This window comes from Oncorhynchus keta, unplaced genomic scaffold (assembly GCF_023373465.1).
Source record: "Oncorhynchus keta strain PuntledgeMale-10-30-2019 unplaced genomic scaffold, Oket_V2 Un_contig_8226_pilon_pilon, whole genome shotgun sequence".
Lineage (NCBI taxonomy): Eukaryota > Metazoa > Chordata > Actinopteri > Salmoniformes > Salmonidae > Oncorhynchus > Oncorhynchus keta.
In genome coordinates this window covers 5,421-76,810 of record NW_026289931.1, presented here as the reverse complement: position 1 = coordinate 76,810, position 71,390 = coordinate 5,421, and the positions used below count along the sequence as shown (strand labels likewise).

Sequence of the window (71,390 nt, the reverse complement as noted above, 5' to 3'; positions counted from 1 at the left end):
TGTAAAAGTTCATAAGAATTGCTGCGCTGAAACACAGTATTTTAACACAATAGGAAACTGGAGAGAATACATTCACCTCAAAACCAAAACACTCACATTGTCTGTTTGATAGTCTTCACACAGTTAAAGTCATTGATGTCGTCGTCAATCAAAGCTTGAGAGAAACAAAAAGCCCAACAGAGATCAATAACTGACACTGTCACACACACAAGCCATTTTAGAGATGCATAACTGACACAGCCATTTTAGAGATGCATAACTGACACAGCCATTTTAGAGATGCATAACTGACACAGCCATTTTAGAGATGCATAACTGACACAAGCCATTTTAGAGATGCATAACTGACACAAGCCATTTTAGAGATGCATAACTGACACAGCCATTTTAGAGATGCATAACTGACACAGCCATTTTAGAGATGCATAACTGACACAAGCCATTTTAGAGATGCATAACTGACACAAGCCATTTTAGAGATGCATAACTGACACAGCCATTTTAGAGATGCATAACTGACACAGCCATTTTAGAGATGCATAACTGACACAGCCATTTTAGAGATGCATAACTGACACAGCCATTTTAGAGATGCATAACTGACACAAGCCATTTTAGAGATGCATAAACTGACACTTTCACACAAGCCATTTGAATCTAACATCCACCTATTCTATCAATGATCCTGTTGTGCATCTTTAGCACGTTAATACATCGAGTTTTTCCGACAGGTCAAACACATTGAACTCACCACTGCAGTTCATCTGGCAAAGGTTCAACGATGGAATTGAGCCCGAGGAACAAATCACACGATCGCTCAGCTGGAACAAGCCGTAGAGGGTCCCCATGGTCTCTTCTTCGCTGGAGCTTTCCTCTCCTGAGTTGAAGTGATTCCCAGCGTGTCTCTTACCCTCTTAGGAGGCTGCTCAGGCGGGCAGGAAGGGTAAGGCGGGTAGGGTAGTTAGGGCGGGCAGGAGGGGTAGGATGGTTAGGGCGGGGAGGAGGGGTAAAGGGGTAGGGTAGTTAGGGGCGGGCAGGAGGGGTAGGATGGTTAGGGCGGGGAGGAGGGGTAGGGTGGTTATCATTGTTAACAGGGTGGGTTGGGTCAACATCATCCCCAGCGTGTCTCTTACCCCTCTTAGGAGGGGGCTCAGGGCGATGGCGGTCATTAACCTTGGCAGGGCGGGTAGGGAGGACATCAGGGCCGTCATCATCCCTCCAAGCAGTCACAAAACTGGTGTTGAAAGCAGAGGCCTTCTCCACGTGGCAGACGACTGGAAGAGGCAACAAACACGTGGTGTTACTTCAATCCCACACAGATTTAGACCAGTCTTGGAATAAAAAGACATTTCAATTGAGAATCTCACATTTTTTTTGGAGTGTTTCTTAGTTCAGGATTAGGATTAATCTGTGTTCGGGGAAACCAATCCACATCATTTAAGAAATAATTCCTATTTTTTTAAGGAAAAAAACCCATTGGGTTTATGTAACTTACTTTTAGCCACAAAATCGTTGTTTGTCAGGTTCTTCACTCCGGCTCCCCCAGTCACTCCGGCTCCCCCAGTCACTCCGGCTCCCCCAGTCACTCCGGCTCCCCCAGTCACTCCGGCTCCCCCAGTCACTCCGGCTCCCCCAGTCATGTTGAATTTGAGGGTCTCCTTCTCCAACAAGTTCTTCAGCTCACATTTGGAGAGGAGCCGTCCCTCAGACAGACTGGGGACCAAGGCTGCTACAGCCAACACCACCACCAACATCTGCATCTTCATGTTGTCTCTGTCCGGCTTGTCTTTCCTCGATTGAGACGAGAAGATTACAGTGCACAGTAAATATACTCTCGGTGTCCCCCGAGAGCCTCTTGGGAGGGACGTGACCAAGACTCGTACGTACCTTTAGTTTTTTTTCTCCATCTAAAGTTAAAAAGCTCTTTGAAATATGTCAAAGGCCTACGTCAATGTAACAAAACTCCACCCAATGTTTTGTTTCATCACTCAGTTCAGACCCTCTCAGGGAAACGCTTTAAAAACTGCCTTGTGATGGTACGACAAAGGGTTGTCCTTTGTTACACAAGTTACACCAAGACCTACTGAAAACAGAGGTGAGGCTTTAGACTGTAGACACACAATAAGGACAAACAACTCTCACGGGTATCTCACGACCACAATCACCAGGTAACTTGGATCGCAGTGAGCCACACATAATAACACTACTTATGTGTCCAGAGGTAATCTCTCGAAATGGAGAGAAAACCCGAAACAAGAGCTAAAAATAGCATTCTTTTCATTGTTCCGACTGATCACATGACGTATAGAGTAACGAGAACGGCCCATCAATGCGGTTGGGTTTTCATGCATTGTATTCCTCTGTACTGTTCATGTCAGGGAACACCGTGTTTACAGATGGATAACGTGTCTGGAATGGAGCGACACAAAAAGGTACCATGTCAATGACAGAAACGTCCCTTTTTCAGGACCCCGTCTTTCAAAGATAATCCTGTATGAATCCAAATAACTTCACAGATCTTCATTGTAAAGGGTTTAAACACTGTTTCCCATGTATAAACAATTAATGAACATGCACCTGTGGAAACGTCGTTAAGACACCAACAACTTACGGTAGACAAGGTCACAGTTATGAAAACTCAAATGGTTCAATGAACCATAAACTATTATTATTATTACAAATTATATTCTTATTTTCAATGACGGCCTGGGAACAGTGGGTTAACTGCCTGTTCAGGGGCAGAACGACAGATTTGTACCTTGTCAGCTCGGGGATTTAAACTTGCAACCTTTCGGTTACTAGTCCAACGCTCTAACCACTAGGCTACCCTGCACCTGTGGAACGGTCATTAAGACACCAACAGCTTACAGACGGTAGGCAATTAAGGTCACGGTTATGAAAACTTAGGACACTAAAGAGGCCTTTCTACTGACTCCTGAAAACACCAAAAGAAAGATGTCCAGGGTCCCTGCTCATCTGCGTGAACATGCCTTAGGCATGCTGCAAGGAGGCATGAGGACTGCAGATGTGGCCAAGGAAATAAACTGCAATGTACGTGAGACGCCTAAGACAGGAAGACAGGACGGACTGCTGATCGTCCTCGCAGCGTCAGACCACATGTAACAACACCTGCACAGGATTGTGCACAGGATTGTAGGCCTGTTGTAAGGCAGGTCCTCACCAGACATCACCGGCAACAACGTCATCTATGGGCACAAACCCACCGTTGCTGGACCAGACAGAACTGCCAAAAAGTGCCCTTCACTGACAAGTCGCGGTTTTGTCTCACCAGGGGTGATGGTCGGATTCGTGTTTATCGTCAAAGGAATGAGCGTTAAACCGAGGCCTGTACTCTGGAGCGGGATCGATTTGGAGGTGGAGGGTCCATCGTGGTCTGGGACGGTGTGTCACAGCATCATTGGACTGAGCTTGTTGTCATTGCAGGCAATCTCAACGTTGTGCATTACAGGGAAAACATCCTCCTCCCTCATGTGGTACCCACAGTGTTCTGCCATGGCCAGCGAAGAGCCCTGATCTCAATTCCATTGAGCACGTCTAGGACCTGTTGGATCGGAGGATGAGGGCTAGGGCACGTCTGGGACCTGTTGAATCGGAGGGTGAGGGCTAGGGCACGTCTGGGACCTGTTGGATCGGAGGGTGAGGGCTAGGGCACGTCTGGGACCTGTTGGATCGGAGGGTGAGGGCTAGGGCACGTCTGGGACCTGTTGGATCGGAGGGTGAGGGCTAGGGCACGTCTGGGACCTGTTGGATCGGAGGGTGAGGGCTAGGGCACGTCTGGGACCTGTTGGATCGGAGGGTGAGGGAAAGGGCACGTCTGGGACCTGTTGGATCGGAGGGTGAGGGCAAGGGCACGTCTGGGACCTGTTGGATCGGAGGATGAGGGCTAGGGCACGTCTGGGACCTGTTGGATCGGAGGGTGAGGGCTAGGGTCATTCCCATTAGAAATGTCCTGGAACTTGCAGGTGCCTTGGTGGAAGAGTGGGGTAACATCTCACAGCAGGAACTGGCAAATCTGGTGCAGTCCATGAGGAGGAGATGCACTGCGGTACTTAATGCAGCTGGTGGCCACACCAGATACTGACTGTTACTTTTGATTTTGACCGTCCCTTTGTTCAGGGACACATTATTCCATTTCTGTTAGTCACATGTCTATGGAACTTGTTCAGTTTATGTCTCAGTTGTTGAATCTTGTTATGTTCATACAAATATTTATACATGTTAAGTTTGCTGAAAATAAACACATTTGACAGGGAGGGCGTTGCTTTTTTTTGCTGAGTTTAACTACAAACATTCACATTTAACTACGAGGTGATATGATGGATACTGGATATTAAAAGGGATTTGATGTATTCATTATTTTGTCAAAGTAGGACATGTTACAAAGAAAGCCCTAGTGAACAGCAAAGGCTGCAAAATGGCGTCTGTTGGTTCCAACTCCCTCACTCTGGGTAGTTGTAGGAGAGGATGTTGTCTCTAGGAGGCATTTAACTCTGGGTAGCTGTAGGAGAGGATGTTGTCTCTCGGAGGCATTTAACTCTGGGTAGCTGTAGGAGAGGATGTTGTCTCTAGGAGGCATTTAACTCTGGGTAGCTGTAGGAGAGGATGTTGTCTCTAGGAGGCCTTTAACTCTGGGTAGCTGTAGGAGAGGATGTTGTCTCTAGGAGGCCTTTAACTCTGGGTAGCTGTAGGAGAGGATGTTGTCTCTAGGAGGCCTTTAACTCTGGGTAGCTGTAGGAGAGGATGTTGTCTCTAGGAGGCCTTTAACTCTGGGTAGCTGTAGGAGAGGATGTTTTCTCTAGGAGGCCTTTAACTCTGGGTAGCTGTAGGAGAGGATGTTGTCTCTAGGGGGCCTTTAACTCTGGGTAGCTGTAGGAGAGGATGTTGTCTCTAGGAGGCCTTTAACTCTGGGTAGCTGTAGGAGAGGATGTTGTCTCTAGGAGGCCTTTAACTCTGGGTAGCTGTAGGAGAGGATGTTGTCTCTAGGAGGCCTTTAACTCTGGGTAGCTGTAGGAGAGGATGTTGTCTCTAGGAGGCCTTTAACTCTGGGTAGCTGTAGGAGAGGATGTTGTCTCTAGGAGGCCTTTAACTCTGGGTTAGGAGAGGATGTTGTCTCTAGGAGGCCTTTAACTCTGGGTTAGGAGAGGATGTTGTCTCTAGGAGGCCTTTAACTCTGGGTTAGGAGAGGATGTTGTCTCTAGGAGGCCTTTAACTCTGGGTAGCTGTAGGAGAGGATGTTGTCTCTAGGAGGCCTTTAACTCTGGGTAGCTGTAGGAGATGATGTTGTCTCTAGGAGGCCTTTAACTCTGGGTAGCTGTAGGAGATGATGTTGTCTCTAGGAGGCCTTTAACTCTGGGTAGCTGTAGGAGAGGATGTTGTCTCTAGGAGGCCTTTAACTCTGGGTAGCTGTAGGAGAGGTTTCCTTTTGTTTGAAAGTTTGTTTCTGCAACCTCCCTCAAGGTCTTCCCCTCCACCCCTGATGCAGCCTCCCTCAAGGTCTTCCCCTCCACCCCTGATGCAGCCTCCCTCAAGGTCTTCCCCTCCACCCCTGATGCAGCCTCCCTCAAGGTCTTCCACACGTTGTTGTTTAGAGAGAAGGATTAATGAAAGATTCTTCTAAGAAACAGCCAAATTAAATACCCACTGGGTACAGCATGTCATGGCTCCCGAGTGACGCAGCGGTCTAAGGCACTGCATCTCAGTTCAAGAGGTGTCACTACAGCCCCTGGGTTCGATTCCAGGCTGTATCACATCCGGCCGTGATTGGGAGTCCCATAGGGCGCGGCGCACAATTGGCCCAGCGTTCTCCGGGTTTGGCCGGGGGGTAGGCCGTCACTGTTCCTAGACCAGTTAACCCACTGTTCCTAGGCCGTCATTGTAAATAAGAATTTGTTCTTAAACTGACTTGCCTGGTTAAATAAAGGTTAAATGAAAACATGTAGTGTTTGGTTTAGTCGTTGATAAAGGAGATTACAACCTATATTCACCCACTCAGACAGACAAACGTTAGTTGACTTTCCAGTGTGTTATTACTATGCTTTCAACCAATTAAAAGCTAAGCAAAGTTCAACATAAGAAGACAATGTCAGGTATTTCATTTAGTTATACAACATATAAACACGGTGTCACTGTGCTTCATCTAATAACCTAATGACCTGAGTTGTAGTTGAGATCACATTAACAAGAACATGGTGCAAGTGATCAATGCTGTTGTAGATTCCTTACAGATAATTAGAGCCCATTGTGAAGATCTCCACAGACCTGTGATGACCTCTGACCTGCCACCTGGAACGAGCACGCTCTATAAGATTACACGCGAAGAAACGTATCCAGGTAGTTACTGTAGCCTGAAAATGTGACCATTATTCATTTAAAGGTTGAATGATACATTCGTTTGTAAAATAGTCTTAACTTTAGTCTATTTGCTGGATTACAAAAGTAATATTGAATTCGGTTTGGCTGCAGACGCAACCAGATATTAACATTTATAGGAGATGTATCTACTGCTTGGATAGTTCCATTTTAGACACTGGCTTCATCCCATTCTTTAACTTCTGGTTGGATAGTTCCATCTTAGACACTGGCTTCATCCCATTCTTTATCTTCTGGTTGGATAGTTCCATCTGAACCACTGGCTTCATCCCATTCTTTAACTTCTGGTTGGATAGTTCCATCTGAGACACTGGCTTCATCCCATTCTTTAACTTCTGGTTGGATAGTTCCATCTGAACCACTGGCTTCATCCCATTCTTTATCTTCTGGTTGGATAGTTCCATCTGAACCACTGGCTTCATCCCATTCTTTATCTTCTGGTTGGATAGTTCCATCTGAACCACTGGCTTCATCCCATTCTTTATCTTCTGGTTGGATAGTTCCATCTGAACCACTGGCTTCATCCCATTCTTTAACTTCTGGTTGGATAGTTCCATCTGAACCACTGGCTTCATCCCATTCTTTATCTTCTGGTTGGATAGTTCCATCTGAACCACTGGCTTCATCCCATTCTTTATCTTCTGGTTGGATAGTTCCATCTGAACCACTGGCTTCATCCCATTCTTTATCTTCTGGTTGGATAGTTCCATCTGAACCACTGGCTTCATCCCATTCTTTATCTTCTGGTTGGATAGTTCCATCTGAACCACTGGCTTCATCCCATTCTTTATCTTCTGGTTGGATAGTTCCATCTGAACCACTGGCTTCATCCCATTCTTTATCTTCTGGTTGGATAGTTCCATCTGAACCACTGGCTTCATCCCATTCTTTATCTTCTGGTTGGATAGTTCCATCTGAACCACTGGCTTCATCCCATTCTTTATCTTCTGGTTGGATAGTTCCATCTGAACCACTGGCTTCATCCCATTCTTTATCTTCTGGTTGGATAGTTCCATCTGAACCACTGGCTTCATCCCATTCTTTATCTTCTGGTTGGATAGTTCCATCTGAACCACTGGCTTCATCCCATTCTTTATCTTCTGGTTGGATAGTTCCATCTGAACCACTGGCTTCATCCCATTCTTTATCTTCTGGTTGGATAGTTCCATCTGAACCACTGGCTTCATCCCATTCTTTATCTTCTGGTTGGATAGTTCCATCTGAGACACTGGCTTCATCCCATTCTTTAACTTCTGGTTGGATAGTTCCACCTGAACCACTGGCTTCATCCCATTCTTTAACTTCTGGTTGGATAGTTCCATCTGAGACACTGGCTTCATCCCATTCTTTAACTTCTGGTTGGATAGTTCCACCTGAACCACTGGCTTCATCCCATTCTTTAACTTCTGGTTGGATAGTTCCATCTGAGACACTGGCTTCATCCCATTCTTTATCTTCTGGTTGGATAGTTCCATCTGAACCACTGGCTTCATCCCATTCTTTATCTTCTGGTTGGATAGTTCCATCTGAACCACTGGCTTCATCCCATTCTTTATCTTCTGGTTGGATAGTTCCATCTGAGACACTGGCTTCATCCCATTCTTTATCTTCTGGTTGGATAGTTCCATCTGAACCACTGGCTTCATCCCATTCTTTATCTTCTGGTTGGATAGTTCCATCTGAGACACTGGCTTCATCCCATTCTTTAACTTCTGGTTGGATAGTTCCATCTGAACCACTGGCTTCATCCCATTCTTTAACTTCTGGTTGGATAGTTCCATCTGAACCACTGGCTTCATCCCATTCTTTATCTTCTGGTTGGATAGTTCCATCTGAACCACTGGCTTCATCCCATTCTTTATCTTCTGGTTGGATAGTTCCATCTGAGACACTGGCTTTGTTTGTTAAAATGGCTGTGTCAGTTATGCATCTCTAAAATGGCTTGTGTCAGTTATGCATCTCTAAAATGGCTTGTGTCAGTTATGCATCTCTAAAATGGCTTGTGTCAGTTATGCATCTCTAAAATGGCTGTGTCAGTTATGCATCTCTAAAATGGCTGTGTCAGTTATGCATCTCTAAAATGGCTGTGTCAGTTATGCATCTCTAAAATGGCTTGTGTGTGTGACCGTGTCAGTTATTGATCTCTGTTGGGCTTTTTGTTTCTCTCAAGCTTTGATTGACGACTACATAAGTGACGACTTTAACTGTGTGAAGACTATCAAACAGACAATGTGAGTGTTTTGGTTTTGAGGTGAATGTATGCTCTCCAGTTTCCTATTGTGTTAAAATACTGTGTTTCAGCGCAGCAATTCTTATTAACTTTTACATTGTGTTTCTTTCTCTCCATTCAAACAGGGAAAGTGGTTGCGGTCAACAAACAAAACTCCACCCAATGTTTTGTTTCACCACTCAGTTCAGACCCTCTCAGGGAAACGCTTTAAAAACTGCCTTGTGATGGTACGACAAAGGGTTTTCCTTTGTTACACAAGTTACACCAAGACCTACTGAAAACAGAGGTGAGGCTTTAGACTGTAGACACACAATAAGGACAAACAACTCTCACGGGTATCTCACGACCACAATCACCAGGTAACTTGGATCGCAGTGAGCCACACATAATAACACTACTTATGTGTCCAGAGGTAATCTCTCGAAATGGAGAGAAAACCCGAAACAAGAGCTAAAAATAGCATTCTTTTCATTGTTCCGACTGATCACATGACGTATAGAGTAACGAGAACGGCCCATCAACGCGGTTGGGTTTTCATGCATTGTATTCCTCTGTACTGTTCATGTCAGGGAACACCGTGTTTACAGATGGATAACGTGTCTGGAATGGAGCGACACAAAAAGGTACCATGTCAATGACAGAAACGTCCCTTTTTCAGGACCCCGTCTTTCAAAGATAATCCTGAATCCAAATAACTGAACAGATCTTCAAAAGGGTTTAAACACTGTTTCCCATGATAAACAATTAATGAACATTGTAAAGGGTTTAAACCACAACTTTAGACAAGGTCACAATGCTTGTTCAATGAACCATAAACTATTATTATTATTATACCTTTATTTAACCAGGCAAGTCAGTTAAGAACAAATTATATTCTTATTTTCAATGACGGCCTGGGAACAGTGGGTTAACTGCCTGTTCAGGGGCAGAACGACAGATTTGTACCTTGTCAGCTCGGGGATTTAAACTTGCAACCTTTCGGTTACTAGTCCAACGCTCTAACCACTAGGCTTCCCTGCACCTGTGGAACGGTCGTTAAGACACCAACAGCTTACAGACGGTAGGCAATTAAGGTCACGGTTATGAAAACTTAGGACACTAAAGAGGCCTTTCTACTGACTCCTGAAAACACCAAAAGAAAGATGTCCAGGGTCCCTGCTCATCTGCGTGAACATGCCTTAGGCATGCTGCAAGGAGGCATGAGGACTGCAGATGTGGCCAAGGAAATAAACTGCAATGTACGTGAGACGCCTAAGACAGGAAGACAGGACGGACTGCTGATCGTCCTCGCAGCGTCAGACCACATGTAACAACACCTGCACAGGATTGTAGGCCTGTTGTAAGGCAGGTCCTCACCAGACATCACCGGCAACAACGTCATCTATGGGCACAAACCCACCGTTGCTGGACCAGACAGAACTGCCAAAAAGTGCCCTTCACTGACAAGTCGCGGTTTTGTCTCACCAGGGGTGATGGTCGGATTCGTGTTTATCGTCAAAGGAATGAGCGTTAAACCGAGGCCTGTACTCTGGAGCGGGATCGATTTGGAGGTGGAGGGTCCATCGTGGTCTGGGACGGTGTGTCACAGCATCATTGGACTGAGCTTGTTGTCATTGCAGGCAATCTCAACGTTGTGCATTACAGGAAAACATCCTCCTCCTCATGTGGTACCCACAGTGTTCTGCCATGGCCAGCGAAGAGCCCTGATCTCAATCCCATTGAGCACGTCTAGGACCTGTTGGATCGGAGGATGAGGGCTAGGGCACGTCTGGGACCTGTTGAATCGGAGGGTGAGGGCTAGGGCACGTCTGGGACCTGTTGGATCGGAGGGTGAGGGCTAGGGCACGTCTGGGACCTATTGGATCGGAGGGTGAGGGCTAGGGCACGTCTGGGACCTGTTGGATCGGAGGGTGAGGGCAAGGGCACGTCTGGGACCTGTTGGATCGGAGGGTGAGGGCAAGGGCACGTCTGGGACCTGTTGGATCGGAGGATGAGGGCTAGGGCACGTCTGGGACCTGTTGGATCGGAGGGTGAGGGCTTATTCATTCCTGTTAGAAATGTCCTGGAACTTGCAGGTGCCTTGGTGGAAGAGTGGGGTTCATCTCAAAGCATTTAACATGTTAAGTCTGGTGCAGTCCATGAGGAGGAGATGCACTGCGGTACTTAATGCAGCTGGTGGCCACACCAGATACTGACTGTTACTTTTGATTTTGACCGCCCCTTTGTTCAGGGACACATTATTCCATTTCTGTTAGTCACATGTCTATGGAACTTGTTCAGTTTATGTCTCAGTTGTTGAATCTTGTTATGTTCATACAAATATTTATACATGTTAAGTTTGCTGAAAATAAACGCATTTGACAGGGAGGGCATTGCTTTTTTTTGCTGAGTTTAACTACAAACATTCACATTTAACTACGAGGTGATATGATAGATACTGGATATTAAAAGGGATTTGATGTATTCATTATTTTGTCAAAGTAGGACATGTTACAAAGAAAGCCCTAGTGAACAGCAAAGGCTGCAAAATGGCGTCTGTTGGTTTCAACTCCCTCACTCTGGGTAGTTGTAGGAGAGGATGTTGTCTCTAGGAGGCATTTAACTCTGGGTAGCTGTAGGAGAGGATGTTGTCTCTAGGAGGCCTTTAACTCTGGGTAGCTGTAGGAGAGGATGTTGTCTCTAGGAGGCATTTAACTCTGGGTAGCTGTAGGAGAGGATGTTGTCTCTAGGAGGCATTTAACTCTGGGTAGCTGTAGGAGAGGATGTTGTCTCTAGGAGGCATTTAACTCTGGGTAGTTGTAGGAGAGGATGTTGTCTCTAGGAGGCATTTAACTCTGGGTAGCTGTAGGAGAGGATGTTGTCTCTAGGAGGCATTTAACTCTGGGTAGCTGTAGGAGAGGATGTTGTCTCTAGGAGGCATTTAACTCTGGGTAGCTGTAGGAGAGGATGTTGTCTCTAGGAGGCATTTAACTCTGGGTAGTTGTAGGAGAGGATGTTGTCTCTAGGAGGCATTTAACTCTGGGTAGCTGTAGGAGAGGATGTTGTCTCTAGGAGGCATTTAACTCTGGGTAGTTGTAGGAGAGGATGTTGTCTCTAGGAGGCATTTAACTCTGGGTAGCTGTAGGAGAGGTTTCCTTTTGTTTGAAAGTTTGTTTCTGCAACCTCCCTCAAGGTCTTCCTCCACCCCTGATGCAGTCTCCTCAAGGTCTTCCTCCACCCCTGATGCAGCCTCCTCAAGGTCTTCCCCTCCACCCCTGATGCAGCCTCCTCAAGGTCTTCCCCTCCACCCCTGATGCAGCCTCCTCAAGGTCTTCCACACATTGTTGTTTAGAGAGAAGGATTAATGAAAGATTCTTCTAAGAAACAGCCAAATTAAATACCCACTGGGTACAGCACGTCATGGCTCCCGAGTGACGCAGAGGTCTAAGGCACTGCATCTCAGTTCAAGAGGTGTCACTACAGCCCCTGGGTTCGATTCCAGGCTGTATCGCATCCGGCCGTGATTGGGAGTCCCATAGGGCGCGGCGCACAATTGGCCCAGCGTTCTCCGGGTTTGGCCGGGGGTAGGCCGTCACTGTTCCTAGACCAGTTAACCCACTGTTCCCAGGCCGTCATTGTAAATAAGAATTTGTTCTTAAACTGACTTGCCTGGTTAAATAAAGGTTAAATGAAAACATGTAGTGTTTGGTTTAGTCGTTGATAAAGGAGATTACAACCTATATTCACCCACTCAGACAGACAAACGTTAGTTGACTTTCCAGTGTGTTATTACTATGCTTTCAACCATTTAAAAGCTCAGCAATGTTCAAAATGAGAAGACAATGTCAGGTACTTCGTTTAGTTATACAACATATAAACGTGGTGTCACTGTGCTTCATCTAATAACCTAATGACCTGAGTTGTAGTTGAGATTACATTAACAAGAACATGGTGCAAGTGATCAATGCTGTTGTAGATTCCTTACAGATAATTAGAGCCCATTGTGAAGATCTCCACAGACCTGTGATGACCTCTGACCTGCTACCTGGAACGAGCACGCTCTATAAGATTACACGCGAAGAAACGTATCCAGGTAGTTACTGTAGCCTGAAAATGTGACCATTATTCATTTAAAGGTTGAATGATACATTCGTTTGTAAAATAGTCTTAACTTTAGTCTATTTGCTGGATTACAAAAGTAATATTGAATTCGGTTTGGCTGCAGACGCAACCAGATATTAACATTTATAGGAGATGTGTCTACTGCTTGGATAGTTCCATTTTAGACACTGGCTTCATCCCATTCTTTAACTTCTGGTTGGATAGTTCCATCTTAGACACTGGCTTCATCCCATTCTTTATCTTCTGGTTGGATAGTTCCATCTGAACCACTGGCTTCATCCCATTCTTTAACTTCTGGTTGGATAGTTCCATCTGAACCACTGGCTTCATCCCATTCTTTATCTTCTGGTTGGATAGTTCCATCTGAACCACTGGCTTCATCCCATTCTTTATCTTCTGGTTGGATAGTTCCATCTGAGACTGGTTGTCCACATCTCTGTTTTGGAAGCTCTTCGTCTTGTTTGTTTAGTGTTTTCCAGAAATAAACAAAATCTCTCTCTGTCTCTGTCTCTCTCCCCTCTCTGTCTCTGTCTCTCTCCCCTCACCCACTCTCCCTCTCTCCCTCTCTGTCTCTCTCCCTCTCTCCCTCTCTGTCTCTCTCCCTCTCTGTCTCTCTCCCTCTGTCTCTGTCTCTCTCCCTCTCTGTCTCTCTCCCCCATCACCCACTCTGTCTCTCTCCCTCACCCACTCTGTCTCTCTCCCTCACCCACTCTGTCTCTCTCCCTCTCTGTCTCTGTCTCTCTCCCTCACCCACTCTGTCTCTCTCCCTCACCCACTGTCTCTCCCTCTCTGTCTCTCTCCCTCTCTCCCTCTCTGTCTCTCTCCCTCTCTCTGTCTCTCTCCCTCTCTGTCTCTCTCCCTCTCTGTCTCTCTCCCTCTCTGTCTCTCTCCCACTCTGTCTCTCTCCCACTCTGTCTCTCTCCCACTCTGTCTCTCTCCCACTCTGTCTCTCTCCCTCTCTGTCTCTGTCTCTCTCTGTCTGTCTCTCTCCCTCTCTGTCTCTGTCTCTCTCTCCCTCTCACCCACTCTGTCTCTCTCCCTCACCCACTCTGTCTCTCTCCCTCACCCACTCTGTCTCTCTCCCTCACCCACTCTGTCTCTCTCCCTCACCCACTCTGTCTCTCTCCCTCTCTGTCTCTCTCCCTCTCTGTCTCTCTCCCTCTCTGTCTCTCTCCCTCTCTGTCTCTCTCCCTCTCTGTCTCTCTCCCTCTCTGTCTCTCTCCCTCTCTGTCTCGCTCCCTCTATAGAATGCACAGTCACAAACACAGACGCACGCACGAGCACACACACACGGTGGTTGTTTGAGGTTCATTAGAGGTGTGTTGTGCCTGGTCTAGCAGACATCCCAGTTCACAGTAGTCCAGTAGCGCCCTCTAGTGGTGTTCAGTTGAATCTCATGACATGCTGCTGGTGTTTCCACCACTACTCTACTGGTAGTTCTAGTTAGGGACCTTTAAAATGGATTCATCCCAGTTAACCACTATTAGACCATGGTTACATCTTAAAAGGAACCCTATTCCCTATATAGTGCACTACTTTAGACCAGAACCCTATTCCCTATATAGTGCACTACTTTAAACCAGAGCCCTATTCCCTATATAGTGCACTACTTTAGACCAGAGCCCCATTCCCTATATAGTGCACTACTTTAGACCAGAGCCCCATTCCCTATATAGTACACTACTTTAGACCAGAACCCTATTCCCTATATAGTGCACTACTTTAGACCAGAGTCATATTCCCTATATAGTGCACTACTTTAGACCAGAGCCCTATTCCCTATATAGTACACTACTTTAGACCAGAACCCTATTCCCTATATAGTGCACTACTTTAGACCAGAACCCTATTCCCTATATAGTGCACTACTTTAGACCAGAACCCTATTCCCTATATAGTGCACCACTTTAGACCAGAGCCCTATTCCCTATATAGTGCACTACTTTAGACCAGAGACCTATTCCCTATATATAGTGCACTACTTTAGACCAGAGCCCTATTCCCTATATAGTGCACTACTTTAGACCAGAGCCCTATTCCCTATATAGTGCACTACATTAGGCCAGAGCCCTATTCCCTATATAATGCACTACTTTAGACCAGAGCTCATAAGGCCTACCCTGCTCCATACACTCCCACCCTAGCCCTGTTGTAGGGGCCCACCCTGCACCTCCCACCCTAGCCCTGTTGTAGGGGCCCACCCTACACCTCCTACCCTAGCCCTGTTGTAGGGGCCCACCCTGCACCTCCCACCCTAGCCCTGTTGTAGGGGCCCACCCTACACCTCCCACCCTAGCCCTGTTGTAGGGGCCCACCCTGCACCTCCCACCCTAGCCCTGTTGTAGGGGCCCACCCTACACCTCCCACTCTAGCCCTGTTTTAGGGGCCCACCCTACACCTCCCACCCTAGCCCTGTTGTAGGGTCCCACCCTAGCCCTGTTGTAGGGGCCCACCCTACACCTCCCACCCGAGCCCTGTTTTAGGGGCCCACCCTACACCTCCCACCCTAGCCCTGTTATAGGGGCCCACCCTACACCTCCCACCCTAGCCCTGTTGTAGGGTCCCACCCTACACCTCCCACCCTAGCCCTGTTGTAGGGGCCAACCCTACACCTCCCACCCTAGCCCTTTTGTAGGCGCCCACCCTGCACCTCCCACCCTAGCCCTGTTGTAGGGTCCCACCCTAGCCCTGTTGTAGGGGCCCACCCTACACCTCCCACCCGAGCCCTGTTTTAGGGGCCCACCCTACACCTCCCACCCTAGCCCTGTTATAGGGGCCCACCCTACACCTCCCACCCTAGCCCTGTTGTAGGGTCCCACCCTACACCTCCCACCCTAGCCCTGTTGTAGGGGCCAACCCTACACCTCCCACCCTAGCCCTTTTGTAGGCGCCCACCCTGCACCTCCCACCCTAGCCCTGTTGTAGGGGCCCACTCTACACTTCCCACCCTAGCCCTGTTGTAGGGGCCCACCCTGCACCTCCCACCCTAGCCCTGTTGTAGGGGCCCACCCTACACCTCCCACTCTAGCCCTGTTTTAGGGCCCACCCTACACCTCCCACTCTAGCCCTGTTGTAGGGGCCCACCCTACACCTCCCACCCTAGCGCTGTTGTAGGGGCCCACCCTGCACCTCCCACTCTAGCCCTGTTGTAGGGGCCCACCCTACACCTCCCACTCTAGCCCTGGTGTAGGGGCCCACCCTACACCTCCCACCCTAGCCCTGGTGTAGGGGCCCACCCTACACCTCCCACTCTAGCCCTGTTGTAGGGGCCCACCCTACACCTCCCACTCTAGCCCTGTTGTAGGGAACACCCTACACCTCCCACCCTAGCCCTGTTGTAGGGGCCCACCCTACACCTCCCACTCTAGCCCTGTTTTAGGGGCCCACCCTACACCTCCCACTCTAGCCCTGTTTTAGGGGCCCACCCTACACCTCCCACCCTAGCCCTGTTGTAGGGGCCCAACCTACACCTCCCACCCTAGCCCTGTTGTAGGGGCCCACCCTACACCTCCCACCCTAGCCCTGTTGTAGGGGCCCACCCTGCACCTCCCACCCTAGCCCTGTTGTAGGGGCCCACTCTACACTTCCCACCCTAGCCCTGTTGTAGGGGCCCACCCTGCACCTCCCACCCTAGCCCTGTTGTAGGGGCCCACCCTGCACCTCCCACCCTAGCCCTGTTGTAGGGGCCCACCCTACACCTCCCACCCTAGCCCTGTTTTAGGGGCCCACCCTACACCTCCCACCCTAGCCCTGTTGTAGGGGCCCACCCTGCACCTCCCACCCTAGCCCTGTTGTAGGGGCCCACTCTACACTTCCCACCCTAGCCCTGTTGTAGGGGCCCACCCTGCACCTCCCACCCTAGCCCTGTTGTAGGGGCCCACCCTGCACCTCCCACCCTAGCCCTGTTGTAGGGGCCCACCCTACACCTCCCACCCTAGCCCTGGTGTAGGGGCCCACCCTACACCTCCCACCCTAGCCCTGGTGTAGGGACCCACCCTACACCTCCCACCCTAGCCCTGTTGTAGGGGCCCACCCTGCACCTCCCACCCTAGCCCTGGTGTAGGGGCCCACCCTACACCTCCCACTCTAGCCCTGGTGTAGGGGCCCACTCTAGCCCTGGTGTAGGGGCCCACCCTACACCTCACACTCTAGCCCTGTTGTAGGGGCCCACCCTACACCTCCCACTCTAGCCCTGGTGTAGGGGCCCACACCCTGTCCCTGTTTTAGTCAGGAATGTGGAGAATGTTGTGTCCGCAGTAGGGGGCCTTCCTCCCAGGCCCCGGGAGACCAGTCTGCTGGCTAATGACTGACCAGACTATCAGAGTGTTAAACCTGAGATTGACTCCAGGGTCTGTGTTGCTGAAAACCCAGCTCATTCTCCCCCTCCTCCACCTCCTCCCTCCCTTCCTCCCTCCTCCACCTCCTCCCTCCCTCCCTCCCACCCTACCTCCTCCTCCCCCCCCCTCCCTCCCTCCCGAATTATTGCTTATCTTGCCAACATATGTCAATTTTAGCCCATTGAAGCGAATGTTTATTTCTTCAATAGAGAAAATCGTCATGTAAAGAAACATTTTAGTGAATGCTGGTTAAGAAACCGTTGTCGCAATTCAACACATGGAAATGTAAGGGGGGAGGAATGTATCAGCTAACTACACAGGACATAGAGAACAGAATGTAGTAGCATATTACAATGGTAATATTATAATCAGTATACAGAATAAGATGGTGCTCTCCAAAATAGAGGATTTGTCGAGAAAACTACAAAAAACGCATTGACAGAGTGATCTTCACAAGCCAACTTGTCAGAGAGAGAGCAGAATGTAGCAGCTAACTACACAGGACAGAGAGAATGTATCAGCTAACTACACAGGACATAGAGAACAGAATGTAGCAGCTAACTACACAGGACATAGAGGATGTATCAGCTAACTACACAAGACATAGAGAACAGAATGTAGCAGCTAACTACACAAGACATAGAGAACAGAATGTAACAGCTAACTACACAAGACATAGAGAACAGAATGTAGCAGCTAACTACACAAGACATAGAGAACAGAATGTAGCAGCTAACTACACAAGACATAGAGAACAGAATGTAGCAGCTAACTACACAAGACATAGAGAACAGAATGTAGCAGCTAACTACACAAGACATAGAGAACAGAATGTAGCAGCTAACTACACAAGACATAGAGAACAGAATGTATCAGCTAACTACACAGGACATAGAGGATGTATCAGCTAACTACACAAGACATAGAGAACAGAATGTAGCAGCTAACTACACAAGACATAGAGAACAGAATGTAGCAGCTAACTACACAAGACATAGAGAACAGAATGTATCAGCTAACTACACAAGACATAGAGAACAGAATGTAGCAGCTAACTACACAAGACATAGAGAACAGAATGTATCAGCTAACTACACAAGACATAGAGAACAGAATGTATCAGCTAACTACACAGGACATAGAGAATGTATCAGCTAACTACACAAGACATAGAGAACAGAATGTAGCAGCTAACTACACAGGACATAGAGAACAGAATGTAGCAGCTAACTACACAGGACATAGAGACCAGAATGTAGCAGCTAACTACACAGGACATAGAGACCAGAATGTAGCAACTAACTACACAAGACATAGAGAACAGAATGTAGCAGCTAACTACACAGGACATAGAGAACAGAATGTATCAGCTAACTACACAGGACATAGAGAACAGAATGTATCAGCTAACTACACAGGACATAGAGAACAGAATGTAGCAGCTAACTACACAGGACAGAGATTTTTACAGACTTTATAGTCTTGTCACAGCTAACAAACAACTCTCTCTCACACCACTACAACCAACGTCAATGACTATCGCTCAGGCCATGGCCGAGTCCCTATGTCGTATAGAGTTGCATTACTTCTGACCAGAGCCCTATGGGCCCTGTATAAGGATAGTGTACCATTTAGGAGGCCTCGTCTCTGTGGTGTCTGGACTGACCATACTGTGTGTTTTGGGATGGTGCTCGTCTCAGCAGACCAGGCCGTAGCAATCCTCTGTATAGCTAAAACAATTATCCTCCTTATTAGCAGTGCTGAAGGCAGAGTCCCCCAGGGCTGTGTCTCGGCGCCCCTAAAGATTGACGGTTCCTTGGTAGAACAGGCTTGTAGAGTGACAGTTTCGAGTTAGAACCGGCCTGTAGAGTGACGGTTCCGTGGTAGAACAGGCCTGTCGAGTGACGGTTCCGTGGTAGAACAGGCCTGTAAGAGTGACGGTTTCGTGGTAGAACAGGCCTGCAGAGTGACGGTTCCGTGGTAGAACAGGCCTGTAGATTGACGGTTCCGTGGTAGAACAGGCCTGTCGAGTGACGGTTCCGTGGTAGAACAGGCCTGTAAGAGTGACGGTTCCGTGGTAGAACAGGCCTGCAGAGTGACGGTTCCGTGGTAGAACAGGCCTGTAGATTGACGGTTCCGTGGTAGAACAGGCCTGTCGAGTGACAGCTCCATGTAAAACAGACCATCTATCTATGCTGTATGCTGCATGCCTGTTCTTACTGTGTGAGTGAAGGAGGGGGAGCTTGGGGGAAGGAGTTGGTCTGGTCATGGGGATTCTGGGTAGAGCCCCTCCTGGACCCTGAGATCCAAACAGCTGCACGGTATGGGCTGGCAGAGTACTGCAGGGGGTCTGGAGGGTATTCCCTGTGGAGCCTGGGACATTACCGGTCTGTCTACCTGTCTGTCTATACTGTCTGTCTACCGGTCTGTCTATACTGTCTGTCTACCTGTCTGTCTATACTGTCTGTCTACCTGTCTGTCTATACTGTCTGTCTACCTGTCTGTCTATACGGTCTGTCTACCTGTCTGTTTACCGGTCTGTCTATCTACCGGTCTGTCTGCTGGTCTGTCTGCCGGTCTGTCTCCCTGTCTGTCTCCCTGTCTGTCTCCCTGTCTGTCTGCCGGTCTGTCTGCCGGTCTGTCTGCCGGTCTGTCTGCCGGTCTGTCTGCCGGTCTGTCTATACTGTCTGTCTACCTGTCTGTCTATACTGTCTGTCTACCTGTCTGTCTATACGGTCTGTCTACCTGTCTGTTTACCGGTCTGTCTATCTACCGGTCTGTCTGCTGGTCTGTCTGCCTGTCAGTCTGCCTGTCTGTCTGCCTGTCTGTCTGCCGGTCTGTCTGCCTGTCTGTCTGCCGGTCTGTCTGCCGGTCTGTCTACCAGTCTGTCTACCGGTCTGTCTATCTACCGGTCTGTCTGCTGGTCTGTCTGCCGGTCTGTCTGCCTGTCTGTCTGCATGTCTGTCTGCCGGTCTGTCTGCCTGTCAGTCTGCCGGTCTGTCTGCCGGTCTGTCTGCCGGTCTGTCTGCCGGTCTGTCTGCCGGTCTGTCTGCCGGTCTGTCTACCGGTCTGTCTACCGGTCTGTCTACCGGTCTGTCTACCTGTCTGTCTACCGGTCTGTCTATCTACCTGTCTATCTATTGGTCTGTCTGCCGGTCTGTCTGCCGGTCTGTCTGCCATTCTATCTACCTGTCTGTCTACCTGTCTGTCTACCGGTCTGTCTATCTACCTGTCTGTCTATCTACCTGTCTATCTACCGGTCTGTCTGCCGGTCTGTCTGCCGGTCTGTCTGCCGGTCTGTCTGCCGGTCTGTCTACCTGTCTGTCTACCTGTCTGTCTACCTGTCTGTCTATACTGTCTATCTACCTGTCTATACCTGTCTATCTACCGGTCTGTCTGCCTGTCTGCCGATACTGTCTGTCTACCGGTCTGTCTACCGGTCTATCTACCTGTCTATCTACCTGTCTATCTACCTGTCTGTCTATACTGTCTGTCTGCCTGTCTGTCTACCTGTCTGTCTACCGGTCTATCTACCTGTCTGTCTACCGGTCTGTCTATCTACCGGTCTATACCTGTCTATCTACCGGTCTGTCTACCGGTCTATCTACCTGTCTATCTACCTGTCTATCTACCTGTCTATCTACCTGTCTGTCTATACTGTCTGTCTATACTGTCTGTCTGCCTGTCTGTCTACCTGTCTGTCTACCGGTCTGTCTATCTACCTGTCTATCTACCTGTCTGTCTATACTGTCTATCTACCTGTCTATACCTGTCTATCTACCGGTCTGTCTACCGGTCTGTCTGCCTGTCTGTCTGCCTGTCTGTCTGCCTGTCTGTCTGCCTGTCTGTCTGCCTGTCTGTCTGCCGGTCTGTCGATACTGTCTATCTACCGGTCTGTCTGCCGGTCTGTCTGCCGGTCTGTCTGCCGGTCTGTCTGCAGGTCTGTCGATACTGTCTATCTACCGGTCTGTCTACCTGTCTGTCGATACTGTCTATCTACCGGTCTGTCTACCTGTCTGTCTGTCGGTCTGTCGGTCTGTCTGCCGGTCTGTCTGTCGGTCTGCCGGTCTGTCTGTCGGTCTGTCGATACTGTCTATCTACCGGTCTGTTTACCTGTCTGTCGATACTGTCTATCTACCGGTCTGTCTACCTGTCTGTCTATCGGTCTGTCTACCTGTCTGTCTACCTGTCTATCTACCGGCCTGTCTACCTGTCTGTCGATACTGTCTATCTACCGGTCTGTCTACATGTCTATCTACATGTCTATCTACATGTCTGTCTACCGGTCTGTCTACATGTCTGTCTACATGTCTGTCTACCGGTCTGTCTACCGGTCTGTCTACCGGTCTGTCTACCGGTCTGTCTACCGGTCTGTCTACCGGTCTGTCTACCGGTCTGTCTACCTGTCTATACCGTCTATCTACCTGTCTGTATGCCGGTCTGTCTATACTGTCTATCTACCGGTCTGTCTGCCTGTCTGTCTATACTGTCTATCTACCGGTCTGTCTGCCTGTCTGTCGATACTGTCTGTCTGCCGGTCTGTCTGCCGGTCTGTCTGCCGGGCTGTCTGCCGGGCTGTCTGCCGGTCTGTCGATACTGTCTATCTACCGGTCTGTCTGCCGGTCTGTCTGCCTGTCTGTCTGCCTGTCTGTCTGCCTATACTGTCTGTCGATACTGTCTGTCTACCTGTCTGTCTACCGGTCTGTCTGCCGGTCTGTCTACCGGTCTGTCTGCCGGTCTGTCTGCCTGTCTGTCTGCCTGTCTGTCTATACTGTCTGTCTATACTGTCTGTCTGTCTATACTGTCTATCTACCGGTCTGTCTGCCTGTCTGTCGATACTGTCTGTCTGCCGGTCTGTCTGCCGGTCTGTCTGCCGGTCTGTCTGCCGGTCTGTCGATACTGTCTATCTACCGGTCTGTCTGCCGGTCTGTCTGCCTGTCTGTCTGCCTGTCTGTCTGTCTGCCTGTCTGTCTATACTGTCTGTCTATACTGTCTGTCTGTCGATACTGTCTGTCTACCTGTCTGTCGATACTGTCTGTCTACCTGTCTGTCGATACTGTCTGTCTGCCGGTCTGTCTGCCGGTCTGTCTGCCGGTCTGTCTGCCGGTCTATCTACCTGTCTGTCTACCGGTCTGTCTACCGGTCTGTCTACCGGTCTGTCTGCCGGTCTGTCTGCCGGTCTGTCTGCCGGTCTGTCTGCCGGTCTGTCTGTCGATACTGTCTATCTACCTGTCTGTCTACCTGTCTGTCTATACTGTCTGTCTACTGTTCTGTCTGCCTGTCTGTCTGCCTGTGTGTCTATATGGTCTCCCTCTGAGGCCTTCTCCAGGAGCTGAGCCAGGGGGTGGGTGGGTGGAGAAGCTGGCGACAGAGGTGCTCTTTAAACCCTGTAAAGGGTTCCAGTAACCCAGGCTGGACTGGGACACACCCCTCCTCCTCCTCCTCCTCCTCCTCCTCCTCCCACAGACACCCCAACGTCGTCCCCAGTCTCCCCCAGTCCCTCAGCCTCCTTGTGTTGGAGATGGGTAGTCTTCTCAGGGCTGGTTTCAGGGGACGGATGGGGCAACGCTGGAGCTGAGACTGGGACTGTGGCTGTCTCAGGTTGCTGCTGTTCTCAGCCTTGGACCATGTGATGCTCAGTCTGATCAACAGCATCGCTCCCCTCCCCTGGGTTGGAGCCCTTGGTTCAGTCCACTCAGTCCTTCCTTGGGTTAAAGCCTTTGGATCGGTCCACTCAGAGGAGTATGGAGGGGGTTATCTCTCAGAAGGTGTGGCTGGAATCTGTATACTTTCTCAGGACCGATGGTGTTAGATATAGCGCAGGTGGCTGTAGAAGAGAGGACTCTGGGATACGGGGTTTTCTATCTTCCTCTGGCTTCCTGGTTTGCGTTTCGTTATCAAGGGTTATCGGGTACACGGCCTGCGGCGCGGGGCTGTGGAACGTGATGCGTTGGGTCTTAGTTGGAGGTGGATCAGAAATTATCTTGGACATGGTCACAACAGGTGCTTTGAGGAGGTCCTCATTATTAAAACTCTTCTTCAGACCAACAGTCTTCTTCTCTGGTAGTCCAGGGGGAACATCTCCCTGCTTCTTCAGACCAACACTCTTCTTCTCAGGAAGTCCAGGGGGAACATCTCCCTGCTTCTCAGGAAGTCCAGGGGGAACATCTCCCTGCTTCTCAGGAAGTCCAGAGGGAACATCTCCCTTCTTCTCAGGAAGTCCAGAGGGAACATCTCCCTTCTTCTCAGGAAGTCCAGAGGGAACATCTCCCTTCTTCTCAGGAAGTCCAGGGGGAACATCTCCCTTCTTCTCAGGAAGTCCAGGGGGAACATCTCCCTTCTTCTCAGGAAGTCCAGGGGGAACATCTCCCTTCTTCTCAGGAAGTCCAGGGGGAACATCTCCCTTCTTCTCAGGAAGTCCAGGGGGAACATCTCCCTGCTTCTCAGACCTACAACAACAGGTGATAGACTAAATGTGAATAGAGACTGAGAATTCAGTCTTACCATCATGCAAAGCAGAGAGACACAGAGACAACAGGGACATGGAGGTGCTCTGATTTCTAACATGTTTTGAAAAGGGATTTCATGTTTTCTCTCTCTGTGTGGAAAACGGCTGGCATTTAGAGTATAATATGTTGTACATTGACATTTATTGTCAGAGTCAGTTTGCAGAGTGAACACGGCAGCACGGTGTATTGTCCAAAACAAGCTCGTGTTTTATATCCCTGGAGAGATCCATCCTCGGTTTTAGGAATTGTTCTGAATCTTCTCATTATCGTGTCAGAGATGGATAATCTCAATTCAATAAAAGACCAATAAAACATTTGAATCACTAGCAGTTTGTTCGTTCCACGAATGATGCTTTGACATTTTCACTTTATCCAAAAAGGAACACCGAAACTCCAATATCACTTATAGTTAATGGATTATTATCCTGCTTCCCCCCTCCGTTCTCCTCCTGCCCCCAAAGCTAGCCCTCCGTATTGGCTGTTTGACAGAAAGCTAGCCCTCCGTATTGGCTGTTCTACAGAAAGCTAGCCCTCCGTATTGGCTGTTGGACAGAAAGCTAGCCCTCCGTATTGGCTGTTGGACAGAAAGCTAGCCCTCCGTATTGGCTGTTGGACAGAAAGCTAGCCCTCCGTATTGGCTGTTGGACAGAAAGCTAGCCCTCCGTATTGGCTGTTGGACAGAAAGCTAGCCCTCCGTATTGGCTGTTGGACAGAAAGCTAGCCCTCCGTATTGGCTGTTGGACAGAAAGCTAGCCCTCCGTATTGGCTGTTTGACAGAAAGCTAGCCCTCCGTATTGGCTGTTGGACAGAAAGCTAGCCCTCCGTATTGGCTGTTGGACAGAAAGCTAGCCCTCCGTATTGGCTGTTGGACAGAAAGCTAGCCCTCCGTATTGGCTGTTTGACAGAAAGCTAGCTCTCCGTATTGGCTGTTGGACAGAAAGCTAGCCCTCCGTATTGGCTGTTTGATAGAAAGCTAGCCCTCCGTATTGGCTGTTTGACAGAAAGCTAGCTCTCCGTATTGGCTGTTCGATAGAAAGCTAGTCCTCCGTATTGGCTGTTGGACAGAAAGCTAGCTCTCCATATTGGCTGTTGGACAGAAAGCTATCCCTCCGTATTGGCTGTTTGACAGAAAGCTAGCCCTCCTATTGGCTGTTTGCATTCCAGAAGCACGTCTTCCTTTTTATTTCATATTGAGCCACTTTACGGCCGTTTTATTAGTCCAACTGCGTTCCATGCTAGAGGAGATTGTGGTGTGTGTGTGTGTGTGTGTGTGTGTGTGTGTGTGTGTGTGTGTGTGTGTGTGTGTGTGTGTGTGTGTGTGTGTGTGTGTGTGTGTGTGTGTGTGTGTGTAATCTGCATGGCCCTCACAACTCTCCAGTTCAGCTCAGGCTCTTAACCTCTCTCTCCAACTGCTCTCTCCCTCTTTCTCGAACCAGATAGTTAAATGAATGTCTCAGAGTTCCTCTCCTCCTGCTTCCCCCCCGTTCTCCTCCTGCTCCCCCCCCCGTTTCCTCCTGCCTCAGGCAGCAGACTAACCAGCCTTTAAATCATTAATAAGCAGAAAATGAGACCGCGATTGTCTGCTGCCGGAGATATTGACGAGGCACTTCTTTCTCCTCTTCACCTCTCTTTTCATTTGTTGCCATGAATTTAACGAACAAGACACTCATATTTAGAGGAGCTAAAGCTGTGAAAACAGATTACTGTACGTAGACTACACCTGGGGAGGGATGATTACTGTATGTAGACTATACCTGGGGAGGGATGATTACTGTATATAGACTACACCTGGGGAGGGATGATTACTGTATGTAGACTATACCTGGGGAGGGATGATTACTGTATGTAGACTATACCTGGGGAGGGATGATTACTGTATGTAGACTATACCTGGGGAGGGATGATTGCTGTATGTAGACTACACCTGGGGAGGGATGATTGCTGTATGTAGACTATACCTGGGGAGGGATGATTGCTGTATGTAGACTACACCTGGGGAGGGATGATTGCTGTATATAGACTATACCTGGGGAGGGATGATTGCTGTATATAGACTACACCTGGGGAGGGATGATTGCTGTATGTAGACTATACCTGGGGAGGGATGATTGCTGTATGTAGACTACACCTGGGGAGGGATGATTACTGTATGTAGACTATACCTGGGGAGGGATGATTGCTGTATATAGACTATACCTGGGGAGGGATGATTGCTGTATATAGACTATACCTGGGTGGGGAGAAGCGTGAGACTCCATTATTAGCAGGACTGTGGCGGGGTCCCCAGGGGTGTGTCCTGATGCCCCTGTAGAGTTACTTTGTGAGTAGCTCCTCTTCCTCAAATTGGGCCGTGAGTAATTAGTTAGAACCTACATTGAGAAAGGTATCTAACCTGTACCCAGCTGGACCTGCGGGTCTTTCCTGGTGCAGAGGCTCGTGGGTTCTGGTAGATTTGATGATGGGTGGAAGTCTGGAACATCTCAGGTAGCCAGTACCCCTCAATTCCAGACTGGCTCTATGACAAACATAAAGAAACATGTACTGAGTGATAAAATATTAGGAACACCTGCTCTTTCCATGACACACTGTAGACTGACCAGGTGAATCCAGGTGAAAGAAGCTATGATCCCTTATTGATGTCACCTGTTAAATCCACTTCAATCAGTGTGGATGGAAGGGAGGAGACAGGTTAAATCCTTATTTTAGTTTTAAGCCTTGAGACAATTGAGACATGGATTGTGTATGTGAGCCATTCAGAGGGTGAATGGGCAAGATAAAATATTTAAAAGCCTTTGAACAGGGTATGGTAGTAGGTGCCAGGCGCACCGGTTTTTGTCAAGAACTGCAATGCTGCTGTGTTTTTCACTCTTAGTAGTTTCCTGTGTGTATCGAGAATGGCCCACCACCCGAAGGACATCAAGCCAACTTGACACAACTGTGGGAAGCACTGGAGTGGGTCAGCATCCCTGTGGAACGCTTTCAACACCTTGTGGAGTCCATGCCCTGACAAACTGATGCTGTTCTGAGTGCGAAAGGGGGGGTGCAACTCACTATTAGGTTCCTAATGTCTGGTGTACTCTGTGTATACACATGGGGTTACATTGACTCATATAGACATGGGGTTATATTGACTCATATAGACATGGGGTTATATTGACTCATATAGACATGGGGTTATATTGACTCATATAGACATGGGGTTATATTGACTCATATAGACAATGGGTCCTATTGACTCATATAGACATGGGGTTATATTGACTCATATAGACATGGGGTTATATTGACTCATATAGACAATGGGTCCTATTGACTCATATAGACATGGGGTTATATTGACTCATATAGACATTAGGTTATATTGACTCATATAGACATGGGGTCATATTGACTCACATAGACATTGAGTTATATTGACTCATATATACATGGGGTCATATTGACTCATATAGACATGGGGTTATATTGACTCATACAGACATGGGGTCATATTGACTCATATAGACATGGGGTTATATTGACTCATACAGGCATGGGATTATATTGACTCATATAGACATGGGGTTATATTGACTCATATAGACATGGGGTTATATTGACTCATATAGGCATGGGGTTATATTGACTCATATAGACATGGGATTATATTGACTCAAAGGCATGGGGTTATATTGACTCATATAGACATGGGGTCATATTGACTCATATAGACATGGGATTATATTGACTCATATAGACATGGGGTTATATTGACTCATATAGACATGGGATTATATTGACTCAAAGGCATGGGGTTATATTGACTCATATAGACATTGGATTATATTGACTCATATAGACATGGGGTTATATTGACTCATATAGACATGGGGTTATATTGACTCATATAGACATGGGATTATATTGACTCATATAGACATGGGGTCATATTGACTCATATAGACATGGGGTCATATTGACTCATATAGACATGGGGTCATATTGACTCATATAGACATGGGGTCATATTGACTCATATAGACATGGGGTTATATTGACTCATATAGACATGGGGTTATATTGACTCATATAGACATGGGGTTATATTGACTCATATAGACATGGGATTATATTGACTCATATAGACATGGGGTTATATTGACTCAAAGGCATGGGATTATATTGACTCAAAGGCATGGGATTATATTGACTCAAAGGCATGGGGTCATATTGACTCATATAGACATGGGATTATATTGACTCAAAGGCATGGGGTCATATTGACTCATATAGACATGGGATTATATTGACTCAAAGGCATGGGATTATATTGACTCAAAGGCATGGGATTATATTGACTCAAAGGCATGGGGTTATATTGACTCCAGTTCCATCCAAAGCATTTCCCCTCAGGGACAGGAAGTGTTGCATGGCGAGGAGCGGCCTTGATCGAAACATGTCAATGAAAGAAGTGAGGAAGTACCTGGGGTCAGGATGAATCTTAGTAACAGGGGGCAGTCTGAGCTCGGGGACGGTGTGTCTCTTCGGGAAGCCCCGTGACCTTTTCACCTTTGAGGCGTGACTCAGGGTGCTTCTCGTACTGGGCATGCTCCGTAGGCTCAGCGTCTCTTCCTGGTCTTCCTCATCCAGGGCTCCTCTTCTCGTTGCACCAGGCAGCGGGGCCAGATCTCTAGTCACATCCTGAACCAAATGAAAACACAGAGGGGGGTTGTGTTCATATGATGCTCTGTCTGAAACCCCTATCTGACCTTTCCAGATCTACAGGAAGGGCGTAGAGGGTCGTAGACAGGGGGGGGGGGGTTGTGTTCATATGATGCTCTGTCTGAAACCCCTATCTGACCTTTCCAGATCTACAGGAAGGGCGTAGAGGGTCATAGACAGGGGGGTTCATATGATGCTCTGTCTGAAACCCCTATCTGACCTTTCCAGATCTACAGGAAGGGCGTAGAGGGTCGTAGACAGGGGGGGGGGGGTTGTGTTCATATGATGCTCTGTCTGAAACCCCTATCTGACCTTTCCAGATCTACAGGAAGGGAGTAGAGGGTCATAGACAGGGGGGGTTCATATGATGCTCTGTCTGAAACCCTTATCTGACCTTTCCAGATCTACAGGAAGGGCGTAGAGGGTCATAGACAGGGGGGGTTCATATGATGCTCTGTCTGAAACCCCTATCTGACCTTTCCAGATCTACAGGAAGGGCGTAGAGGGTCATAGACAGGGGGTTCATATGATGCTCTGTCTGAAACCCTTATCTGACCTTTCCAGATCTACAGGAAGGGCGTAGAGCAGGGGTGTCAAACATACGGCCCGCGGGCCGGAACCGGCCCCCAAGGAGGTTCGATCAGGCCCGCAGGATAATTTGAAAGTGGAAAAAATGCATAAAAGACATGGAATTAATATTTTTAATTCGCTGCAATTCATGGATTATCCGCTAAGGGGCGCACTCTTTCCATCAGAGTAGAAGACAAGCCGCATCACTGAGACAGACTGAAAACAGCAGACGGTATCAATGCGCCATCTGCTGCTTGTTACGACGTTGTTAATACCTTGGTCTCTACCTCTCCGCTACACCCTCATTAGCCATAATGTCGTTATCCAAACGGAGAAAAGTAGATAAGGAGTGTAGAATTTTCAAAGAAAAATGGACCACGTCCTATTTATTTACAGAGATGCACGGAAAACCTTTGTGCTTGGTGTGTTTGCAACAAGTTTCGGTATTGAAGGAATATAATATTCGACGCCACTACGAGACTCATCACAGCGAAAAATATGACGGCTTGCAAGGACAACTGAGAAGAGATAAGATTAACGAATTGCTGGCGGGTCTGAGGAAACAGCAGTCAACTTTCATCCAGAGCCGAGAAGTCAGTGAAGCAGCGGTAAAAGCCAGCTACCTAATTGCTAGCGAAATAGCATTAGCATCGAAGCCGTATTCCGACGGTGACTTTGTTAAACGATGCATGATGAAGGCGGCTGAACTTGTATGTCCCGAGAAGCGACAAGCTTTTGCCAATATTAGCCTGACGAGGAATACTATAGCAGAGAGGATTTCGAACTATCGGCAGATTTAGACAGTCAATTGAAACAGAGAGTCAAGTCATTTATTGCATTTTCCGTGGCAATTGACGAGAGCACTGACATCACAGACGTGGCCCAACTGGCCATATTTATTCGAGGAGTTGATGAGACATTGACTGTTACTGAAGAGTTTCTTGAGTTGGTGCCAATGATGGACACCACAACAGCCGAGGACATTTTCGGCTCTGTCGTTGCTGCATTGGACAGAGTTGGAGTGGACTGGTCCCGCGCTGTCAGCCTGGCTACAGACGGCGCGCCATCCATGGTCGGAAAGAAAGCAGGTGTCGCGACAAAGTTCAAAGACAAAGTACAAGCCCTTAATGGAGGAGATCGTTTCTGGACATTTCACTGTATTTTGCACCAGGAGGCATTGTGTTGCAAGTCGCTGAAAATGGACCACGTCATGGAGGTGGTTGTTCGCACTGTAAATTTCATCCGGACCAGAGGTCTGAACCATCGTCAGTTTGACAAACTTCTCAGCGACAGCAACATTACCCACAGCCTGCCATACCACACTGAAGTGAGATGGTTAAGCCGAGGCGCTGTGCTGAGGCATTTCTTTGATCTACGAGAGGAAATCGGACAGTTCATGGAGAAAAAGGAAAACCGGTGTTGGAATTACAATCTCAGGAATGGCTACGGGACCTTGCATTCTTGGTTGATATTACTGAACACTTGAACAATCTGAACAAAATGTTGCAAGGCCGCAAAAAAAGTTGTCACACAGTTTTCTGACAACATACATGCATTTAAGTTGAAGCTGACTTTGTGGGAGATGCAACTGGCAAATGGCAACCCTGCTCATTTCCCTGTCTGAGAGATGTGTGTGTGACCAGACCTGATGCGGACATGAAACGGTACAAAGACAAAATTGCAGGACTACTGCGGGAGTTTGAGAAACGTTTTCAGGTATTTGGTGAACTTGAGACAGAATTTTCAGTTTTTCGCTCACCTTTCACAGTTAAAGCTTCTGATCTGCCGGTCGAAATTCAGCTAGAGATAATTGATTTGCAGTGTGATGCAGATTTGAAGGGCAAATTTGCCTCTGTAGGTCTGGACAGATTTTATCAGTATCTACTACCAGGGTACCCCAAATTAACAGCCCTGGCTGCTAAAATTTTGTGCATGTTTGGGACAACCTACCTTTGTGAACAAATTTTCTCAGTGATGAATATCAATAAAACAAAAATGCGTTCAAGGCTCACAAACAAGCACTTAAATGACATTCTGAAAGTGACAGCTAGTCAGGACATGACACCTGGTGTTGATGCACTTGTACAGGCCAAAAGATGCCAAGTTGTGTGATGGAATTCTACTGTTCATACAACTCCATAAATTTTCAGTATGTATTGTATGTGTATGTATGTTTCATGTATGAAGTTTACAGATTTACAGGACAGGCGAACACTTTCTTCATTACACATTTAAAATCACTCTCCTTAGTTTGTAAGGTGTACGCAGGGATTACATTTAGATTTTATATGCGTATGTGTAAGTGGTTTAAAAATTCCTTTCTTTAAAAGTCTCATTTAATCTTAAAGTGCATTACTATATTTTTCAGTACCAATTAAAGTTTTGTGCCTTTGTACAATCAGTGGGATCAGTTGCAATGCATATTTGTGAATGATAAAAGTAAATTGCACATTTGTCTAAGTAAATATGAGGTGTTTCATGAAATGTTTTGTAAAAGGATAGTTCATTAAATTTCAATATTTTCCTAATGTTCTTGTGCTTCTTTACACCAAAACAAAGGAAAGACATGATATTTTGGTTATTTATAGCAGAGTATGGTATAATTTTAATGGTCCGGCCCACTTGACATCTCCCTAGGCCGTATGTGGCCCACGATGCGAAATGAGTTTGACACCCCTGGCGTAGAGGGTCATAGGGGGGTTCATATGATGCTCTGTCTGAAACCCCTATCTGACCTTTCCAGATCTACAGGAAGGGCGTAGAGGGTCATAGACAGGGGGGTTCATATGATGCTCTGTCTGAAACCCTTATCTGACCTTTCCAGATCTACAGGAAGGGCGTAGAGGGTCGTAGACAGGGGGGGGTTCATATGATGCTCTGTCTGAAACCCCTATCTGACCTTTCCAGATCTACAGGAAGGGCGTAGAGGGTCGTAGACGGGGGGGTTCATATGATGCTCTGTCTGAAACCCTTATCTGACCTTTCCAGATCTACAGGAAGGGCGTAGAGGGTCATAGACAGGGGGGGTTCATATGATGCTCTGTCTGAAACCCCTATCTGACCTTTCCAGATCTACAGGAAGGGCGTAGAGGGTCATAGACAGGGGGTTCATATGATGCTCTGTCTGAAACCCTTATCTGACCTTTCCAGATCTACAGGAAGGGCGTAGAGGGTCATAGACAGGGGGTTCATATGATGCTCTGTCTGAAACCCCTATCTGACCTTTCCAGATCTACAGGAAGGGCGTAGAGGGTCATAGACAGGGGGGGGTTCATATGATGCTCTGTCTGAAACCCTTATCTGACCTTTCCAGATCTACAGGAAGGGCGTAGAGGGTCGTAGACAGGGGGTTCATATGATGCTCTGTCTGAAACCCCTATCTGACCTTTCCAGATCTACAGGAAGGGCGTAGAGGGTCATAGACAGGGGGGTCATATGATGCTCTGTCTGAAACCCCTATCTGACCTTTCCAGATCTACAGGAAGGGCGTAGAGGGTCGTAGACGGGGGTTCATATGATGCTCTGTCTGAAACCCTATCTGACCTTTCCAGATCTACAGGAAGGGCGTAGAGGGTCGTAGACAGGGGGGGGTTCATATGATGCTCTGTCTGAAACCCCTATCTGACCTTTCCAGATCTACAGGAAGGGCGTAGAGGGTCGTAGACAGGGGGGGGGGGGTTGTGTTCATATGATGCTCTGTCTGAAACCCTTATCTGACCTTTCCAGATCTACAGGAAGGGCGTAGAGGGTCGTAGACCCAAGAAGCCTGTGCTTTCCCTAAACCCTATTCCAGAGTGTTAGAAGAGAGGATAGTGTCTGTATGAAGATGACTTAGTAGCTGCTGTTCCTGTACTCTACCTTACGGTGCTGCAGGTAGGCTGGCTCTGAGTAGTATGAGAGGACAGGGGAAACGGTCTCTCTGTGGGGTGACTGGGTTCTCTTCATGATCCTGAGGAGGTGCATCTTATTAAGGAAGTGCTGCTGATCAGAGGGCCTGTCCATAAGACACATGGATGTTTCCTCAGAATGGACGAGGAAACAGGGTTATATAGATCGTTGGTACCTATGAAGCTATACGTTGTACAACTTTTATAGCGATAAAACAATGTCAATAAACAACGATGAATATCCAATCCTGATATTGTGTAGTATGTGTTCAACATTGTTTATCCACAATGTTTATCCAATCCTGATATTGGACAATTTCTTTAGAGACATAAAAACTCATAACTTCAACAAAAAAAAACAGTTTTTTTTTTTGCATCAATATATTGTAAACCCACCACTCACCAGCCTCTTGTTCCTTCAATGAAGTGTTTCTTTGTCAGCTCAGGATGCCGCTGTTGTCCTCATATCTACTGTAGAAGAGCTGTGAGACAGAAAATAGCTTTTAAAAACCTTTAAATTACGTTTCCAAAATGAGAATGAATCTAAACATTCCTATTCATTAGAATGAGAATTAATCTAAACATTCTTATTCATTAGAATGAGAATGAATCTAAACATTCCTATTCATTAGAATGAGAATGAATCTAAACATTCCCATTCATTAGAATGAGAATGAATCTAAACATTCCTATTCATTAGAATGAGAATGAATCTAAACATTCCTATTCATTAGAATGAGAATGAATCTAAACATTCCCATTCATTAGAATGAGAATGAATCTAAACATTCCTATTCATTAGAATGAGAATGAATCTAAACATTCCTATTCATTAGAATGAGAATGAATCTAAACATTCCTATTAATTAGAATGAGAATTAATCTAAACATTCCTATTCATTAGAATGAGAATGAATCTAAACATTCATATTCATTAGAATGAGAATGAATCTAAACATTCTTATTCATTAGAATGAGAATGAATCTAAACATTCATATTCATTAGAATGAGAATGAATCTAAACATTCCTATTCATTAGAATGAGAATGAATCTAAACATTCCTATTCATTAGAATGAGAATGAATCTAAACATTCCTATTCATTAGAATGAGAATGAATCTAAACATTCCTATTCATTAGAATCAGAATGAATCTAAACATTCCTATTCATTAGAATGAGAATGAATCTAAACATTCCTATTCATTAGAATGAGAATGAATCTAAACATTCCTATTCATTAGAATCAGAATGAATCTAAACATTCCTATTCATTAGAATGAGAATGAATCTAAACATTCCTATTCATTAGAATGAATCTAAACATTCCTATTCATTAGAATCAGAATGAATCTAAACATTCCTATTCATTAGAATGAGAATGAATCTAAACATTCCTATTCATTAGAATGAATCTAAACATTCCTATTCATTAGAATGAGAATGAATCTAAACATTCCTATTCATTAGAATGAATCTAAACATTCCTATTCATTAGAATGAGAATGAATCTAAACATTCCTATTCATTAGAATGAATCTAAACATTCCTATTCATTAGAATGAGAATTTTTTGTTGTTGTGGTAATTATTCATTGTTTCAGCCAGCAGCACCGGTAAGATTCTATTAGTGCGGGAAGCCGTTTATTTATTTATTATTCATATTTGCATATAAATAGCATTTTGCTGCTTTAATTCCAGCTCTGGGCGGAGGAAAACCATGTTTAATGATTGCTTGGATGGTAATCTGACAAACTGATTCAAGAGAAGTCTTTTAAAATTAACCCGCTTAGTGTTTTTAAGGTAAAATTGTTGATTAAGTTTAAAATTTGCCATGAAATAACCGGTTGTATCGGGTCCACTCCAGTCTCTCTGCCAAAACACAAAAAGTCTAAAATACTCAAGTCATTTCAAGTGGTCCTTAACCCTCACATTAACTCGGGAATACTGCCTACAACCTCATGGTAATGATGAGTATTCGGACAAAATCAGATTGCTTTATCACACGCCAGACCTTTCTTGAGTAGAAGAACAAACTAAAACGTGTTTAGTGTTTCTGCAGAATAAAGCTGTAGCGTACATCTTACCTTAAAAGACACAGAGTTACGTTATTGTGTAAAGTTCAGTAGTGAGTCGTACCTGAGTGCTGGTCATGTCAGCCGTTGAGCAGGGTGGCTAGTGGGAGGTAGAGTGTTGAGGAGGCTCCTGAGTGCCTGCCTCTGCCCCCTCCTACCTCTTGCAGAGGGACACCGGGAACTAACACGGAGGGGATAGGTCAGCTCTAACGTCCCAGTTAAGCCAGCCCACTGCTGCTGATGGGTTCTTCTAATAATAATATAATAATATAATATATGCCATTTAGCAGACGCTTTTATACAAAGCGACTTACAGTCATGTGTGCATACATTCTAAGTATGGGTGGTCCCAGGAATCGAACCCACTACCCTGGCGTTACAAGCGCCGTGCTCTACCAACTGAGCTACAGAAGGACAATGGCAATGGGGACGGACAAATAAAACTTCCGGAACCTTATTTTCTTTCTAAGAGTGTAGCTGTCTATGACATCATAAGCTTCTTGGAACCTGTTTTATTTCTTCCTAAGAGTGTAGCTGTCTATGACATCATAAGCTTCTTGGAACCTGTTTTATTTCTTCCTAAGAGTGTAGCTGTCTATGACATCATAAGCTTCTTAGAACCTGTTTTTTTTTCCTAAGAGTGTAGCTGTCTATGACATCATAAGCTTCTTAGAACCTGTTTTTTTCTTCCTAAGAGTGTAGCTGTCTATGACATCATAAGCTAGCCATATCAGGGCTATGGGCTGGCCGTACTCCTTCAATAAGACCCCACACAAAACAGGGACTACTCAGTCTAAAGGACCAGGGACTACTCAGCCTAAAGGAACAGGGACTACTCAGTCTAAAGGAACAGGGACTACTCAGTCTAAAGGACCAGGGACTACTCAGTCTAAAGGACCAGGGACTACTCAGTCTAAAGGACCAGGGACTACTCAGTCTGAAGGACCAGGGACTACTCAGTCTGAAGGACCAGGGACTACTCAGTCTGAAGGACCAGGGACTACTCAGTCTGAAGGACCAGGGACTACTCAGTCTAAAGGACCAGGGACTACTCAGTCTGAAGGACCAGGGACTACTCAGTCTGAAGGACCAGGGACTACTCAGTCTGAAGGACCAGGGACTACTCAGTCTGAAGGACCAGGGACTACTCAGTCTGAAGGACCAGGGACTACTCAGTCTGAAGGACCAGGGACTACTCAGTCTGAAGGACCAGGGACTACTCAGTCTGAAGGACCAGGGACTACTCAGTCTGAAGGACCAGGGACTACTCAGTCTGAAGGAACAGGGACTACTCAGTCTGAAGGAACAGGGACTACTCAGTCTGAAGGACCAGGGACTACTCAGTCTGAAGGACCAGGGACTACTCAGTCTGAAGGACCAGGGACTACTCAGTCTGAAGGACCAGGGACTACTCAGTCTGAAGGACCAGGGACTACTCAGTCTGAAGGACCAGGGACTACCCAGTCTGAAGGACCAGGGACTACTCAGTCTGAAGGACCAGGGACTACTCAGTCTGAAGAACCAGGGACTACTCAGTCTGAAGGACCAGGGACTACTCAGTCTGAAGGACCAGGGACTACCCAGTCTGAAGGACCAGGGACTACTCAGTCTGAAGGACCAGGGACTACCCAGTCTGAAGGACCAGGGACTACTCAGTCTGAAGGACCAGGGACTACTCAGTCTGAAGGACCAGGGACTACCCAGTCTGAAGGACCAGGGACTACCCAGTCTGAAGGACCAGGGACTACCCAGTCTGAAGGACCAGGGACTACTCAGTCTGAAGGACCAGGGACTACTCAGTCTGAAGGACCAGGGACTACTCAGTCTAAAGGACCAGGGACTACTCAGTCTAAAGGACCAGGGACTACTCAGTCTAAAGGACCAGGGACTACTCAGTCTAAAGGACCAGGGACTACTCAGTCTAAAGGACCAGGGACTACTCAGTCTAAAGGACCAGGGACTACTCAGTCTGAAGGACCAGGGACTACTCAGTCTGAAGGACCAGGGACTACTCAGTCTGAAGGACCAGGGACTACTCAGTCTGAAGGACCAGGGACTACTCAGTCTGAAGGACCAGGGACTACTCAGTCTGAAGGACCAGGGACTACTCAGTCTGAAGGACCAGGGACTACTCAGTCTGAAGGACCAGGGACTACTCAGTCTGAAGGAACAGGGACTACTCAGTCTGAAGGAACAGGGACTACTCAGTCTGAAGGAACAGGGACTACTCAGTCTGAAGGAACAGGGACTACTCAGTCTGAAGGAACAGGGACTACTCAGTCTGACGGACCAGGGACTACTCAGTCTGAAGGAACAGGGACTACTCAGTCTGAAGGAACAAGGACAGTTGATTGCATCAGAATAGATTTAGGCTACCGTCATCTAGATTTATAGGATTTTACCTTGAGGTTTGAAATGATTTTGCCCTTACAGTATGTGTTTTTTTCCCTCCAGGTATACAATTATCACATTTACATTTACATTTAAGTCATTTAGCAGACACTCTTATCCAGAGCGACTTACAAATTGGTGCATACACCTTATGACATACCCTATCCTAGGTATTCCTTGAAGAGGTGGGGTTTCAGGTGTCTCCGGAAGGTGGTGATTGACTCCGCTGTCCTGGCGTCGTGAGGGAGTTTGTTCCACCATTGGGGGCCAGAGCAGTGAACAGTTTTGACTGGGCTGAGCGGGAACTGTACTTCCTCAGTGGTAGGGAGGCGAGCAGGCCAGAGGTGGATGAACGCAGTGCCCTTGTTTGGGTGTAGGGCCTGATCAGAGCCTGGAGGTACTGAGGTGCCGTTCCCCTCACAGCTCCGTAGGCAAGCACCATGGTCTTGTAGCGGATGCGAGCTTCAACTGGAAGCCAGTGGAGAGAGCGGAGGAGCGGGGTGACGTGAGAGAACTTGGGAAGGTTGAACACCAGACGGGCTGCGGCGTTCTGGATGAGTTGTAGGGTTTAATGGCACAGGCAGGGAGCCCAGCCAACAGCGAGTTGCAGTAATCAAGACGGGAGATGACAAGTGCCTGGATTAGGACCTGCGCCGCTTCCTGTGTGAGGCAGGGTCGTACTCTGCGGATGTTGTAGAGCATGAACCTACAGGAACGGGACACCGCCTTGATGTTAGTTGAGAACGACAGGGTGTTGTCCAGGATCACGCCAAGGTTCTTAGCGCTCTGGGAGGAGGACACAATGGAGTTGTCAACCGTGATGGCGAGATCATGGAACGGGCAGTCCTTCCCGGGAGGAAGAGGAGCTCCGTCTTGCTGAGGTTCAGCTTGAGGTGGTGATCCGTCATCCACACTGATATGTCTGCCAGACATGCAGAGATGCGATTCGCCACCTGGTCATCAGAAGGGGAAAGGAGAAGATTAATTGTGTGTCGTCTGCATAGCAATGATAGGAGAGACCATGTGAGGTTATGACAGAGCCAAGTGACTTGGTGTATAGCGAGAATAAGAGAGGGCCTAGAACAGAGCCCTGGGGACACCAGTGGTGAGAGCGCGTGGTGAGGAGACAGATTCTCGCCACGCCACCTGGTAGGAGCGACCTGTCAGGTAGGACGCAATCCAAGCGTGGGCCGCGCCGGAGATGCCCAACTCGGAGAGGGTGGAGAGGAGGATCTGATGGTTCACAGTATCGAAGGCAGCCGATAGGTCTAGAAGGATGAGAGCAGAGGAGAGAGAGTTAGCTTTAGCAGTGCGGAGCGCCTCCGTGATACAGAGAAGAGCAGTCTCAGTTGAATGACTAGTCTTGAAACCTGACTGATTTGGATCAAGAAGGTCATTCTGAGAGAGATAGCGGTAGAGCTGGCCAAGGACGGCACGCTCAAGAGTTTTGGAGAGAAAAGAGAGAAGGGATACTGGTCTGTAGTTGTTGACATCGGAGGGATCGAGTGTAGGTTTTTTCAGAAGGGGTGCAACTCTCGCTCTCTTGAAGATGGGAGGGACGTAGCCAGCGGTCAGGGATGAGTTGATGAGCGAGGTGAGGTAAGGGAGAAGGTCTCCGGAAATGGTCTGGAGAAGAGAGGAGGGGATAGGGTCAAGCGGGCAGGTTGTTGGGCGGCCGGCCGTCACAAGACGCAAGATTTCATCTGGAGAGAGAGGGGAGAAAGAGGTCAGAGCATAGGGTAGGGCAGTGTGAGCAGAACCAGCGGTGTCGTTTGACTTAGCAAACGAGGATCGGATGTCGTCGACCTTCTTTTCAAAATGGTTGACGAAGTCATCTGCAGAGAGGGAGGGGGAGGGAGGATTCAGGAGGGAGGAGAAGGTGGCAAAGAGCTTCCTAGGGTTAGAGGCAGATGCTTGGAATTTAGAATGGTAGAAAGTGGCTTTAGCAGCAGAGACAGAGGAGGAAAATGTAGAGAGGAGGGAGTGAAAGGATGCCAGGTCCGCAGGGAGGCGAGTTTTCCTCCATTTCCGCTCGGCTGCCCGGAGCCCTGTTCTGTGAGCTCGCAATGAGTCGTCGAGCCACGGAGCGGGAGGGGAGGACCGAGCCGGCCTGGAGGATAGGGGACATAGAGAGTCAAAGGATGCAGAAAGGGAGGAGAGGAGGGTTGAGGAGGCAGAATCAGGAGATAGGTTGGAGAAAGTTTGAGCAGAGGGAAGAGATGATAGGATGGAAGAGGAGAGAGTAGCGGGGAGAGAGAGCGAAGGTTGGGACGGCGCGATACCATCCGAGTAGGGGCAGTGTGGGAAGTGTTGGATGAGAGCGAGAGGGAAAAGGATACAAGGTAGTGGTCGGAGACTTGGAGGGAGTTGCAATGAGGTTAGTGGAAGAACAGCATCTAGTAAAGATGAGGTCAAGCGTATTGCCTGCCTTGTGAGTAGGGGGAAGGTGAGAGGGTGAGGTCAAAAGAGGAGAGGAGTGGAAAGAAGGAGGCAGAGAGGAATGAGTCAAAGGTAGACGTGGGGAGGTTAAAGTCGCCCAGAACTGTGAGAGGTGAGCCGTCCTCAGGAAAGGAGCTTATCAAGGCATCAAGCTCATTGATGAACTCTCCGAGGGAACCTGGAGGGCGATAAATGATAAGGATGTTAAGCTTGAAAGGGCTGGTAACTGTGACAGCATGGAATTCAAAGGAGGCGATAGACAGATGGGTAAGGGAGAAAGAGAGAAAGACCACTTGGGAGAGATGAGGATCCGGTGCCACCACCCCGCTGACCAGAAGCTCTCGGGGTGTGCGAGAACACGTGGGCGGACGAGGAGAGAGCAGTAGGAGTAGCAGTGTTATCTGTGGTGATCCATGTTTCCGTCAGTGCCAAGAAGTCAAGGGACTGGAGGGAGGCATAGGCTGAGATGAACTCTGCCTTGTTGGCCGCAGATCGGCAGTTCCAGAGGCTACCGGAGACCTGGAACTCCACGTGGGTCGTACGCGCTGGGACCACCAGATTAGGGTGGCGCGGCCACGCGGTGTGGAGCGTTTGTATGGTCTGTGCAGAGAGGAGAGAACAGGGATAGACAGACACATAGTTGACAGGCTACAGAAAAGGCTACGCTAATGCAAGGAGATTGGAATGACAAGTGGACTACACGTCTCGAATGTTCAGAAAGTTAAGCTACGTAGCAAGAATCTTATTGACTAAAATGATTAAAATGATACAGTACTGCTGAAGTAGGCTAGCTGGCAGTAGCTGCGTTGTTGACACTACACTAATCAAGTCGTTCACTGATTAACAGAACAGAACATTACCTTAGACTATGAACTTGTTTCCTCTGACTGGTTTCCACAGCCAACCTGAGTTGAGCCCTGTGTTTATGACATCTGTGTTTGAGAGATCTGTGAGTTGAGCCCTGTGTTTATGATATCTGTGTTTGAGAGATCTGTGAGTTGAGCCCTGTGTTTATGACATCTGTGTTTGAGAGATCTGTGAGTTGAGCCCTGTGTTTATGACATCTGTGTTTGAGAGATCTGTGAGTTGAGCCCTGTGTTTATGACATCTGTGTTTGAGAGATCTGTGAGTTGAGCCCTGTGTTTATGACATCTGTGTTTGAGAGATCTGTGAGTTGAGCCCTGTGTTTATGACATCTGTGTTTGAGAGATCTGTGAGTTGAGCCCTGTGTTTATGACATCTGTGTTTGAGAGATCTGTGAGTTGAGCCCTGTGTTTATGACATCTGTGTTTGAGAGATCTGTGAGTTGAGCCCTGTGTTTATGACATCTGTGTTTGAGAGATCTGTGTTTGAGAGATCTGTGAGTTGAGCCCTGTGTTTATGACATCTGTGTTTGAGAGATCTGTGTTTGAGAGATCTGTGAGTTGAGCCCTGTGTTTATGACATCTGTGTTTGAGAGATCTGTGAGTTGAGCCCTGTGTTTATGACATCTGTGTTTGAGAGATCTGTGAGTTGAGCCCTGTGTTTATGACATCTGTGTTTGAGAGATCTGTGAGTTGAGCCCTGTGTTTGAGAGATATGTGTTTGAGAGATCTGTGTTTGAGAGATCTGTGAGTTGAGCCCTGTGTTTATGACATCTGTGTTTGAGAGATCTGTGAGTTGAGCCCTGTGTTTGAGAGATATGTGTTTGAGAGATCTATGAGTTTACCCCTGGGGTGAGAGAATTGTGAGTTGAGCCCTGTGTTTGAGAGGAGACCTGTGAGTTGAGCCTTGTGTTTGTGAGAGCTGATTTTGAGAGATCTGTGTTTGAGATGAGATCTGTAAGTTGAGCCCTGTGTTTGAGAGATATGTAAGTTGAGCCCTGTGTTTGAGAGATGTGTGTTGAGCCCTGTGTTTGAGAGATATGTGTGTTGAGCCCTGTGTTTGAGAGATATGTGTGTTGAGCCCTGTGTTTGAGAGATATGTAAGTTGAGCCCTTGTGTTTGAGAGATATGTATGTTGAGCCCTGTGTTTGAGAGATATGTAAGTTGAGCCCTGTGTTTGAGAGATATGTGTGTTGAGCCCTGTGTTTGAGAGATATGTAAGTTGAGCCCTGTGTTAAGCTTCCGGTTCCGGTTGGAGCGAGCGGTCGCATTCGCACTTCGCTCTGCAGGTTGTATAACTTTTTCATTACATTTCATTATAGTACAACGGTTGATTTGTCTAATCTTAGCAATTCTTCTTAGCTAGCTACATAGCCGTCCTTGTATCAGAGATAATTGCATAATTATCGTATTTCGTCGCCCTAACGTAGCCTTCACTGCTATTCGCCCAGGAGCTAGCTAACGCTAGCTAACGCACACAGATTAGCATCACTGTAGTGCTATTCACTCAACTGTACGACTTGATTAGTTTACTGTTAGCTAGCTACATAATCTTAGCCATTCTTCTTAGCTAGCTACATAGCCGTCCTTGTATCAGAGATAATTGCATAATTATCGTATTTCGTCGCCCTAACGTAGCCTTCACTGCTATTCGCCCAGGAGCTAGCAACGCTAGCTAACGCACACAGATTAGCATCACTGTAGTGCTATTCACTCAATTGTACGACTTGATTAGTTCAGTGTTAGCTAGCTACATAGCTGTCTTTGTTTCCAAGATAATTGTGTAGTTTAGTGTGTGTAGCCTTGGAGTGATTATCTTAATTCACTGAGGTTCGCTAGCCAGCTATTTGTCGTCCTTAACGTAGGAGACTCTGCTAGCTAGCCAACAGCTAACAGCTAGCCAACGTCTACTGAATAGAACTCAACAACCCGGTCGCATTCACAGGTAGTATCACATTTTCATTTCATTACAGTACAACGGTTTGATTTGTTTGATCGTAGCTAGCTACATAGCTAGCTACATAGCCGTCTTTGTTTCAAAGATAATTGTGTAGTCTAGAGCGATTTCCTAGGTTAGCTAGCCAGCTATTGTCGTTCTTTTAACTCAACGTAACGTAAACAACACTGCTAGCTAGCCAGCTAGCCCCGAATAGCAGCACTGTAGAAATTATTACACTCAACGGAACGACTTGATTAGTGTAGTGTCAACAACGCAGCTACTGCCAGCTAGCCTACTTTAGCAGTACTGTATCATTTTAATCATTTTAGTCAATAAGATTCTTGCTACGTAAGCCTAACTTTCTGAACATTCGAGACGTGTAGTCCGCTTGTCATTCCAATTTCCTTGCATTAGCGTAGCCTTTTCTGTAGCCTGTCAACTATGTGTCTGTCTATCCCTGTTCTCTCCTCTCTGCACAGACCATACAAACGCTCCACACCGCGTGGCCGCGACCACCCTAACCTGGTGGTCCCAGCGCGTACGACCCACGTGGAGTTCCAGGTCTCTGGTAGCCTCTGGAACTGCCAATCTGCGGCCAACAAGGCAGAGTTCATCTCAGCCTATGCCTCCCTCCAGTCCCTTGACTTCTTGGCACTGACGGAAACATGGATCACCACAGATAACACTGCTACTCCTACTGCTCTCTCCTCGTCCGCCCACGTGTTCTCGCACACCCCGAGAGCTTCTGGTCAGCGGGGTGGTGGCACCGGGATCCTCATCTCTCCCAAGTGGTCTTTCTCTCTTTCTCCCCTTACCCATCTGTCTATTGCCTCCTTTGAATTCCATGCTGTCACAGTTACCAGCCCTTTCAAGCTTAACATCCTTATCATTTATCGCCCTCCAGGTTCCCTCGGAGAGTTCATCAATGAGCTTGATGCCTTGATAAGCTCCTTTCCTGAGGACGGCTCACCTCTCACAGTTCTGGGCGACTTTAACCTCCCCACGTCTACCTTTGACTCATTCCTCTCTGCCTCCTTCTTTCCACTCCTCTCCTCTTTTGACCTCACCCTCTCACCTTCCCCCTACTCACAAGGCAGGCAATACGCTTGACCTCATCTTTACTAGATGCTGTTCTTCCACTAACCTCATTGCAACTCCCCTCCAAGTCTCCGACCACTACCTTGTATCCTTTTCCCTCTCGCTCTCATCCAACACTTCCCACACTGCCCCTACTCGGATGGTATCGCGCCGTCCCAACCTTCGCTCTCTCTCCCCCGCTACTCTCTCCTCTTCCATCCTATCTTCTCTTCCCTCTGCTCAAACTTTCTCCAACCTATCTCCTGATTCTGCCTCCCTCAACCCTCCTCTCCTCCCTTACTGCATCCTTTGACTCCCTATGTCCCCTATCCTCCAGGCCGGCTCGGTCCTCCCCTCCCGCTCCGTGGCTCGACGACTCATTGCGAGCTCACAGAACAGGGCTCCGGGCAGCCGAGCGGAAATGGAGGAAAACTTCGCCTCCCTGCGGACCTGGCATCCTTTCACTCCCTCCTCTCTACATTTTCCTCCTCTGTCTCTGCTGCTAAAGCCACTTTCTACCATTCTAAGTTCCAAGCATCTGCCTCTAACCCTAGGAAGCTCTTTGCCACCTTCTCCTCCCTCCTGAATCCCCCCCCCCCCTCCTCCCTCTCTGCAGATGACTTCGTCAACCATTTTGAAAAGAAGGTCGATGACATCCGATCCTCGTTTGCTAAGTCAAACGACACCGCTGGTTCTGCTCACACTGCCCTACCCTATGCTCTGACCTCTTTCTCCCCTCTCTCTCCAGATGAAATCTCGCGTCTTGTGACGGCCGGCCGCCCAACAACCTGCCCGCTTGACCCTATCCCCTCCTCTCTTCTCCAGACCATTTCCGGAGACCTTCTCCCTTACCTCACCTCGCTCATCAACTCATCCCTGACCGCTGGCTACGTCCCTCCCGTCTTCAAGAGAGCGAGAGTTGCACCCCTTCTGAAAAAACCTACACTCGATCCCTCCGATGTCAACAACTACAGACCAGTATCCCTTCTCTCTTTTCTCTCCAAAACTCTTGAGCGTGCCGTCCTTGGCCAGCTCTACCGCTATCTCTCTCAGAATGACCTTCTTGATCCAAATCAGTCAGGTTTCAAGACTAGTCATTCAACTGAGACTGCTCTTCTCTGTATCACGGAGGCGCTCCGCACTGCTAAAGCTAACTCTCTCTCCTCTGCTCTCATCCTTCTAGACCTATCGGCTGCCTTCGATACTGTGAACCATCAGATCCTCCTCTCCACCCTCTCCGAGTTGGGCATCTCCGGCGCGGCCCACGCTTGGATTGCGTCCTACCTGACAGGTCGCTCCTACCAGGTGGCGTGGCGAGAATCTGTCTCCTCACCACGCGCTCTCACCACTGGTGTCCCCCAGGGCTCTGTTCTAGGCCCTCTCTTATTCTCGCTATACACCAAGTCACTTGGCTCTGTCATAACCTCACATGGTCTCTCCTATCATTGCTATGCAGACGACACACAATTAATCTTCTCCTTTCCCCCTTCTGATGACCAGGTGGCGAATCGCATCTCTGCATGTCTGGCAGACATATCAGTGTGGATGACGGATCACCACCTCAAGCTGAACCTCAGCAAGACGGAGCTCCTCTTCCTCCCGGGGAAGGACTGCCCATTCCATGATCTCGCCATCACGGTTGACAACTCCATTGTGTCCTCCTCCCAGAGCGCTAAGAACCTTGGCGTGATCCTGGACAACACCCTGACGTTCTCAACTAACATCAAGGCGGTGTCCCGTTCCTGTAGGTTCATGCTCTACAACATCCGCAGAGTACGACCCTGCCTCACACAGGAAGCGGCGCAGGTCCTAATCCAGGCACTTGTCATCTCCCGTCTTGATTACTGCAACTCGCTGTTGGCTGGGCTCCCTGCCTGTGCCATTAAACCCTACAACTCATCCAGAACGCCGCAGCCCGTCTGGTGTTCAACCTTCCCAAGTTCTCTCCACGTCACCCCGCTCCTCCGCTCTCTCCACTGGCTTCCAGTTGAAGCTCGCATCCGCTACAAGACCATGGTGCTCGCCTACGGAGCTGTGAGGGGAACGGCACCTCAGTACCTCCAGGCTCTGATCAGGCCCTACACCCAAACAAGGGCACTGCGTTCATCCACCTCTGGCCTGCTCGCCTCCCTACCACTGAGGAAGTACAGTTCCCGCTCAGCCCAGTCAAAACTGTTCGCTGCTCTGGCCCCCAATGGTGGAACAAACTCCCTCACGACGCCAGGACAGCGGAGTCAATCACCACCTTCCGGAGACACCTGAAACCCCACCTCTTCAAGGAATACCTAGGATAGGGTAAGTAAGGGTAGGTAATCCTTCTCCCCCCAACAAGATTTAGATGCAAGTGGCTGTTCCACTGGTTGTCATAAGGTGTATGCACCAATTTGTAAGTCGCTCTGGATAAGAGCGTCTGCTAAATGACTTAAATGTAAATGTTAAATGAGAGATATGTGTTGAGCCCTGTTTGTGATTAGATATTAAAAACTCTAGCTGCGTCGTGGACCCCCACCTGATTCAACTCGTCAACTAATCGCCAAGCCCTTGAATAGGTGAATCAGGTGAGCTAGTTGAGAGCTACAACAACAATGTGAAACGTCTGGGGGACCCCGAAGGGAGGGTTGAGAAACACGGCTTTAGAGGCGGCTCAGTGGACTGTAAACATTCCTATCAGCAAAAACACAGAGGAGATAACAGAGAGGACCAGCCTGGATACTTTCTACATTGTCCAGGCTGGTCCTCTCGGTTACTTCCTCTTCTACTAGAAAGGAGGTAACAGAGAGGACCGGAGAGGAGAGTTCCCCAACAGGCCACACCAGAGGGACTAAGCCCCACCTACAGTGTTCTCCCAGAGTAGAGCTCTCCTATCAGGCCACACCAGAGGGACTAAGCCCCGCCTACAGTGTTCTCCCAGAGTAGAGCTCTCCTAACAGGCCACACCAGAGGGACTAAGCCCCGCCTACAGTGTTCTCCCAGAGTAGAGCTCTCCTATCAGGCCACACCAGAGGGACTAAGCCCCGCCTACAGTGTTCTCCCAGAGGAGAGCTCTCCTATCAGGCCACACCAGAGGGACTAAGCCCCACCTACAGTGTTCTCCAAGAGTAGAGCTCTCCTATTAGGCCACACCAGAGGGACTAAGCCCCGCCTACAGTGTTCTCCAAGAGTAGAGCTCTCCTATCAGGCCACACCAGAGGGACTAAGCCCCGCCTACAGTGTTCTCCCAGAGTAGAGCTCTCCTAACAGGCCACACCAGAGGGACTAAGCCCCGCCTACAGTGTTCTCCCAGAGTAGAGCTCTCCTATCAGGCCACACCAGAGGGACTAAGCCCCGCCTACAGTGTTCTCCCAGAGTAGAGCTCTCCTATCAGGCCACACCAGAGGGACTAAGCCCCGCCTACAGTGTTCTCCCAGAGTAGAGCTCTCCTATCAGGCCACACCAGAGGGACTAAGCCCCGCCTACAGTGTTCTCCCAGAGGAGAGCTCTCCTATCAGGCCGCACCAGAGGGACTAAGCACCGCCTACAGTGTTCTCCCAGAGTAGAGCTCTCCTATCAGGCCACACCAGAGGGACTAAGCCCCGCCTACAATGTTCTCCCAGAGTAGAGCTCTCCTATCAGGCCACACCAGAGGGACTAAGCCCCACCTACAGTGTTCTCCCAGAGTAGAGCTCTCCTATTAGGCCACACCAGAGGGACTAAGCCCCGCCTACAGTGTTCTCCCAGAGTAGAGCTCTCCTAACAGGCCACACCAGAGGGACTAAGCCCCGCCTACAGTGTTCTCCCAGAGTAGAGCTCTCCTATCAGGCCACACCAGAGGGACTAAGCCCCGCCTACAGTGTTCTCCCAGAGATCCACACAGAGCACACACACTCACCGAGCATAGAGCTGTTGCTGCTAGTTCCAGCATATATAGACCATTTACAAGGACTCACCAAGCATAGAGCTGTTGCTGCTAGTTCCAGCATATATAGACCATTTACAAGGACTCACCGAGCATAGAGCTGTTGCTCCTAGTTCCAGCATATATAGACCATTTACAAGGACTCACCGAGCATAGAGCTGTTGCTGCTAGTTCCAGCATATATAAACCATTTACAAGGACTCACCAAGCATAGAGCTGTTGCTGCTAGTTCCAGCATATATAGACCATTTACAAGGACTCACCAAGCATAGAGCTGTTGCTGCTAGTTCCAGCATATATAGACCATTTACAAGGACTCACCAAGCATAGAGCTGTTGCTCCTAGTTCCAGCATATATAAACCATTTACAAGGACTCACCGAGCATAGAGCTGTTGCTCCTGGTTCCAGCATATATAAACCATTTACAAGGACTCACCGAGCATAGAGCTGTTGCTGCTAGTTCCACATATATAAACCATTTACAAGGACTCACCGAGCATAGAGCTGTTGCTCCTAGTTCCAGCATATATAAACCATTTACAAGGACTCACCGAGCATAGAGCTGTTGCTGCTAGTTCCAGCATATATCAACCATTTACAAGGACTCACCGAGCATAGAGCTGTTGCTGCTAGTTCCAGCATATATAAACCATTTACAAGGACTCACCGAGCATAGAGCTGTTGCTGCTAGTTCCAGCATATATAAACCATTTACAAGGACTCACCGAGCATAGAGCTGTTGCTGCTAGTTCCAGCATATATAAACCATTTACAAGGACTCTCCGAGCATAGAGCTGTTGCTGCTAGTTCCAGCATATATAAACCATTTACAAGGACTCACCGAGCATAGAGCTGTTGCTGCTAGTTCCAGCATATATAAACCATTTACAAGGACTCACCAAGCATAGAGCTGTTGCTGCTAGTTCCAGCATATATAAACCATTTACAAGGACTCACCAAGCATAGAGCTGTTGCTGCTAGTTCCAGCATATATAAACCATTTACAAGGACTATCCAATGAAGTGGGACCTAAATACCTGATAGTCTTTCTCTGTCATTGTTTGGTTTTAGTTGCAGTTTCAGAGATAAGTTCATGTTGTTTGGAGAGATAGAATACCAGTTCAGTTCATGTTGTTTGGAGAGATAGAATACCAGTTCAGTTCATGTTGTTTGGAGAGATAGAACACCAGTTCAGTTCATGTTGGAGAGATAGAACACCAGTTCAGTTCATGTTGGAGAGATAGAACACCAGTTCAAGTTCATGTTGTTTGGAGAGATAGAATACCAGTTCAGTTCATGTTGGAGATAGAATACCAGTTCAGTTCAAGTTCATGTTGTTTGGAGAGATAGAACACCAGTTCAGTTCATGTTGGAGAGATAGAATACCAGTTCAGTTCATGTTGGAGAAATAGAATACCAGTTCAGTTCATGTTGGAGAAATAGAATACCAGTTCAGTTCATGTTGGAGAAATAGAATACCAGTTCAGTTCATGTTGTTTGGAGAGATCGAATACCAGTTCAGTTCATGTTGGAGAGATAGAATACCAGTTCAGTTCATGTTGGAGAGATAGAATACCAGTTCAGTTCATGTTGTTTGGAGAGATAGAATACCAGTTCAGTTCATGTTGGAGAGATAGAATACCAGTTCAGTTCATGTTGGAGAAATAGAATACCAGTTCAGTTCATGTTGTTTGGAGAGATAGAACACCAGTTCAGTTCATGTTGTTTGGAGAGATAGAATACCAGTTCAGTTCATGTTGGAGAAATAGAATACCAGTTCAGTTCATGTTGTTTGGAGAGATAGAACACCAGTTCAGTTCATGTTGTTTGGAGAGATAGAATACCAGTTCAGTTCATGTTGGAGAGATAGAACACCAGTTCAGTTCATGTTGTTTGGAGAGATAGAATACCAGTTCAGTTCATGTTGGAGAAATAGAATACCAGTTCAGTTCATGTTGTTTGGAGAGATAGAACACCAGTGCAGTTCATGTTGTTTGGAGAGATAGAACACCAGTTCAGTTCATGTTGTGTGGAGAGATAGAACACCAGTTCAGTTCATGTTGTGTGGAGAGATAGAATACCAGTTCAGTTCATGTTGGAGAGATAGAATACCAGTTCAGTTCATGTTGTTTGGAGAGATAGAATACCAGTTCAGTTCATGTTGTTTGGAGAGATAGAATACCAGTTCAGTTCATGTTGTTTGGAGAGATAGAATACCAGTTCAGTTCATGTTGTTTGGAGAGATAGAATACCAGTTCAGTTCATGTTGGAGAAATAGAATACCAGTTCAGTTCATGTTGTTTGGAGAGATAGAACACCAGTTCAGTTCATGTTGTTTGGAGAGATAGAATACCAGTTCAGTTCATGTTGGAGAGATAGAACACCAGTTCAGTTCATGTTGTTTGGAGAGATAGAATACCAGTTCAGTTCATGTTGGAGAAATAGAATACCAGTTCAGTTCATGTTGTTTGGAGAGATAGAACACCAGTGCAGTTCATGTTGTTTGGAGAGATAGAACACCAGTTCAGTTCATGTTGTGTGGAGAGATAGAACACCAGTTCAGTTCATGTTGTGTGGAGAGATAGAATACCAGTTCAGTTCATGTTGTGTGGAGAGATAGAATACCAGTTCAGTTCATGTTGTGTGGAGAGATAGAATACCAGTTCAGTTCATGTTGTGTGGAGAGAAGTCATTTTTACCTTTATTTAACTTGGTAAGTCAGTTAAGAACAAATTCTTATTTACAATGACAGCCTAGGAACAGTGGGTTGACTGCCTGTTCAGGATCGGAACGACAGATTCTATTTGATCCAGCAACCTGCCGCCCCACGTAGCCTAGTAGTTAAATAAAACCAGTTCCCTTCCAGTTACTGGCCCCGATGCTCTAACCACTAGGCTACCTGCCGCCCCACGTAGCCTAGTAGTTAAATAAAACCAGTTCCCTTCCAGTTACTGGCCCCGATGCTCTAACCACTAGGATACTTGCCGCCCCCACGTAGCCTAGTAGTTAAATAAAACCAGTTCTCTTCCAGTTACTGGCCTAGATGCTCTAAACACTAGGCTACCTGCCGCCCCACGTAGCCTAGTGGTTAAATAAAACCAGTTCCCTTCCAGTTACTGGCCCCGATGCTCTAACCACTAGGCTACCTGCCGCCCCACGTAGCCTAGTGGTTAAATAAAACCAGTTCCCTTCCAGTTACTGGGCCCGATGCTCTAACCACTAGGCTACCTGCCGCCCCCACGTAGCCTAGTAGTTAAATAAACCAGTTCCCTTCCAGTTACTGGGCCCGATGCTCTAACCACTAGGCTACCTGCCGCCCACGTAGCCTAGTAGTTAAATAAAACCAGTTCCCTTCCAGTTACTGGCCCCGATGCTCTAACCACTAGGCTACCTGCCGCCCCACGTAGCCTAGTGGTTAAATAAAACCAGTTCCCTTCCAGTTACTGGGCCCGATGCTCTAACCACTAGGCTACCTGCCGCCCCCACGTAGCCTAGTAGTTAAATAAAACCAGTTCCCTTCCAGTTACTGGGCCGATGCTCTAACCACTAGGCTACCTGCCGCCCCACGTAGCCTAGTAGTTAAATAAAACCAGTTCCCTTCCAGTTACTGGCCCCGATGCTCTAACCACTAGGCTACCTGCCGCCCCACGTAGCCTAGTGGTTAAATAAAACCAGTTCCCTTCCAGTTACTGGCCCCGATGCTCTAACCACTAGGCTACCTGCCGCCCCACGTAGCCTAGTAGTTAAATAAAACCAGTTCCCTTCCAGTTACTGGCCCGATGCTCTAACCACTAGGCTACCTGCCGCCCCCACGTAGCCTAGTAGTTAAATAAAACCAGTTCCCTTCCAGTTACTGGCCCCGATGCTCTAACCACTAGGCTACCTGCCGCCTCACGTAGCCTAGTAGTTAAATAAAACCAGTTCCCTTCCAGTTACTGGCCCCGATGCTCTAACCACTAGGCTACCTGCCCCACGTAGCCTAGTGGTTAAATAAAACCAGTTCCCTTCCAGTTACTGGCCCCGATGCTCTAACCACTAGGCTAGCTGCTGCCCCACGAGCCTAGTAGTTAAATAAAACCAGTTCCCTTCCAGTTACTGGCCCCGATGCTCTAACCACTAGGCTACCTGCCGCCCACGTAGCCTAGTGGTTAAATAAAACCAGTTCCCTTCCAGTTACTGGGCCCGATGCTCTAACCACTAGGCTACCTGCCGCCCCACGTAGCCTAGTAGTTAAATAAAACCAGTTCCCTTCCAGTTACTGGGCCCGATGCTCTAACCACTAGGCTACCTGCCGCCCCACGTAGCCTAGTGGTTAAATAAAACCAGTTCCCTTCCAGTTACTGGCCCCGATGCTCTAACCACTAGGCTACCTGCCGCCCCACGTAGCCTAGTATTTAAATAAAACCAGTTCCCTTCCAGTTACTGGGCCCGATGCTCTAACCACTAGGCTACCTGCCGCCCCACGTAGCCTAGTGGTTAAATAAAACCAGTTCAGCAATGTTGTTTGGCTTTAATCTATAATATTTACTGGTGACCACTGCTCCCTACTGGTCAATGGCAGAGTGAAGTCAGTCTAAGAACCTCAACGGAGTCTAAGGCTGCATTCCAACTGACCTTCCTTCCCCTGGAAGTGTGTACACACCAGTGTAAACATGCATACTTCAGGAGAAGGGTGGAGAATGGGGACACAACCGGAGGTAAAAGATGTCCACTCCACTTCTTCTCCTTAATGAGCTAATTAAATGATCCTTCAACCTTCCAAAGCTTATTATCAGCCCTCTAATTGGTCCTCCACGTTAATTAGTTAATTAGCTTACTTGCTGGCGTGGAACATTAGATTCCCCCCTTTTCATCTGATCAGCAACAAATTGGAGACAAGTGAGACAAACGTTGAGGAACTTTACAAAAGTTAATTTCTGATTCTGAAGTGGCATGTAGCCTAGCGGTTAAAGAGCTGGTCCAGTAACTAAGAAGTAGCCGGTTCGAATACTTGAGCAGACGATGTGAGAAAATCTGTCGATGTGCCCTTGAGCAAGGCACTTCGTCTTAATTTGATCTTGGGGTGCTGTACTACTATGGCTAAACCCTGTGAAACCGCACATTTCACTGACCTATCCTGGTGTATGTGACAATAAAACATGTATTTTGATGATCTGGGATGTCCCTGCCATCTTTGGCGCGTATACAATGCTGATAGGTGTACTTCTTAGGACTATAAAACTGAACAGACATGGATCAGTCGTTTAGCGTTGAGTAGCTAGTGACCTTTGCAGAGATAAGGATTTTCTATGATGAACGTCATCTTTAAAAGGTTTGGGTTTTCATCAACTGGACGTATTATCTATGTTGGGTTATGAGGCTCGCTGCACTCAGCTAACAGTCAGCTTGGAGGGTAGCATTATGGTACTGGCCTGCTGCTTGGAGGGTAGCATTATGGTACTGGCCTGCTGCTTGGAGGGTAGCATTATGGAACTGGCCTGCTGCTTGGAGAGTAGCATTATGGTACTGGCCTGCTGCTTGGAGGGTAGCATTATGGTACTGGCCTGCTGCTTGGAGGGTAGCATTATGGTACTGGCCTGCTGCTTGGAGGGTAGCATTATGGTACTGGCCTGCTGCTTGGAGGGTAGCATTATGGTACTGGCCTGCTGCTTGGAGGGTAGCATTATGGTACTGGCCTGCTGCCTTATGGTACTGGCCTGCTGCTTGAGGGTAGCATTATGGAACTGGCCTGCTGCTTGGAGGGTAGCATTATGGAACTGGCCTGCTGCTTGGAGGGTAGCATTATGGCACTGGCCTGCTGCTTGGAGGGTAGCATTATGGTACTGGCCTGCTGCTTGGAGGGTAGCATTATGGTACTGGCCTGCTGCTTGGAGGGTAGCATTATGGTACTGGCCTGCTGCTTGGAGGGTAGCATTATGGTACTGGCCTGCTGCTTGGAGGGTAGCATTATGGTACTGGCCTGCTGCTTGGAGGGTAGCATTATGGTACTGGCCTGCTGCTTGGAGGGTAGCATTATGGTACTGGCCTGCTGCTTGGAGGGTAGCATTATGGTACTGGCCTGCTGCTAGCATTATGGAACTGGCCTGCTGCTTGGAGGGTAGCATTATGGCATGGCCTGCTGCTTGGAGGGTAACATAGGTAGACCAATTATGGTTTCTTTCTTGGAGGGTAGCATTATGGTCTGGCCTGCTGCTTGAGGGTAGCATTATGGAAATGGCCTGCTGCTTGGAGGGTAGCATTAACTGGCCTGCTGTTTGGACACATTATGGAACTGCAACTGCTTGGAAGCATTTTGCCTGCTGCTTGGGGACCATTATGGAACTGGCCTGCTGCTGGAGGGTAGCATGTGGAACTGGCCTGCTGCTTGGAGGGTAGCATTAAAGGAACTGGCCTGTTGGAGGGTAGCATGTATGGAACTGGCCTGCTGCTTGAGGGTAGCATTATAGCATGAAAAGGCCAGGGTTTAACATAGGCAGACAAATTATGCATGTTTCTTTCTCACTCATTGGATTTGGGCAAAAGTATCAGAATTAGGGCCAAACACAACCATGGTTTCATGTCTGGGTATTTTGCTCAGGGACCGAAAAGGCCAGGGCCGGCTCTGGCTGCATGTCTGGGTATGGATAGGGCTCCTAAAAGGCCAGGGCCGGCTCTGGCTGCAAGTCTGGGTATTGGATAGGGCCCCTAAAAGGCCAGGGCTGGCTCTGGGTGCATGTCTGGGTATTGATAGGGCCCCTCTAAAAGGCCAGGGCTGGCTCTGGCTGCATGTCTGGATATGGATAGGGCCCCGAAAAGGCTAGGGCCGGCTCTGGGTGCATGTCTGGGTATTGATAGGGCCCCTAAAAGGCCAGGGTCGGCTCTGGCTGCATGTCTGGGTATGGATAGGGCCCCTAAAAGGCTAGGGCCGGCTCTGGGTGCATGTCTTGGTATGGACGTGGGTACGTAGACCTACGAGCCACTGCGGGCCCTCATGTTGTGTTCAGATTTTTGTGGCCCCATCAAATGTGCCCATCCCTGCACTAGAGGGATCGTGAATGACAGCATTAATTCAGGCAGATATTGACCTCTTTATTTGGGCATTTTTCCATAGAAGGATTTATTTACCTCATCACACCTGAACCCTCAAGAGCACGAAATACCGAGCTTTACATACACGGCTGAAGTCAGAAGTTTACATACACTTAGGTTGGAATCATTAAAACTAGTTTTTCAACCACTTCACACATTTCTTGTTAACAAACTGTAGTTTTGGCAAGTCGGTGAGGACAACTACTTTGTTCACGACAAGTCATTTTTCCAACAATTGTTTATAGATTATTTCACTGTATTACAATTCCAGTGGGTCAGAAGTTTACATACACTAAGTTGACTGTGCATTTAAACAGCTTAGGAAATTCCAGAAAATTATGTCATTGCTTTAGAAGCTTCTGATAGGCTAATTGACATAATTTGAGTCAATTGGAGGTGTACCTGTGGATGTATTTCAAGGCCTACCTTCAAACTCAGTGCCTCTTTCCATGACATCATGGGGAAATCAAAAGAAATCAGTCAAAATGGTAGACCTCCACAAGTCTGGTTCATCCTTGGGAGAAATTTCCAAAACTCCTGAAGGTTCCATGTTCATCTGTACAAACAATAGTACACAAGTATAAACACCATGGGACCACGCAGCCGTTATACCGCTCAGGAAGGAGACGCGTTCTGTCTCCTAGAGATGAACGTACTTTGGTGTGAAAAGTGCAAATCAATCCCAGAACAACAACAAAGGACCTTGTGAAGATGCTGGAGGAAACAGGTACAAAAGTATCTATATCCACAGTAAAACGAGTCCTATATCGACATAACCTGAAAGGCCACTCAGCAAGGAAGAAGCCACTGCTCCAAAACTGCCATAAAAAAAGCCGGACTACTGTTTGCACATGGGGACAAAGATCGTACTTTTTGGAGGACAATGTCCTCCTGTCTGATGAAACAAAAATAGAACTGTTTGGCCATAATGACCATCTTTATGTTTGAAGGGAAAAGGGGAAGGATTGCAAGCCGAAGAACACCATCCCAACCGGCAGCATCATGTTGTGGAGGGCTTTGCTGCAGGAGGGACTGGTGCACTTCACAAAATAGATGACATCAGAGGAAAGGCAAAATGATGTGGATATATTGAAGCAACATCTCAAGACATCAGTCAGGAAGTTAAAGCTTGGTCGCAAATGGGTCTTCCAAATGACAATGACCCCAAGCGTACTTCCCAAAGTTGTGGCAAAATGGCTTAAGGACAACAAAGTGATAGTGTTGGAGTGGCCATCACAAAGCCCTGACCTCAATCCTATAGAACATTTGTAGGCAGAACTGAAAAAAAGCGTGTGCGAGCAAGGGAGGCCTTACAAACCTGACTCAGTTACACCAGCTCTGTCAGGAGGAATGGGACAAAATTCACCCAACTTATTGTGGGAAGCTTGTGGACTGCTACCCAAAACGTTTGACCCAAGTTAAACAATTTAAAGGCAATGCTACCAAAAACACTCAATTTGTATGTAAACTTCTGACCCACTGAGAATGTGATTAAAGAAATAAAAAGCTGAAATAAAAATCACTCAACTATTATTCTGACATTTCACATTCTTAAAATAAAGTGGTGATCCTAACTGACCTAAGACAGAGAGTTTTTACCAGGATTAAATGACAGGAATTGTGAAAAAATTAGTTTAAATGTATTTGGCTACGGTATCTATACATGTATGTAAACTTCCCACTTCAACTGTATCTATACATGTAAACCTATAGCTTCATATATCTACACATATAAACCTGTAGTCAGTGTAAGGCTATACACCTGCACCTTCTGTGCCGTGCACATGGAGCTCACATCAGACTGATGGACAGCAGTGGGGGACATCAGACGATGGAAGGACGGACACCTGATGGAAGGACTGCCTTAGTGGGGGGACATCAGACTGCCTCTCGGGGGGGACATCAGACTGCCTCTCAGTTCCTTCTCAGTGGGGGACAGACTGACATCAGACTGCTCTCAGTGGGGGACATCAGACTGTCTCAGTGGGGGACAGACTGGTGGGGGTCATCAGACTGAGTGGGGGGGACAGGACTGCCTCAGTGGGGGGACATCAGTGGGGGGGGACATCAGACTGATGGAAGGACTGCCTCTCAGTGGGGGGACATCAGACTGATGGGAAGGACTGCCTCTCAGTGGGGGACATCAGACTGCCTCTCAGTGGGGGACATCAGACTGCCTCTCAGTGGGGGGGACATCAGACTGCCTCTCAGTGGGGGGACATCAGACTGCCTCTCAGTGGGGGACATCAGACTGACTGCCTCTCAGTGGGGGACATCAGACTGCCTCTCAGTGGGGGACTGCCTCTCACATCAGACTGCCTCTCAGTGGGGGACATCTGCCTCTCAGACTGATGGTGGGGGACATCAGACTGACATCAGACTGCCTCTCAGTGGGGGACATCAGACTGCCTCTCAGTGGGGGACATCAGACTGATGGAAGGACTGCCTCTCAGTGGGGGACATCAGACTGCCTCTCAGTGGGGGGACATCAGACTGATGGAAGGACTGCCTCTCAGTGGGGGACATCAGACTGCCTCTCAGTGGGGGACATCAGACTGCCTCTCAGGACTGCCTCTCAGTGGGGGACATCAGACTGCCTCTCATCAGACTGATGGGGACATCAGACTGTGGGGGGACATCAGACTCTCAGTGGGGGGACATCAGACTGATGGATCAGACTGCCTCTCAGTGGGGGGACATCAGACTGCCTCTCAGTGGGGGGACATCAGACTGCCTCAGTCATCAGACTGCCTCTCAGTGGGGGGACATCAGACTGCCTCTCAGTGGGGGACATCAGACTGCCTCTCAGTGGGGGGACATCAGACTGCCTCTCAGTGGGGGACATCAGACTGCCTCTCAGTGGGGGACATCAGACTGAGTGGGGGGACATCAGACTGCCTCTCAGTGGGGGACACATCAGACTGCCTCTCAGTGGGGGACATCAGACTGCCTCTCAGTGGGGGGACATCAGACTGCCTCTCAGTGGGGGACATCAGACTGCCTCTCAGTGGGGGGACATCAGACTGCCTCAGTGGGGGGGACATCAGACTGGTGGGGACATCAGACTGAGACTGCCTCTCAGTGGGGGGACATCAGACTGCCTCTCAGTGGGGGACATCAGACTGCCTCTCAGTGGGGGACATCAGACTGCCTCTCATCAGACTGGGGACATCAGACTGCCTCTCAGTGGGGGGACATCAGACTGCCTCTCAGTGGGGGGACATCAGACTGATGGAAGGACTGCCTCTCAGTGGGGGGACATCAGACTGCCTCTCAGTGGGGGGACATCAGACTGCCTCTCAGTGGGGGGGACATCAGACTGCCTCTCAGTGGGGGGGGACATCAGACTGATGGAAGGACTGCCTCTCAGTGGGGGGGACATCAGACTGCCTCTCAGTGGGGGGACATCAGACTGATGGAAGGACTGCCTCTCAGTGGGGGGGACATCAGACTGCCTCTCAGTGGGGGGACATCAGACTGCCTCTCAGTGGGGGGGACATCAGACTGCCTCTCAGTGGGGGGACATCAGACTGCCTCTCAGTGGGGGGACATCAGACTGCCTCTCAGTGGGGGGACATCAGACTGCCTCTCAGTGGGGGGACATCAGACTGCCTCTCAGTGGGGGACATCAGACTGCCTCTCAGTGGGGGGACATCAGACTGATGGAAGGACTGCCTCTCAGTGGGGGGGACATCAGACTGCCTCTCAGTGGGGGACATCTGCCTCTCAGTGGGGGGACATGCTGCCTCTCAGTGGGGGGACATCAGACTGATGGAAGGACTGCCTCTCAGTGGGGGGGACATCAGACTGCCTCTCAGACTGCCTCTCAGTGGGGGACATCAGACTGATGGAAGGACTGCCTCTCACATCAGACTGCCTCTCCAGGGGGGACATCAGACTGATGGAAGGACTGCCCTCTCAGTGGGGGACATCAGACTGCCTCTCCAGTGGGGGGACATCAGGACTGCCTCTGGGGGGACATCAGACTGCCTCAGGGGGGGACATCAGACTGCCTCTCAGTGGGGGGACATCAGACTGGGGACATCAGACTGCCTCTCAGTGGGGGGGACATCAGACTGCCTCTCAGTGGGGGGACATCAGACTGATGGAAGGACTGCCTCTCAGTGGGGGGGACATCAGACTGCCTCTCAGTGGGGGGACATCAGACTGATGGAAGGACTGCCTCTCAGTGGGGGGGACATCAGACTGCCTCTCAGTGGGGGGACATCAGACTGCCTCTCAGTGGGGGGACATCAGACTGCCTCTCAGTGGGGGGACATCAGACTGCCTCTCAGTGGGGGGACATCAGACTGCCTCTCAGTGGGGGGACATCAGACTGCCTCTCAGTGGGGGGACATCAGACTGCCTCTCAGTGGGGGACAGGGGGGACATCAGACTGCCTCTCAGTGGGGGGACATCAGACTGCCTCTCAGTGGGGGGACATCAGACTGCCTCTCAGTGGGGGGACATCAGACTGATGGAAGGACTGCCTCTCAGTGGGGGACATCCAGACATCAGACTGCCTCTCAGTGGGGGACATCAGACTGCCTCTCAGTGGGGGGACATCAGACTGCCTCTCAGTGGGGGGTGGGGGGACATCAGACTGCCTCTCAGTGGGGGGACTCAGACTGCCTCTCAGTGGGGGGACATCAGACTGATGGAAGGACTGCCTCTCAGTGGGGGGGACATCAGACTGCCTCTCAGTGGGGGGACATCAGACTGATGGAAGGACCCTCTCAGTGGGGGGACATCAGACTGCCTCTCAGTGGGGGGACATCAGACTGCCTCAGTGGTGGGGGGACATCAGACTGCCTCTCAGTGGGGGGACATCAGACTGCCTCTCAGTGGGGGGACATCAGACTGCCTCTCAGTGGGGGGACATCAGACTGCCTCTCAGTGGGGGGACATCAGACTGCCTCTCAGTGGGGGGACATCAGACTGCTCAGTGGGGGGACCTGCCTCTCAGTGGGGGGACATCAGACTGCCTCAGTGGGGGGACATCAGACTGCCTCAGTGGGGGGACATCAGACTGCCTCTCAGTGGGGGGACATCAGACTGACAGACTGCCTCTGGGGGGACAGTGGGGGACATCAGACTGCCTCAGTGGGGGGGACATCAGACTGCCTCTCAGTGGGGGACATCAGACTGATGGAAGGACTGCCTCTCAGTGGGGGATGGAAGGACTGCCTCTCACTCAGTGGGGGGGGACTGCCTCTCAGTGGGGGACATCAGACTGCCTCAGTGGGGGGACATCAGGAGTGGGGGGGACATCAGACTGCCTCTCCAGTGGGGGGACATCAGACTGCCTCCAGTGGGGGGACATCAGACTGCCTCAGGGTGGGGGGGACACATCAGACTGCCTCTCAGTGGGGGGACATCAGACTGACATCAGGTGGGGGACATCAGACTGCCTCTCAGTGGGGGGGGACATCAGACTGCCTCTCAGTGGGGGGACATCAGACTGCCTCTCAGTGGGGGGACATCAGACTGCCTCTCAGTGGGGGACATCAGACTGCCTCTCAGTGGGGGACATCAGACTGCCTCTCAGTGGGGACATCAGACTGCCATAAGAGCGTCAGAAAAGGTTAACCTTTCTCCCCCTCAAAAGCAGTGCACTATATAGGGAAGAGGGAGGCATTTGTGACTCACCTGACAGGATAAGGAATAGAGCAGTAACATCGGATGTATTGGCTGTTTTAACTTCTGTGTTTACTCTTAACCTCTACATTAGTGAGGGTAGAGACTCTACACCAAGGAATACATAACGTGAGGCTTGTCAGTTTAAGGTCTACAACCGTTGTATTATTGGGCGCGTGGGACAAATACAATTTGATGTTGCTGGATCTGGACGCTATAAGAAATCAGTTCACGCTTTTTATTCACAAAATGTACTTCTGTCCACATACAGAAAGGTCTGTTCCTAATGCTGGGCTTTCACCCGAGGTACGGTGCTGCCCTGTCAAGGGCACTCCTTCCCTTATCGAGTGGTTTTGAACATGCTAATGGAGTCAAAGGTCAAATGACCTCTGCTCAACCAACCACCAGTTGATGCAAGAGAAATGTACAAATTAAAAATGAGGGCCCAAAATATTTCTCAATATTTATCCACTTAATTCAACAGAACACCCTGTTCTGACCATGTCTCTCACACCTCTTTAATAGAAGATTTCTGAACACAATTTTAAACATCACCTCTTCTGAGTGTGAATCTCCCCCACCAACCAAGCTTTGTTCTAACCAACAGCCGACAAGACAAATAAAATGACATTCAGAACAAAAAAAAACAAAATAATGACTGGTAAGAACCATGTTAACAAAAAACAAAATAACCCCCCCTCATTCTTCAACCCAATCTGCTGGTAACAAAAAAAAACAAAATAAACCCTCCCCATTCAATTCAACCCAATCTGATCTGGTAAGAACCATGGTAACAAAAACAAAAAACCCCTCCCCCATTCAATTCAACCCAATCTGATCCGGTAAGAACCATGGTAACAAAAACAAAATAAACCCCTCCCCCATTCAATTCAACCCAATCTGATCTGGTAAGAACCATGGTAACAAAAACAAAACCATAAACCCCTCCCCCCATTCAATTCAACCCAATCTGATCTGGTAAGAACCATGGTAACAAAAACAAAATAAACCCCTCCCCCATTCAATTCAACCCAATCTGATCTGGTAAGAACCATGGTAACAAAAACAAAATAAACCCCTCCCCATTCATTCAATTCAACCCCAAGAACCATCAAAAACAAAATAAACCACTCCCCATTCAATTCAACCCAATCTGATCCGGTAAGAACCATGGTAACAAAACTCAAAAAAACAAAGTGACGGTCCAGAAACCATAGAAGTCAATATGCTGTAACTTTATAGATGTAACCCCTTCAGACCCCGTGTTAGTCAAGTCTCCTGTCTTGTATGTTAGGAGCCGTGTGTATATGTGTATATATATATATCCCATCGTTCGGGAGTTAAGCTGTAGGCAGTCAGTCCGGTTCCATTTAAGTCAGTTCATATGTGTCATCATCTCAGCATTAAACAGTCCCTCTGCAGCATCCAAACATCTGCCTGGAGGTACCGCTGGGATTCAGGAATTATTACAAAACACAAACAAAAACAAAGGAACGATGGAACAAACCAAAAACTGATTTATTTCGTGTTTTTTTAAAGTTGTTTTTTTTAGAAATGAGAAATGTGGTGATGAGCTTAAAAGCTTTAAAGAGAAACTTTCTTTTACTTTTTATTTTTTGTTTTACATTTTGTTTTGTTTTAAAGTTCAATTATTTTTTATTTTTCTCCTATAACGGTTGCTGATTCAGTGCAATGCATCATGGAACGATTGATAAAAGGGGGCCCCCTCCTCCTAGGTATTTTTGTTGCTGTTGCGGCATCATGTTTTGGGAATGAAAGGAAGAAGAGGGGATTGTGGGAGAGTCATAGTTTAGCTGGTGTCCATGGACTCCATGTTAGCGGAGGACGAGTCTCTCTGGATGTTTTCAAAGATGGCAGCCAGCTCAGGGTTGGAGGAGATCTGGGACTGGAACTCGCTCATCAGGGGACTCTTCTCCGCCTCGGGATGGTGAGGAGGGCGACCACAGCCCGCATGGCTGACCGGTTCAACTCATCCTGCTTCTCAAACTCCTGCTTCACTGAGTTGGCCTTCACCTGGGGGAGAGACAGGTGAGAGAGAGTGAGAGAGAGACAGAGGAGAGAGACAGGGAGACAGGGGGAGAGATCAGACAGGTGAGAGAGAGACATCAGACCGATGAGACAGGACTGAGAGAGAGACCGGGGACATCAGACTGAGAGAGAGAGAGAGAGAGACAGGGAGGGTGAGAGAGACAGACAGGGTGAGAGAGAGACAGGAGATCAGAGAGAGACAGGGAGAGAGAGAGACAGAGAGTGAGAGAGAGACAGGGTGAGACAGAGACAGGGTCAGAGAGAGGGAGAGAGACAGGGAGAGAGAGACAGGGAGAGAGAGAGAGAGAGAGAGAGAGAGACAGGGAGAGAGAGAGAGAGAGAGACAGTGAGAGAGAGAGAGAGAGAGAGAGACAGACAGTGGTCTGGTCTCTGAATGGTGCTATACCAGGGACAGTGTGTCTGGTCTGTGAATGGTGCTCCAGGGACAGTGTGTCTGGTGTCTGTGAATGGTACTATACCAGGGACAGTGTGTCTGGTCTGGTCTCTGTGAATGGTACTATACCAGGGACAGTGTTGGGTCTGGTCTCTGGTCTCAGTGGGTCTGGTCTCTGTGAATGGTACTATACCAGGGACAGTGTGTCTGGTCTCTGTGAATGGTACTATACCAGGGACAGTGTGTCTGGTCTCTGTGAATGGTACTATACCAGGGACAGTGTGTCTGGTCTCTGTGAATGGTACTATACCAGGGACAGTGTTGGGTCTGGTCTCTGTGAATGGTACTATACCAGGGACAGTGTGGGTCTGGTCTCTGTGAATGGTACTATACCAGGGACAGTGTTGGGTCTGGTCTCTGAATGGTACTATACCAGGGACAGTGTGGGTCTGGTCTCTGTGAATGGTACTATACCAGGGACAGTGTGTCTGGTCTCTGTGAATGGTACTGTACCAGGGACAGTGTGTCTGGTCTCTGTGAATGGTACTGTACCAGGGACAGTGTTGGGTCTGGTCTCTGAATGGTGCTATACCAGGACAGTGTCTGGGCATCTGGTCTCTGTGAATGGTACTATACCAGGGACAGTGTGTCTGGTCTGGTCTCAATGGTACTATACCAGGGACAGTGTGTCTGGTCTCTGGTCTCTGTGAATGGTACTATACCAGGGACAGTGTGAGGGTCTGGTCTCTACAGGGACAGTGTGTCTGGTCTCTGAATGGTACTATACCAGGGACAGTGTGTCTGGTCTGGTCTCTGTGAATGGTACTATACCAGGGACAGTGTTGGGTCTGGTCTCTGTGAATGGTACTATACCAGGGACAGTGTCTGGTCTGGGTACTGGGACTGTTGGGTCTGGTAATGGTACTATACCAGGGACAGTGTGTCTGGTCTCTGAATGGTACTATACCAGGGACAGTGTGTCTGGTCTGGTCTCTGTGAATGGTACTATACCAGGGACAGTGTGTCTGGTCTGGTCTCTGTGAATGGTACTATACCAGGGACAGTGTGAGTCTGGTCTGGTTGTCTGGTGAATGGTACTATACCAGGGACAGTGTGTCTGGTCTGGTCTCTGGTACTATACCAGGGACAGTGTGTCTGGTCTCTCTGTGAATGGTACTATACCAGGGACAGTGTGTCTGGTCTGGTCTCTGTGAATGGTACTATACCAGGGACAGTGTGTCTGGTCTGGTGTCTGTGAATGGTACTATACCAGGGACAGTGTGTCTGGTCTGGTCTCTGTGAATGGTACTATACCAGGGACAGTGTTGGGTCTGGTCTCTGTGAATGGTACTATACCAGGGACAGTGTGTCTGGTCTCTGTGAATGGTACTATACCAGGGACAGTGTGTCTGGTCTCTGTGAATGGTACTATACCAGGGACAGTGTGTCTGGTCTCTGTGAATGGTACTATACCAGGGACAGTGTGTCTGGTCTGGTCTGTGAATGGTACTATACCAGGGACAGTGTGTCAACCAGGGACAGTCTGGTCTCTGTGAATGGTACTATACCAGGGACAGTGTGTCTGGTCTGGTCTCTGTGAATGGTACTATACCAGGGACAGTGTGTCTGGTCTGGTCTCTGAAATGGTACTATACCAGGGACAGTGTGTCTGGTCTGGTCTCTGTGAATGGTACTAACCAGGACAGTGTCTGGTCTGGTCTCTGTGAATGGTACTATACCAGGGACAGTGTGTCTGGTCTGGTCTCTTGAATGGTACTATACCAGGGACAGTGTGTCTGGTCTGGTCTCTGTGAATGGTACTATACCAGGGACAGTGTGTCTGGTCTGGTCTCATTGAATGGTACTATACCAGGGACAGTGTGTCTGGTCTGGTCTGTGAATGGTACTATACCAGGGACAGTGTGTCTGGTCTGGTCTCTGTGAATGGTACTATACCAGGGACAGTGTGTCTGGTCTGGTCTCTGTGAATGGTACTATACCAGGGACAGTGTGTCTGGTCTGGTCTCTTGAATGGTACTATACCAGGGACAGTGTGTCTGGTCTGGTCTCTGTGAATGGTACTAACCAGGGACAGTGTGTCTGGTCTGGTCTCTGTGAATGGTACTATACCAGGGACAGTGTGTCCGGTCTGGTCTCTGTGAATGGTACTATACCAGGGACAGTGTGTCTGGTCTGGTGTCTGTGAATGGTACTATACCAGGGACAGTGTGTCTGGTCTGGTTCTGTGAATGGTACTATACCAGACAGTGTCTGGTCTGGTCTCTGTGAATGGTACTATACCAGGGACAGTGTGTCTGGTCTGGTCTCTGTGAATGGTATCCTATACCAGGGACAGTGTGTCTGGTCTGGTCTCAGAATGGTACTATACCAGGGACAGTGTGTCTGGTCTGGTCTCTGTGAATGGTACTCTGCATACCAGGACAGTGTGTCTGGTCTGGTCTCTGTGAATGGTACTATACCAGGACAGTGTGTCTGGTCTGGTCTCTGTGAATGGTACTATACCAGGGACAGTGTGTCTGGTCTGTCTCTGTGAATGGTACTATACCAGGGACAGTGTGTCTGGTCTGGTCTCTGTGAATGGTACTCATACCAGGGACAGTGTGTCTGGTCTGGTCTCTGTGAATGGTACTATACCAGGGACAGTGTGTCTGGTCTGGTCTCTGTGGTACTTACCAGGGACAGTGTTGGTCTGGTCTCTGTGAATGGTACTATACCAGGGACAGTGTGTCTGGTCTGGTTCTGTGAATGGTACTATACCAGGGACAGTGTGTCTGGTCTCTGTGAATGGTACTATACCAGGGACAGTGTGTCTGGTCTGGTGTCTGTGAATGGTACTATAAAGGGAAGAGGGGATCTGGTGTCTGTGAATGGTACTTTACCAGGGACAGTGTGTCTGGTCTCTGTGAATGGTTAGCCAGGGGGACAGTGTGTCTGGTCTCTGTGAATGGTACAGCCAGCTCAGGTGTCTGAGTCTCTGTGAATGGTACTATACCAGGGACAGTGTGTCTGGTCTCGGGATCTGGGACAGTGGGTCTGGGTGAATGGTACTATACCAGGGACAGTGTGTCTGGTCTGGTGTCTGTGAATGGTACTATACCAGGGACAGTGTGTCTGGTCTGGTGTCACCTGGTACTATACCAGGGACAGTGTGTCTGGTCTCTGTGAATGGAGAGACAGGGACAGTGTGTCTGGTCTGGTGTCTGTGAATGGTACTATACCAGGGACAGTGTGTCTGGTCTGAGAGAATGGTACTATACCAGGGACAGTGTGTCTGGTCTGGTGTCTGTGAATGGTACTATACCAGAGACAGAGAGAGAGAGAGAGAGAGAGACAGTGTTGGGGGTCTCTGAGGTGAGACAGGGAGAGGGTGAGAGAGGAGAGTGAATGGTACTATACCAGGGACAGTGTTGGGAGGTCTGAGAATGGTACTATAGAGGGACAGAGAGTCTGGTCAGAGAATGGTACTATACCAGAGAGAGAGTGTCTGGTCTCTGAGAATGAGACAGGAGAGAGAGAGACAGGAATGGAGAGACCAGGGAGAGTGAGAGATAACTGAGAACAGAGAGAGAGAGAGACAGGGACAGTGTGTCTGGTCTCTGAGAGAGAGAGACAGGGAGAGAGAGTCTGGTCTCTGAGAATGGTACTCAGACCAGACAGTGTGTCTGGTCTCTGAATGGTGCTATACCAGGGACAGTGTGTCTGGTCTCTGTGAAGGTGCTCATACTAGGACAGTGTGTCTGGTGTCTGTGAATGGTACTATACCAGGGACAGTGTGTCTGGTCTGGTCTCTGTGAATGGTACTATACCAGGACAGTGGTCTGGTCTCTGTGAATGGTACTATACCAGGGACAGGTTGGGTCTGGTCTCTGTGAATGGTACTATACCAGGGACAGTGTGTATGGTCTGTGAAAGGTACTATACCAGACAGTGTCTGGTCTCTGAATGGTACTATACCAGGGACAGTGTTGGGTCTGGTCTCTGTGAATGGTACTATACCAGGGACAGTGTTGGGTCTGGTCTCTGTGAAATGGTACTATACCAGGGACAGTGTTGTCTGGTCTCTGAATGGTACCATACCAGGGACAGTGTTGGGTCTGGTCTCTGTGAATGGTACTATACCAGGGACAGTGTTGGGTCTGGTCTCTGTGAATGGTGCTATACCAGGGACAGTGTGTCTGGTCTGGTCTCTGTGAATGGTACTGTACCAGGGACAGTGTTGGGTCTGGTCTCTGTGAATGGTGCTGTACCAGGGACAGTGTTGGGTCTGGTCTCTGTGAATGGTGCTGCTACCAGGGAGCAGTGTGTCTGGTCTGGTTCTGTGAATGGTACTGTACCAGGGACAGTGTGTCTGGTCTGGTCTCTGTGAATGGTACTGTACCAGGGATGTGTCTGGTCTGGTCTCTGTGAATGGTACTATACCAGGGACAGTGTTGGGTCTGGTCTCTGTGAATGGTACTCATACCAGGACAAAGTTGGGTCTGGTCTCTGAATGGTACTATACCAGGGACAGTGTGTCTGGTCTCTGAATGGTACTGATACCAGGATGTTGGGTCTGGCCCTGTGAATGGTACTATACCAGGGACAGTGTTGGGTCTGGTCTCTGTGAATGGTACTATACCAGGGACAGTGTGTCTGGTCTGGTCTCTGTGAATGGTACTATACCAGGGACAGTGTTGGGTCTGGTCTCTGTGAATGGTACTATACCAGGGACAGTGTGTATCTGGTCTCTGAATGGTACTATACCAGGGACAGTGTATCTGGTCTCTGAATGGTACTATACCAGGACAGTGTATCTGGTCTCTGAATGGTACTATACCAGGGACAGTGTGTCTGGTGTCTGTGAATGGTACTATACCAGGGACAGTGTGTCTGGGTCTGTGAATGGTACTATACCAGGGACAGTGTGTCTGGTCTGGTCTCTGTGATTGGTACTATACCAGGACAGTGTGTCTGGTCTCTGTGAATGGTACTATACCAGGGACAGTGTGTCTGGTCTCTGTGAATGGTCTGTGTCTGTGAATGGTACTATACCAGGGACAGTGTGTCTTGGTCTCTGTGAATGGTACTATACCAGGGACAGTGTGTCTGGTCTCTGTGAATAGTACTATACCAGGGACAGTGTGTATGGTCTGTGAATGGTACTCATACCAGGGACAGTGTTGGTCTGGTCTCTGTGAATGGTACTATACCAGGAGACAGTGTATGGTCTGTGAATGGTGCTATACCAGGGACAGTGTGTCTGGTCTCTGTGAATGGTGCTATACCAGGGACAGTGTGTCTGGTCTCTGTGAATGGTACTATACCAGGGACAGTGTGTCTGGTCTCTGTGAATGGTACCATACCAGGACAGTGTGTCTGGTCTGGTCCTGTGAATGGTACTATACCAGGGACAGTGTGTTGGGTCTGGTCTCTGTGAATGGTACTATACCAGGACAGTGTTGGTCTGGTCTCTGTGAATGGTACTATACCAGGACAGTGTGTCTGGTCTCTGTGAATGGTGCTATACCAGGGACAGTGTGTCTGGTCTCTGTGAATGGTGCTATACCAGGGACAGTGTGTCTGGTCTGGTCTCTGTGAATGGTACTGTACCAGGGACAGTGTGTCTGGTCTGGTCTCTGTGAATGGTACTATACCAGGGACAGTGTGTCTGGTCTGGTCTCTGTGAATGGTACTATACCAGGACAGTGTGTCTGGTCTGGTCTCTGTGAATGGTACTATACCAGGGACAGTGTGTCTGGTCTGGTCTCTGTGAATGGTACTATACCAGGGACAGTGTGTCTGGTCTGGTGTCTGAATGGTACTAGCACCAGGGACAGTGTGTTGTCTGGTGTCTGTGAATGGTACTATACCAGGGACAGTGTGTCTGGTCTGGTCTCTGTGAATGGTAATATACCCAGGGACAGTGTGTCTGGTCTGGTTCTGTGAATGGTACTATACCAGGGACAGTGTGTCTGGTCTGGGACTCTGAATGGTACTATAGCCAGGATCAGGAACGTCTGGTCTGATAAACAATATGTAAACCAACACTCCTCATACCAGGGACAATGTGTCTGGTCTGGTCTCTGTGAATGGTACTGATACCTCCTCTCAGTGTGTCTGGTCTGGTCTCTGTCGAATGGTACTTATACCAGGGACAATGTGTCTGGTCTGGTCCTCCCTCTCCTGGTACTATACCAGGACAGTGTGTCTGGTCTGGTCTCTCCCTAATGGTACTATCCAGGGACAGTGTGTCTGGTCTGGTCGCCTGAATGGTACTATACCAGGGACAGTGTCTGGTCTGGTCCTGTGAATGGTACTGATACTCAGGGACAGTGTGTCTGGTCTGGTCTACCTGGTCCCTCCTCTCTCCCAGGGACAGTGTGTCTCCCTCTGGTCTCCTGTGAATGGTACCTATACCAGGGACAGTGTGTCTGGTCTGGTCCTCTGTGAATGGTACTATACCAGGGACAATGTGTCTGGTCTGGTCTACCTGAATGGTCCTATACCAGGGACAGTGTGTCTGGTCTCCCGTCTCTGATGAATGGTACCTCCCTCCCAGGGACTACCTGTGTCTGGTCTCTGTGAATGGTACTATACCAGGGACAGTCCCTGTCTGGTCTCTGTGAATGGTACTATACCAGGGACAGTGTGTCTGGTCTCCCGTGTGAATGGTATCCCTCTCTCCCGCTGGACAGTGTGTCCCTCTCTCTGTGAATGGTCCCTCCTCTCCAGGGATCTAGTGTGTCCTCCTCTCTCTGTGAATGGTACTATACCTCCCTCAGTGTGTCTGGTCTCTGTGAATGGTCCCTATACCAGGGACAGTGTCCCTGGGTCTGGTGTCTGTGAATGGTACTTACCAGGGACAGTGTTGGGTCCTGCTGTCTGTGAATGGTACTATACCCTGGGACAGTGTTGGGTCCTGTCGTCTGTGAATGGTCCTCTACCAGGGACAGTGTGTCCCTGGTCTCTGTGAATGGTACTATACCAGGGACAGTGTGTCTGGTCTGATCACCTTGGTGGTGCAGGTGGCGCTCTCCTGCGTCTCAACCAGTCTGTCCAGCCTCTGTAGCACAGCACTCCTGGGACACAGAGTGGAGAGTCTAGCCAGCATCAGAACGTCAGCATTGTCTGATCTACAACAGACTATCCCCATAAACCAACACTCCTCAATACAGGCCCTGTGATGTCATTATACAGCCCTCTCTCTCTAAATCATACAGACCCCCTCTCTCCTGTCGTCTGGGATCTACCTCCCTCTCTCCCTGTCGTCTGATCTACCTCCCTACCTCTCCTTCTCCTCTCCTGATCTACATGACTACCTCTCCTCCCTGTTGTCTGATCTACTCCTCCCTCCTCTCTCCTGTCGTCTGATTTACATACCTCCCTCTCTCCTCTCTCTCCTGTCGTCTGATCTACCTCCCTCCTCCCTCCCTGTCTGATCCTGATCTACCTCCCTCCCTCCCTCACAGACTACCTCTCTCCCTGTTGTCTGATCTACCTCCCTACCTCCCTCTCCTCCTGTCGTCTGATCTACATACCTCCCTCCCTCCTGTCGTTCCGATCTACCTACAGACTACCTTCTCCTCCTGTTGTCTGGATCTACATACAGACTACCCTCCTCCTGTTGTCTGATCTACCCTCCCTCTCTCCTGTCGTCTGATCTACCCTCCCTCCTGTCGTCTGGATCTACCTCCCTCTCTCCTGTCGCCTGATCTACCTCCCTCTCCTGTCGTCTGATCTACCTCCTCCTGTCGCCTGATCTACCTCCTCTCTCCTGTCGTCTGCTACCTCCTCTCTGTCGTCTGATCTACCTCCTCTCTCCTGTCGTCTGATCTACCTCCCTCCCTCTCTCCTGTCGTCTGATCTACATCCCTCCCTCTCTCCTGTCGTCTGATCTACATCCCTCCCTCTCTCCTGTCGTCTGATCTACCTCCCTCTCTCCTGTCGTCTGATCTACCTCCCTCTCTCCCTGTCGTCTGATCTACCTCCCTCTCTCCTGTCGTCTGATCTACATCCCTCTCTCCTGTCGTCTGATCTACATCCCTCCCTCTCTCCTGTCGTCTGATCTACCTACCTCCCTCTCTCCTGTCGTCTGATCTACATCCCTCCCTCTCTCCTGTCGTCTGATCTACATCCCTCCCTCTCTCCTGTCGTCTGATCTACATCCCTCCCTCTCTCCTGTCGTCTGATCTACATCCCTCCCTCTCTCCTGTCGTCTGATCTACCTCCCTCTCTCCTGTCGTCTGATCTACCTCCCTCTCTCCTGTCGTCTGATCTACCTCCCTCTCTCCTGTCGTCTGATCTACCTCCCTCTCTCCTGTCGTCTGATCTACCTACTCTCTCTCCTGTTGTCTGATCTACATACAGACTACCCCTCTCTCCTCTCTCTCCTGTCGTCTGGATCTACATACAGACTACCTTCTCTCCCTGTCGTCTGATCTATCTACTCTCCCGTCCCTCTCCCTCCTGTCGTCTGATCTACCTCCCTCCCTCTCTCCTGTTGTCTGATCTACATACAGACTACCTCTCTCTCTCTCTCCTGTTGTCTGATCTACATACAGACTACCTCTCTCTCTCTCCTGTTGTCTGATCTACATACAGACTACCTCTCTCTCTCCTGTTGTCTGATCTACATACAGACTACCTCTCTCTCTCCTGTTGTCTGATCTACAGACTACCTCTCTCTCTCTCTCCCTCCTGTTGTCTGATCTACATACAGACTACCTCTCTCTCTCCTGTTGTCTGATCTACATACAGACTACCTCTCTCTCTCTCCTGTTGTCTGATCTACATACAGACTACCTCTCTCTCTCTCCTGTTGTCTGATCTACATACAGA

At 48.6% G+C, this 71,390-nt stretch overlaps 2 protein-coding genes and 2 long non-coding RNA genes across 55 annotated transcripts in view; all 4 read right to left on the bottom strand.

Annotated features, from left to right (window-relative positions):
• Positions 1–1,900, bottom strand: part of LOC127926773 (alpha-lactalbumin-like) — an 11,808-nt gene extending 9,908 nt beyond the window's left edge. For 19 of the 50 annotated variants that reach the window (XM_052512363.1, XM_052512380.1, XM_052512373.1 and 16 more), the window contains exons 1-3: positions 1,496–1,897; positions 752–1,274; positions 97–154 (exon numbers count right to left, since the gene is read on the bottom strand). Coding sequence is in view for 1 of the 50 variants with exons in the window: in XM_052512384.1 (XP_052368344.1) it covers positions 97–154; positions 752–848 (155 nt within the window). In the remaining 49 variants the exon portion in view is untranslated. Of the gene's footprint in view, positions 1–96; positions 155–751; positions 1,275–1,495 lie in introns of all 50 variants that reach the window. The other 31 variants (XM_052512340.1, XM_052512343.1, XM_052512344.1 and 28 more) reach the window with 4 other exon arrangements.
• A 3,499-nt stretch (positions 1,901–5,399) lies between these two features.
• On the bottom strand, positions 5,400–8,621 carry LOC127926772 (uncharacterized). Its single transcript, XM_052512329.1, has 3 exons — positions 7,662–8,621; positions 6,600–7,610; positions 5,400–5,588 (listed from the first exon to the last, which is right to left on the bottom strand). Exons 1-3 carry the CDS (start codon positions 8,271–8,273, stop codon positions 5,400–5,402), a joined length of 1,812 nt encoding a protein of 603 aa, XP_052368289.1. The 5' UTR covers positions 8,274–8,621.
• Positions 8,622–50,221: 41,600 nt separating this feature from the next.
• LOC127926770 (uncharacterized) lies at positions 50,222–51,176 on the bottom strand. Its single transcript, XR_008125059.1, has 3 exons — positions 50,960–51,176; positions 50,469–50,632; positions 50,222–50,303 (listed from the first exon to the last, which is right to left on the bottom strand). It is a non-coding gene; the product is annotated as an uncharacterized LOC127926770 (long non-coding RNA).
• A 20,099-nt stretch (positions 51,177–71,275) lies between these two features.
• Positions 71,276–71,390, bottom strand: part of LOC127926771 (uncharacterized) — a 1,706-nt gene continuing 1,591 nt past the window's right edge. For all 3 annotated transcript variants that reach the window (XR_008125062.1, XR_008125060.1, XR_008125061.1), the window contains exon 3: positions 71,276–71,390. This exon is cut by the window's right edge and continues 4 nt beyond it. This is a non-coding gene — a long non-coding RNA (uncharacterized LOC127926771).

What these genes read in the sequence shown, in the direction of transcription:
- LOC127926772 (XM_052512329.1), bottom strand. Translation starts at nt 8,273, where the DNA reads ATGGAACTATCCAACCAGAAGATAAAGAATGGGATGAAGCCAGTGGTT. An exon ending in GGATGAAGCCAGTGGTTCAG is followed by an intron (nt 7,611 to 7,661) that starts GTGGAACTATCC and finishes CCAGTGTCTCAG; the next exon opens with ATGGAACTATCCAACCAGAA. An exon ending in TAAAGAATGGGATGAAGCCA is followed by an intron (nt 5,589 to 6,599) that starts GTGTCTAAGATG and finishes AACGTGTGGAAG; the next exon opens with ACCTTGAGGGAGGCTGCATC.